The sequence below is a fragment of the Dromaius novaehollandiae genome, chromosome W (genome assembly GCF_036370855.1).
Source record: "Dromaius novaehollandiae isolate bDroNov1 chromosome W, bDroNov1.hap1, whole genome shotgun sequence".
NCBI lineage: Eukaryota > Metazoa > Chordata > Aves > Casuariiformes > Dromaiidae > Dromaius > Dromaius novaehollandiae.
In genome coordinates, this window is record NC_088130.1 from 9,275,181 (window position 1) to 9,347,269 (window position 72,089).

General features: G+C 39.3%; 1 protein-coding gene across 2 annotated transcripts; it reads left to right on the plus strand.

Annotated features, from left to right (window-relative positions):
• Positions 1-2,674: 2,674 nt before the first annotated feature.
• LOC135323452 (ras and EF-hand domain-containing protein-like) lies at positions 2,675-42,017 on the plus strand. Of its 2 annotated transcripts, XM_064499876.1 has the most exons (17): positions 2,676-3,195; positions 16,246-16,392; positions 17,174-17,264; positions 20,198-20,293; positions 21,300-21,377; positions 21,765-21,880; positions 22,627-22,695; positions 24,061-24,145; positions 25,380-25,471; positions 28,309-28,543; positions 29,753-29,890; positions 29,994-30,141; positions 31,130-31,211; positions 32,472-32,586; positions 33,534-33,653; positions 34,658-34,734; positions 36,802-42,017. In XM_064499876.1, the coding sequence occupies exons 1-17, from the start codon at positions 2,837-2,839 to the stop codon at positions 36,908-36,910; spliced, it is 2,157 nt and encodes a 718-aa protein (XP_064355946.1). In that variant the 5' UTR covers positions 2,676-2,836; the 3' UTR covers positions 36,911-42,017. The 2 variants fall into 2 exon arrangements, with proteins under 2 accessions (XP_064355947.1, XP_064355946.1); XM_064499877.1 differs by lacking the exons at positions 34,658-34,734; positions 36,802-42,017 and adding an exon at positions 34,136-34,611 and having other exon boundaries at positions 2,675-3,195.
• Positions 42,018-72,089: the final 30,072 nt, after the last annotated feature.

Sequence of the window (72,089 nt, forward strand, 5' to 3'; positions counted from 1 at the left end):
CAGCCCCTTCACCCATCTGCACACTCTGTGCTGCCTCCCCTGATGGTAGGGAGAGAGGGAGGTTTATGAACAGATACAGGTATAAATGGAAGAGATGGAGGGTCCAACTGGGACTGTGGTGCTTTGCAGTGTATGGTGACTGCAGTGGCAGTAAACTTTGTGTCGTTGAGTGGAGAAACAGTATGTTTTATTAGTTAGTTGTTACAGTGCCATGACAGGTATAATACCTGTGCAGAATACTAACTGTTTTCAAAGATAAGTTTTTATATTATTAGTTGATTCTGTCTTTTCAGCCAGAATGGATGCTCAAGTTAGTTTGGTACAATGAGATAAAACACTGAAAATTGCACTTGGGCTATTTCTGTATCTGTAGCCTTGGTATCTTACTTAGGAATAGAAGTTTCCTCCTGTGCCAAATACAAACTACTAGATCACAGAAGCAATGCTTTGCTTTTGCATATTTAGTTCAGAGCTGGATTTGAAGTGACAGATCCTGCTAATAATAGGCACATAATTTCAGAACAAAGCCTTGCTTTGTCATTCCCTGCTGGGATCCTGCCCTCACTGCCCATTCTTAGGTCTCTTCAAAAATCATCTTTTGCTTGTTACCTCTGTGCTGGTTGGTTTGGACCATTTGACTGTATGGCCTGCGAAGCAAGTGCTGGTTGCTTGGTATTGTATGATAGTGCTGGTGCCGTCTGTTTTGCAGGATATACCTGTTCCATAACAACACTAAAAGACACACCATACTTCATCCCAATGCCCAAGATTTATGTGACAAAACTTCTATAACAGTGGAAATAAGGAAGATAGCAAAGGCCAAGATCTCTTTCATGACATCCATTGAATTCACAAGGGATTGCTTGCATATGAAAGCAGAAGTCTGCCCCGCATAGGCATCGTATTGGTGAATATTGCAAATCTTTTACATCGCTTGATTCAAAACTTAAGATGAAGATTTCCATTTGTTTTCAGTACTATGTATTATTTGTGTATTGCATATGTAGAAACATACAGCTTTTTAAGAAAACAAAGATGCAGACCTTTGCAGCAGGAGGGTAAAAGCTCAAGTCGTGTAAGAGCAGGATTACGTGGAAAGGTTTGGGAGAAGTTGATGTTAAATCTCGAAGAAAAAAGATGGGGCAATGCATCCAAAGTGTACGTCCGCACTGGCAGTCAAAGGCAGACAATACCGCAAGAGATGTGCACAAAGGAGTGAGTAAGAGAGTGGCCAGGACACAGAATACAGACAAACATCACACACAAGCTTGTAGTCACAAAGGCAAACAAGTAGGTGAACACAGTGATTTGAGTGGGAAGTCCCTGTCTGAGACACATTCAACCCCTGGAAAGACTGCTGCAATTCATCTCAGGAGGTTGAAAAAGCTGAAAGCCAGATCTCCAGACTCTTGCATTAACAGAGAGCTGGAGGGCGTAAGCAAGCTGATTTCGTTTCTTTTGATGGCTGAAGAACTCTTCATTAGCTCCATAAGGGCTTTACGATATTCTGTTGACTCTTTGGGTACAGAAATTTGGTGGGCCAGACTGCAGGTGGGAAAACATGGAATAGAAGGACCTTTATGTTAAATTAACTCTGCTTTACTGGAACACTAGATTTTGCTAGCATCTGAGAATTTAAGAATAATACCTTTTTTGCTACTCTTAGTAGTTTTGTAATTATGTAACAGAAATGTAGTGAAAAATGTGTAAAATCGTATATTAAAGTTCTTCAGTCTTTTTTTTAAGCTAAAATTTATATTTGGAATTACTTAACAGATACGTTTATCTAAAATGCAGGGAGCATTTCACTGATAGTTTTATTGAATACAGATAAATTGTTGGCAAGCTTTTCGGCTGAGTCTGTCTATACCTGACAAAATAAGGAACAAAAGCTTGAATATAATTTTGTTTGAGGGCATTCCACACCTCCTAGGCATAGCACTTTATAGTCTTCCTTTACAGTATGTGATTTATTGTAATGAGAGGTCAGCTGGACTACTTGTGTCTTGCTGGATCACATATTTAGCCTGAGGATATACTTCAGTCAATAAGGAAACAAGGTTTGTTAGCAGATGGATTTGTATTCTGTTTAACTCTATCACAACTTGGTGTAAACAGTTTACATTTTGCAGATGCTGCAAGCAAACCATAAATGGGATTAAGTGCAGGGGACTTCAAAAATTCTTGTTAAAAAAATTAACTGCTTCCAGTGAATCTGAGAGTTTTACCAATGACTTCAAGAAAGTCGAAAATCTTGACTTCTGTCAAGAAATATGGTAGTTCTTCTATACTGAGCACTAAAATCCAACTCCTTTGGTTTATTGTATTGAAACTAGCTCTTGCATTTGCAGTTTATGACAGTGTTTTAACTAAGTATCTCCCTAAATCACTGGTGACGGGATAGCAGCATGCACTGACTCTGAAATTCCTTGCGTATGTGTAACTCCAAACCTGCCCGGGGTCAACAAGAGTGTAGGCAGTGCAGCCTCCAGTCTTCCATGACCATAACCTCCACTTTTGTTCTGCTGGAAGCCCCGGAGGAGGCTGCAGGTGTCACGGTAACCGCGCAGCGCTGGGGCTCGCAGGAGCGCGGCAGTCCCCTCCCGCACGGAGGCGGGCCGCGGGCAGGGGCGCGCCTGCCCCGCCGCCTCGGGCCGCCACCTGCAGCCGCGGGTCCCGCCTCCCGCTCCCGGCTCGGCGGGGCCCCGGGGCGGAGCGGGGCCCAGCCCAGCCCGGCCCGCCGAGCCGAGCCGAGCCGCTCGGCCAAGTTGCGCCGCCAGGTCGGGCCGCGGCGGCTCGCCCCTTGCTGGTTGCGGGCAGAGGACCACGGCGGCCCATGGAGCCCGCCGAGGCGGCGGACGAGCTGTCCCGCCTGCGCGCCCTCTTCCTGGCCTGCGACGCCAGCGGCTCGGGCCGCATCGAGCGGGAGGACTTCGCGGCGCTCTGCGCCGAGCTGCGGGTGCGGCCGGCCGAGGCCGAGGCCATCTTCCAGCGCCTCGACAGCGATCGCGACGGCGCCATCACCTTCCCCGAGTTCGCCCGCGGCTTCCGCGGCGCCACCCGGCGGCGGCCCGGGGAGCCGGAGGAGGAGGAGGCGGCGGCGGCGGCGACGACGACATGGACCGCCGAGGGGCTGGAGCAGCCCTGGAGGGACTTCGAGGTGCGGCTCGGGGACGAGGCGAGGTACATCCCCAGGTGAGTCCCGCGCCCCGGCCGTTGGGAGGCGACCGTTGGGGTCCCGTGAGGGGGCGGGGCGGGCAGGCCGCCATCTCAGGGGAGCCACCCCGGTGCCGAGCGGCAGGCTGGGGAGCCCCTGCGGCCATTCGGGGTGACGGTGGGCTCAGGAGCCGAGCCCGCCTGCTACCCGCCCTGAGCCGCGGGCACCGGGGGGGGGGGGGGCGGAGACTCCGGCAGGGCGTTTGGCCCCTTGCAAAAGCCGCTGGTTTTGTTCCGGTCCGGAGAGGCAAACGCCCCTTCTCGCAGCAGCTGGTCCCGCTGCTGATGCAATATCGAGCTGGGGGATAGCCGCAGGAGAGATCGGCTTGACCCCTTTGGCTGGCGTTAGGAGTGTTTGTAGGTGTTAGGTTCCTGCCGACACCTGCCTTCCGGCTCCCGGGGGTTGCCAGCCCTGTTCGCCAGCGTGCGGGGTGCTTCCCTGCCCCCGCTGCTCCGCTAGCGACCCACGTGGGAAAAGCAGGCCCTTGAAACGGACTGCCCGCGCAGTGCTGCCAAGTCCGCACACCAAACTTTTCTTTTTCTTTCCTTTTTTCCCCTCCTCTCTACCTTCTTTCTTGCATCATTTTCTTGGTAAATGCAAACGAACACCGCTTTTGCTTGTGAGTTAGCTTGCCCTCGAGGTCAGTAAAAGCCAGTTCAGCATGAAGTGAAGGAAACTGGTGGTAGATTGTTTCGGGATAAAAATTAATACAGGTTGGTCAGTAGAAAGCTATTTCCATTTTGCACGGGTACGTTTTGGTGATTAGCCGTAATGTGCTTGAAACTTGAGCCGCTCTAAATTTGTATGAAACTATCGGCCCTGAAAAGTACAGAGTAACTCTGCATGCTTTAAGAATTTTAAGTTAAGCTGGAAAACAAGCAATCTGAATTGAAGGGCTTGATAGGTAGTTAAGAGACAAATGAAAGAAATAATAGTAATCAAGTAGATTCATAAATATATGCAAAGGGACTATGAAAGGCTACAGTGGGTTCTGGCTGTGAGAGATATACAGAAGCTAATAAAAAGCATATTCGTTCTTGTCTAATTCTTCAGTCAAATCTAATGTACAGTTTGTTGTTTTATTAGGAGCATGTATCAAATCCTTGGCAAACTTGTAACATCCAGTTCTCCCTATAATGCACCTTAAAATCCTTACCTACTCCAGTAATATGGCCCTAGCCACACTTAAAAATGTGTTCAGATCTTGAGATGAAAAGTTTCTTCAAGGAAATTTTCAGTTAGTTAAAAATCCTTCTTCTGTTTAGGTGGATTAGATTGTTCTTTTCCCTTTTGGCTGGAAGAGTGAATAACATTGATTAGTCTTGTCCCAAATTTGATAGCAAAACTTCATCTTGATGTTTCTTACCTACTTCATGATACCTTCCCTACTTTTCTTGTAAAGAAAGAAAAAGAAAGCCTCTTGTCTGAAAGTTTGCAGAAGTAATTCATAACTTAATCTAAAGACAGACAGAAACTCAATAGGAGATGGAAAAAATATGACTCACAGTGATGGCTTGTGAAAGCATCTATCTCCTTTGGCAATAAACCTATCTCAGTATCTTGGTTGCTATGTTTGCAGCAGCAGTTAGAATATAGCCCAATTGTTTATCTAAGAGGATAGTAGGAGGAAATGGGAATAGCTCTCTTTGGTTTGAGTGTACAGACATTTAATTATATTGCACTGTGATTTTTATGCATCCAATTGCAAGCAGACAGAGCTAGATGTTGATAATTAAATACATGCATATCAGGTGGGCAGTTACTTGAGGTAAATGGTTCCTATTCGTTTTTAGCTTTATAAATAGCTTTGAACATCCTTCACAGTTGGCTGTATTAGGTGTGTACCAACATCAGCTGAAGAACACTGTGCCCTTTGTTTTTCTTGTTCTTTCTCTTTCCTGTCCTGAAGCACTGGAAGCAGAGCTTTGCTACAGCTCAGCTTCTTTTCATTTGGGGCCCAATCTCTTCTTTGTTGAAACATGTATGTAACTTTTTTCATGTGAGTAGTCCCACTGAAGTTGTTAGGACTGCTTGTGTGAATAAGTAATGAATGTGTTGAAATTGTTTTAGGTCTGGGCCTGAGAGAGATCTTAAGCAACGGAATATAACAGAGCCATATAAAGTACAAGCTGGTACTTCTAAGAAGTTGTTTATCTTTTTATTTAAATTATTTATTTCTTAGTTGTTTATCGGTTCACATCTTAGTGAAATACAGTACTTTGAAAAACATACTCAGCTTGGAACATGTTTGTATCTTCAATACTATGAAGCAGTTTACAGTCAGTGTTCTCACATGGTAGTTTATTAGTCTTCGTATTTTTGCTACAATGTTTGCATTGAAAACCATGAGAAAAGTAATCACAAAGAAGGAAGTCCTCAAACCCAGATGAATGGAGTTAGTTGATCATATTTCTGGTCTCAGTTACATGGGAATTTTGAGATTCAGTACTTCAAGATGCTGTGTGTTCTGGCCCCAGTCTAGCAAAATGACATCTGCTTTGATGTTATTTTGGTTTCTGCAGAGGCATAGGATATTGAACTAGTGAGATAAAAATAGGACTAAAGTCAGTTAACAGCTGTGGTCTATAGCATTCTTAAGCTTGATCAATGCCCATGGAAATCGAAGAGAATTTTTTATTGATACCAGTGCACACGGTTCAGCCCCTGTTTCTGTGAATGAGCTTTTAAAAAACACAAGTAAGTCTTTGTAGAGGGGTGCAAAAGCTGGTAACACAGATCAGTATCCAGTAAGTCTGTTCTTAATGTAGTAGGTTTATTATGGGATGGATCCTGCCTTTTTGTAGTTTGGTGTGTTGGTTGCACAGTTCAGTTAGCTTACGTTGTAAAACATCCAAGTCTGTGCTGGAGTTATGGCTGTATCCCTGGTTGTTAAACAGGACGGGCAGCACAAAGAAGTTTTTTCTGCCTCTTGGGTTCCTTCCTTGTCTGAACAGATTTTCAGGGCTGACTCAGTTGTATTCCTTGGTAAGGTAGTCTCTGTGAGTCAAAGTATTGTTTGTCTTAGTCTTTATGCGTACTCAGTGGGCAATTGTGCCACTAGCACAAAAAAGTGGAAAGTCTTTCCAGGCTACTGACCTAGTATAATGTGTGAAATCAGATTTTAGTGGAATTGCATGGGGGTTGGTGTTTTTTGCATCCAAGTCATTTAAAATGCAGCTACTCCTTTCTTGTTACATTCAATCAAGTGTAATGAGTAATTAAACACAAAAGATTGCAATGACTTTAGTTTATATATAGCGAGTTGCCAACTGGAGTATAGTTGTGTGAGCCATAGGAGATCTCTTTTACTGGGAACTTAGACACATTCATTAGTTTATACCTCTAAAAAGCACGTATTCACAGTGATAGTTGTAGATAAAAAGTTGAGAAAGTTACCTTCTTGGTGCTCCAGGTAGTGAGGGTTCCACTGCATTGCCCGCACCAGAAGGGTTTAGCCTTTGACTGTTACTAGCTGTTGCATGGTAATCCCCATATCTGTTTAGATTTCAGTGGTAAGATGAAAAGCTTCCTTCCACTCCCTTCACAGGCATATGCTTCTTTAAGTATGTGTGAAAATCTCCTAGTGGCAATACTTTTCACTCCTCAACTTGAACAACAAGTGATTCAACATCCACTGACACTTGAAGAGAAAACCAGTACCTGTGAATCCTATGCCGGTTATTTGTGTCTGTAAATAATCAGCAAAAACTCAGAAAACAGATTTTCAAATTTCAACCTTGAAGACCTTAAATCAGAGATATTAAAGATATGGAACTCTGTGTATTGTGTGTGTTCTTGTGTATTTTTTGATCGTTCTGGGAATAAACTGAATCCCCTCAAGCCATGCCAAGCAATTTTTATGTTATATTTGGCAGATTGGACAATCTGATTGGAAAATTAATTTGAGCATGAATGAATGGATGAATCTGTAGAAGTTTGTATCTCTATTTTGAATTAATTGCTCTTGCTTCTGGCAGTCCTCATACTTCATTACTTTGTTTTTTGATCTTGGGATCTGCTTTACTGAGGAGCCTTGGATTTCTTTGGGCCAAGTTAACTCTTGATCCAGCTCTCACTTCAATGCTGCCAGGCTGTGAGAACTTGTGCATCGTACAATTGCAAAGTCTCCTGCTGTAATCATGATAATAGTTCACCCCCAATATTCTCATCTGGAGCCATGCAGGAAATGTGGATCTGGTGAATCATGATAATAGTTCACCCCCAATATTCTCATCTGGAGCCATGCAGGAAATGTGGATCTGGTGGACATGTGATAAAGGGAGAAAAGAACATCATTTTTTACATTAGCTACTTAAACAATGAAGAGAGGTGATGCTCATGGGACATACTGCTGTGCTACGTCAAAGGAGACGAGCTCTGCCATGTAAAAAGCAGTCCAAAACCTATTGTGCTCTTGCTGTCACAAGCCAGAATGGATTTTTGCCAAAAGAGTGAATCCTGAGCGTAACGTGAACTTCTGTCGGCAATTTGTGTTGACATCCAAGAGATGATGAGCAATGATATTGACATCGGAGAGATTTCCTTAGAAGTCAAAGTGTGTTCCCCTGAGAGGAGATCAAGGCAAATTCTGAAGAAGGACAACTGCTTGAACCCCCTTTGTCACAGTGCCAGAGAGAGGATGTGTGCCATGAGCATTATGTCTTGTCTTTTAACATGTCTCATGACAGGGTTTGATAAACATGCTCTGCAAGAAGCTTTATGAATGCCTTTCTGTGAACTAGAAAACTTTCTGAGCTACCTTAGTTTTTATTATCACAGAACAGGATCTGTGATAAGCAACTATATAGCATTTATTTTCCTGAAATTTTCTTGTTTCACCATCATGTGCTATAGCCATATGCTTCTGAACACTCCTTTTCTACAGACTTTCTTTTTCCTGTCTTTCACTGTCTTCTACTCCTGCCCCACTACTTGCTCGAAATTATGTTTCTGTCTTTAAAAAGTAAACTGTATTTATTCCTTGGAAATATTAAAAACTCCTTCCCTGAGAATCAGCTGCCACTTCCTTGCCCAGACCCTCTTATTTAAGGGGTTACAAATTTGATTCTCTTCTTTCAATGCAGGCCTGTTTGTGACGGGGCAGGTACAGAAAAAGAAAACACAATATTAAAAAATACTGTGCTTCAGGTTGAAAAGTATCTTGAATTTTATACTATGTTAATATTTCATACAGTCTGTTTTTCTTCAAGGCATTTAATTTAGAAGAAATTGTTGCTGTGGCAAAAGTAGATCCTTTCCAATCTTGTAACAGCTCTGGTGGATCTTTTCTGGTGAATAGTAAGATGGCATATCCAGATTGTCTGCTTTTCTGAATAAGATACTTCTTTCTTTCTTGGTGGCACACATAGGATATTGGCTTCCAGTGTAAGGATCATTATCAGATGTGTAATGCCTGACCTTTTTCTTGCTGCCTTTTTCTGGCTCGGACCCCCTTTATCTCATCCCTTCGTGCCCATACCAGAGTAGAGTTGTTACAAGCGGTGGAGAGCGATTTTTACAAGTTCATCTACATTGGGAAGAGGCCAAGGGAATAGGGTTCTAAAACTTAGAAACAGGAGTGCGTTATTATTGTTAGTTAACTAGATAGTGTAGTGGTGATTGGCTTTGCTTTTACCTGCACCTACAAAATAAAAGCTTTATTTTTCCTGTGCCTGGTAGATTTCTGGGTCAAGAATATGAAGAGCAATGTTTGGGGACCTTAAGTCTACCTGTAAGAATATGGATAAGAGAGAAGATAAAAGTGAGGACAGAAGTGGACAGAGAATTGGCAAGGCATGGTGTTGAGAAAGATGGGGATATATTACTTAAACTCCTCTTGGAGTTTAGTAAAAATAGTCTTGCTGGAGAACATCTTGGTACAGTTTTCTTGTCCCTTATCACAACCCCAGTCCAGCTCGGCTCTACAGCCAAAGGAGGATAAAACATACTGTATTTGCCGTGCTTCCTGACCCCCTTATACAAATAGCCACCTTCTTCCTGTCCCCCTTCTTATACAAATAGCCACTTTCCACTTGTACCTCAAGGTGGTGAGAACAGGGTCTACCAGGTTGTTACTGTTCCTCGTTATTCTATACCCCACGGCAAAGAAACTGGCAGCAGTTTAACATCCAGCCCATTCATAAGTGGAAGATCTTGGCATGCTTAGCACAGTTAGCCAGGTGTGTCATGTCTTTTCTCTTCTGTGTTACCCTTCTTGATCTTTTTATTTATTTATTATTTATTTTAAAATGGACACTGTTAGGTTCAGTATATTTACTTTATAATGTCTTGTGGATGTTCATGTTGATAAAGATTAAGAAAAGTTTCTTAAAATTGTGAGTGCCACATACATTATATTTTCACACAACATATAGGAAAAATACTCTTCAATTTCAGGAAGTACGTATACCAAGAATAATGAATTTGCATTTTAACTTTCTTGATTCTGGCTTTTGCATAGGCTGTGGCCCTGCCAGTTCTCTGTCATTTGCAGAGGCATCGTTCCTGGCTGTTCACAACATATCAGGCTCTTTGCCATTTTGCCTCGTATCCTCTGGAAGAGCAGAAGCTTTTGTTTTCACTGAGGACACAGATTTGTTTTTCTACCAGAATGGGTCTTTCTGATCTATTCATATAAATTTGGTGAGGTGTCTCTGGTGATTGTCTAGGCCTTGATTTGTCACAGAGATACAACTCTTGATGAGCTCTGAATCCTGTTATGAAGATTCCTGAAAAGGGCGTAGGAGCCCTATCAGTGGCTCCAATACATTTGGGGAACGAAGCTTGCTATATTCAGTGGAGCCACGTGCATCACTGACCTTTGTGGATGGATAGCAGTGCTGTTGTCTGAAAGCAGATGCATGGGAGAACGCAGGTAATTGCAGCTTGGGTAGGCTGTCTGCCAATACCATCCTAGCTAGCTTTTGAGTGGAGTAATAAGTGAGAGTGGTGGCCAGATGGTGAGGTTCACAGCTTTCTCCAGTCTAAGTTTCATATTGTTTTGCTGCTTTATCCTCTCCAGAGTGGTCTGCATAGGTGGGCCCTGAAATCCTGCTGACGACTTTGTAGGTTTGCACCTATCTGAAGCAGACCCAAGTAAATATAAACAAAGTAAGTGTTGGCAGAAACACTGAATATTTACCATGTAAGGAAAAGTAGTATTATAATATCACTGACAAATATTTGATTTTTCTCCTTTTTTCCACTAGCTTATTGCACTTTGCTTCACTCTCGGTGGAAAACTATACTGCGAATACAGCCCCTTGAGTTGGACTAAGGGTCCATGTGACATAGCATCCTCTCTCTGGCAGTTGCATAGGGAATATGTTCAAGTAGTCGAGCAAGTATGGAGTGATTCTTCTCTGATGAATTCCCTCAACTCCCTCTGTGCTGCATTCAGAGTGTAGTATATACTAGGACTCAGCTGGACTGTTAGCTGACCTGTCACTGTTCATTCAGCAAACCAAAATAATACTATAAATTGGTGTGAATTGGCATAGCTCTGTGGGTTTACATGAAATTACACCACTTAATGTCATCTGAGTATCTGATATCTTTATTTAATCCCTGTTTCTTTTTCCCTGCTCTTCCTATGTCCTGCCTTGGTATTTTAAATTTATCAGGTCACAGATTGTGTTATCATCAGGGCAGTTTTATTTCCTTTCTGTAGTCCTCTGGGCAGCTCTCTGAAACCAAATGAATGTAGTAACTTTGCTTATGTTAGCTCTTATGTGAAGCTGTGCTAATATTCACTTATTACAATTACTAAATAATATTTTTACATAAAGTACCAACAAATTTTTTTTTATTATAGTAAGCTCAGCATAATATTGCAGCACAGAATTCTGTTGTTGTCTAGTATGTAAAAGGTGTGTTGTTTTTTTTTTTCACGAGGACACCACAAAAAATGAGCAAACCCTTATCAGTTTGATCCTTTGAAGCACCTGATGGAGTGAATTTGTAGGTGTTTAAAGTCAGGATATAGCATTTTGGTTCAGGAAAGTCTCTTTCCTATACTTTGGCTGAATAACCTTTGAGATGAGGTAAAATAAAACTAGAGCAGTATGTGGCCAGAATGCTATACTTTTTTTGGTCTCTAGTACTCTGTGCCTGTACTTGCTGGGAACAGCAAAAAGGCATGTGTGGTAGATAATTACAGGTAGAGCCAGAGAGTCCACAGTGAGAAAGTTTCTTTCACATCATATCAAAAAACCTCTTTCTGTGCATTAGTGTCTTGGAGCCATGGAAGTGTGGAGCTTAATGGAGCGCAGCTAAATCCATTTAAAAGGGATTTCTGGATTTCAAGGAAGACTAATTTAAAGTGCAAACCTGAGCACTTCTTATGAATTTGTCTGAAACAGCATTTTAGTCGCCTCTTTTGTCCAGCAAAACCACTGACTATTCAGTGTTCAGGAGTCAGCTCAGTGAAATCTATTTGCGAAATCTTCCTTGGTGAGCAATTTTGAATAACTAATGAATTTGCGAGGAGAAATACCATATATCCAAGGAGAACTGGAAACAAACAAATTAGGCAATATTCATTCCAACTAATGTGTCCTGCTGCAGTGGTGTCACTAATGTTTACTGAAGTATGTGGAGAAAAAGAGAAGTGACTTAAAATATGGAAGGAGATGATTCAGAACGATTCTTCTCATAATAATCAAATACTTATTGCATGCTGATAAACAGTGGCTATAGCTGCATCCTTCTAAAATCCTGCGAATCTATAAAACGTTATCACAGTGTGCTTGCTGCTAATTCATCACAGATATTTGGAGTGATTAAATCAGTGGCAGTCTTCCCAATTCATGAGAGTATATTACTGCTTAGCGAAGGCATAAGTGATTAAATAGAATCTCATCAATATTGTTGCATGACTTTAAATTCTTCTGTCTTTCTCTGTTGGTGCGGTAGTTGTTGTGCCATATTTTTAATTAAGATTTCTTGCAAAGTTGCTATAGGAGCACTCAGGTGAGTGTCACCAAGGATTTCAGCTGCCAATTTTAATTTTAAAAAGCCTTCCAGGCCCCTTCCAGGATCTTGGATAGTTGTGGTTTTATGAGTATTGTTTTGCTTCTTAAGCCTAACTAGTGCTTCATAAAACTAGGTCACTGAGGCATTTTGAATCTAGCTATCGTTAGGCTAAGGAGGAAAAATGAATATAAGGAGGTTTTTGTATCACAGAGCCGGAATAAACTCTCACAATAACTACTTTGTGTTCTGAAAACTGCATTATAAAGCAGACTTAGCTGTATAGTAGAGGCACAGCAGTGTGGAGAGACAGCTTTCTATCTTTTCATGTGTTTTTTCATAAACTTCAATGAAAAGAAGCTGCAAGAGGGAGTGGCTGTGGCATTCTTGTAAAGAGAACAAAAAGCAAAAGTTGCAGAAATATTACAATATTCCACCACAAATGTCATCTACTCCTGACACAAAATAGAGTAGGGAAAGGCCAGACTAATTGGTTGATTGTCTAGGCCATCAGCGGAAGGCACTGTATACCTTCCTACCTTGGCTATGGCCAACAATAATCTCCTGGGTAGGAGACCTTGGGAAATATTATCACACACGTGCTATTTTTGAACATGGAATATGCACAATCTGAGGTACACTGTATTTTTATGAAGGTACCTTTGTTTGGTTTGAAGGCAGCAGCTAACTAACCCTGCACAGGATTGGGTGAGGAAGATAAGAGTACCAACATAACCCAGCATATTCTTGTGAGTATGCTCATGTGAAAAAAGTGATGTGTTGGCTCAAGTAATGGGTTTATGCTAGCATCAAGTAACAACTAATTTTGCAGTTACAATTTGTTAGAATACAGTTTGTGTTTGCTTTCTAGAAAAAAGGTTATTAGCAGGTATCTTCTTGGCAACGGTAAAATTTAAATGAAAAAATAAAATTTCAGAACACAGGTTTCACGTTTGTATTTCATATTCCTAAAGATCATATACGTTGGCCTAGATAGTGCTGAATTTATCTGCTTTGGCAGATTGATAAGTTCTATCAAGCTTGCTGTGGCTAGTGCCATTTCTGTTTTACTTGCCACTGTTTCAAAGGCGTATGTGTGTATTCAGGCTGAGGAAGTGACGTTCTTCAGCTTTTAGCAGATAATACTGAATACGCACACTGGCTGCTTCTATCTAAAATCTGAAACTATTCTGGATTAGTCTGTTGGCTGTTTTGGCCAGGAGTTCACAGCCCCGAAGGACAACTCCTGAAGTTCGAAGTAGTTCTGTTTGTGCTTCTAGGAATTTATGAAACGCAGCAAGATATTCAGTTTATGTTACCAGCTCCCCGTCCCAACTATGAAAACCAAATAGAATTCCAAAGAGAGAAAGACCACATCTTGTAATAGTGGAAGTACAGTCAGGCTCTAGCTTCAAGCCCAGTCAGCATCACTGGAGATGTGGTAGGAATCCTGTAAATGGTAACACCATGAGATACTTAGCTTATTTTTTGCCCAGTTGCTTGTAGTTGGAAATCAAAGCATTTAAATATTACAGATCTCTTGTACGTTTGCAATTTAATTGAGATCTGATATACCTAAATCTCAGATTGATTCTGTGATACAGACTGATGTCAGGACCATTCCAGTCTCCCTCGTGCAGTAATCCTTCAGTGCAAAATCTTGCATGTGGCTTAATGTTGTAATAGAACAAAGTGAAAGGGGCAGATTTTAAATCTAAAACTTGACTTTTATTCTGGGGCTTTTCCGAGTTTTGGTATTGCTGATGGTGCTGATAATGTCAGTGCTATTTTAACTCAATGTTGTGCTGAGGAAAATATCCTTGTCTGTTTTTAAATGTGAATTATTAATTGAATAAGCCTACATTTAGGGAGTTCTTTAATGATGCATTATTCATACATAGTTTGTACCATCTGATGGTCAGATAAACCTACGTATTATTGTGACTATCTGTGAACCTTGATATTACTCTGTTTAAAATATGTTAAGAAAATGAAACTCTGTACATTGGAAGATATTCAAAGAGTTTGACTTAACTTTAGCTAACCTTAACAAACATTAAATTTGACTTAACTTCTAGAAATACTTAATATAGCTAAAACATTAGCCTTTATAAAGGAAACCTTTTGCAAGAGGATACTGTAGCTACACAGAAATGCCACTGGCATCAGTAAATCTGTGTTTCTTTGTGTTGTTATGTTTCTGTATATTTAATGAATGCCAGCATTTCATCTGGAAACATATTTTATGGTCTTGTGGAAATATTTCAGTTTTTTAAAATGGGAATCTGAGCTATAGTAACAATCACAGTACTGCTGTAATAAAATAAGTTATACTTGAATGGGAAATAATATTCAAGGAACATAGCATTGGTACGTTGATAGTTGAAACTGTGGAAATGCTTCAGACAGGAAAAAAAATGCAGAGGATATACACTGATAGTTTATATCACAGGCATAATGAATGTATTAAGTAATGCTGCCTTCATAGAAGATTGAAGATTGTCAACTGTTTAATGAGGAGAGTCTTGGAAACTTTTTATTGAATCACAGTTTAAGTTTTCCCATAGCAATAAAAGAAGGACATGTATTCGTGATCTGTTAGATAGGGTGCTGGACTAGAACTTGCACAACATAAGTTGCGTTTGCTTTTCTGCCACTGGTATGCTGTATTACCTCATCACGGGCCTGCTTCTGCCTTTCTAGGCCTACTTTTTCTGTGTGTGTGTGTGTGTTTTGTTTGATTTGTAAGTTCTTGAACACCTGTTCTGTGTTCTAGTATATAATCTATAGGGTAATCAGCTTCAATATCCATTGGGACTGCTAAATTCTGTTGTCATAGAAATTTTTCCGATCAAAGGGCTTATAACAATCAAGATAAGCAAAACTAGCCAGCATGAACACAAACTGTTAGGTGACATTATTAATGGTATCACCAGAAATTAGAGTTCCTTATGTAGTATTCTGTGTAATAATGTGTTGGTGCTTATGCTATTTTCTGTTTTTGTATCTTGTCAAAACTGTTGGCTTTGACAATCAAAATGGTATGTAATCTATAGAAACAAGTCCAGATCAAAGGGGAATCAGAATATTGTTTTCCAGCATTGGGGCAGCTTTAAAGAAGCAGTATGTCTTTCAGGAAGGTTTTTAATAACTGAAGGATCTACAGAGACTTTTTTTTGTCTTGTTTCTTCACGAGATATGTCTGTTATCCTTCGAATGATAATTGGATACAGACATAATCTCTTATAAACATGATTTTTTTTTTTTTTTGGTTCAAAACGGGGCTGGCGTTAAGAGCGCAGTCGTCAGAAGCAGAATAGTTTTCTTTAAACCAGAAAGCTGTATTATCTTTTCCCCTGCAGCTTATCCTGCACCCACTGAAACAAAAGAGATGTAAATACTAAAAGTCCTACAGTTGAGAGAGCATCAAGCTTTGTGTGGGTAGCAATCTCTGCCGCTGCTGATTCCCAGATGAGTTTGCCAAGCTGCACTTTGTCCCATTTTGCTGTGAGAATATTGTTCCCTGTATTCAGTTTTCAAGATAGCTCCAATCTAGCTAGCAGACCACAGTGTAAGGCTGCCACCTCCTCCTCCTTTTTTTTCCCCCTTGAAGGAAATACGCTCAACCTCTCCCTACTCCCAATGTCCATTACGACTTAGGTGGTTGGCATTCCTACTCGTTTTTGCTTTACATGCAGCCTCTTACTACATGTAATCTTCACAGATCACGATTAACATTACAGGCACCAACAATCTTGATTTATATTATGGGTTACTGCAGTGGCACACTTCAGTACGTCACCAACAGAAATAAGAAGAATGGACTTAAAGCTTAAAGGTTTTTTTTGCAATGGTAACTATACTATAGTAAAGAAAAAGAAAGTAAAAATAATTTAGAAAATTGCAAACATTATGCTGAATGCTCGAAGTCTTTATTAACTTGTTAAATTTAAAAATCTGCAGTAAAGAGGAACATCCTCATTTGGAATGAATTTTTCATGCCTTGTATATAGCACTGTTCCAAGGAACTGTATTAAAATGGTATCTGTCTTTTTCAGACAAGAGCAAGTCAGTGTTCTGTATCAGAACATACACATAGTGGAACCAAGATTAATCCAGCCTTACGAACATGTCATTAAGAACTTCATCCGAGAGATCAAACTTCAAAGCACAGAGATGGAAACCTTAGCCGTTGCTGTGAAAAGGTATAGTAAGTGATGTTTCTAGTTCAGTTACGCAGTTACTTTTTCCTCCATCACACTCGATTAGATAAATTACTGTGAGTTAATGCCAAAATGTGCCAAACTATTTTCATAAACTGAGCTTAGAGAGTATAGTTTATAAGCATACATGTGCATAAGCACATATAGCAGCTTGCAAATGATTATATATTGGATAAGTCCTGGACCAAATTTTTGAGGCTACATTCTTGTGTTTAATATATAAAATATTTTGATTTCCCTTCCTTGGCTGTAACATTGAGTTTTAGCATGCATTCCTATTATACTTTCATTTAACAAAGCATGTTTTTGCTTCTCCAGCTTTAGGAGATGTATTTACCTATTGTAATTACTTGGTCCTTGTGATCTTGCATCATCGCTACCAAAACCGAACGGATTAGCTCAGAGGGGTAGAGTTCTTTGTGTGGTGATGAAAGATACTATAGTTATCCTTTTGAAATCTCTTCATAGGAAAGCAGAAGGGGCCTTACATCTCTGTAATTTAATTTTCGAAATGCAGATGTGATTTATTTCATACTGATAATCTGTTGTCTACTGTTATTTAAAATCTAATTTGCCTGTATTTTCAAATTAACTTGTGATTTTGGCTCCCAAACACACTTCTTCCAAAGTCTGGGCAGTGTTCAGCTGTTTCTATGTCTGTCTGTCTAATTTGTTTGAGCTTATGTAGGCAGCTGTGTTTTACACAAATTTGCTGAGAAGCCAGAGGGTAATTCATAAGCCTGTATTTACTTTTAAATTTTAGAGCTCAGGATAAAGCGGCAGTTCAGCTCAGTGAGCTGGAGGAAGAGATGGAACAACGCATACAGGCTGCAGAGCATAAAGTTAAAAAGGAAGTGAGTATTTTGTATTTACAGAATTTCACAGTTACCAAACTCTCAGTGGTCTTAGGAAGAACTGATGACCAAGTGATTCTTTGATTCCGATGGACTGATTCAAGCCACTGAAGGCAGGGCCTGGAAGAAAAGAAGCTGTCCATGAGATAGGAAGTATAGTCACTTAATGCTCTTCCAAAGAGGAACGGGTGCTCCGATGAAATAAACAAAGGAAAATTCTCCTTTCTGTTCTGTGAGAAAGTGGTGAGGTAGAGGAATTTGTTTCTGAGTCCAGTATTGGAAGCAGATTGGAAAAATGACCTTTCACCAGGAAAGAATGGAATCTATTTCTAGTACTAGTAGTAGATGAATTTGTGTAGAAATTAAAGCTCAGATCATTTGTTCTTAATTTGTGAATCTGCCTGCAGCAGTGGTCTTTCTTTCCCCTATTGGTACGTTCAGATCCTGTAATTACATTTTAGATAGTTGTAGACAAGAGGGAGGATATTTTTGATGAAAATATGTGAAAGCCTGAACCTCTTGAAGTTGATGGGAAATTCTCTGTTATTTCAGTGTGCTGAAGTTTTAGCCATTGTTTTAGCCCACTTGTAGACTTTATGGCAAAGAATCCTCTTCCCCTTACTTATTGAAAGATATAGTCGAACCCCAGGTGGTTATGTTATTCTAAGTAGAAAGCAGTACAATAAAACCACCCTATCTTTGTTGTCTACTTCAAGTTAAACTGTTACTAAATTCACATATGAGAAACCTAACTTTATAATATGCAAAGAATAAAAATTCCTGTAAAATCTTCTAACATGGACATAATAAATTCAGCAATTAAAACATACTGTGACCATTATTATTGCTCTGGTAGGACACAGAGCATACTGAACATTTTTGGTATGGGTTCTTTCACCAAAGCATTTGCAGAATAAGCAACAGCAAAGCGCAAACAGCAAACTTGCTGATTTTAAACAGCTTACGGTAACTGATCAGTGGGGTAAATGGTATTCTGATAGATTTGTTTCAAACTTCATCTTTTCTGTACAGAAGGAAACACTCCTACCATAACATGATTCAGTTGTTTTCCTGGAAAGAAAACGTAATGGCATAAAAATGTTAAAATATCACTCCAGGAAAAACAGTGTATCATAACGTATTTAACTAATATTGCAACTCTCAGTGCAAATATACTTCCTGTTTAGAGAAATAGTACGCATTTATATTCAGGAAACAAATACATTTGTTTTGGAAAACGTCCTTTCTGTACAAGATGGTAAATCACTGAAACAAAATTGAAGAATCTTGTTCAATACTGTGAAAAGATGACTGGGAAATGTGTCTTCATTTAAGAACATCCGCAATTATGTACCAGCAATATGTGAAAACACTGAATACGAATGGATAATGCACAGATGTGTTTTTACATGTTCTAAAAAGAACGCCTCGTGATTCTGCAAAATTCCTTGTACTTTGCAATACTAGTGAAAGATCTGTTCTTTGGCTTGAAGTGCTAAAAAGAAGAAAAAAAGAAAAAAAAAAGAAAAAAAGAGGCTGGGAGCAGCCTAAAAAAGTCATCAGCTAAAGTCCTCAAATTGTCATTGACTTGTGTGGGTTGGTATTTCACCTTTCATGCCTCGATATAAATATCAAAGATGGGCTGTAACTTGTTTCTCACAGCGCTCTTTATGTTTTTTACTCCTGAATGTTCCATTTAGCTCATAGCTCCACTTACTCCACCTACTAAAACGCCCTGAGAGTAAATGTAAGATATTTACTTTGTGGGATTGTACTAAGCCACTAATCTTAATGCCTGTACTCAACACTATTGTTTGTCAGAATGATCTCATTCATGCAACTGCAGCACCTTCTTCTGTGTGATAGTATCTGCAGTTTGAGCGTATCTCTATATATTTTTTTCTTTAAGAGAAGCAAACAGTTACCAACAACTCATACATTAGCAATCTACGTAGGTGCCAACAGCAAGAGAATCCAGCCTAAACTAATTACTTTGGTTGATTACCATTTTAACACACGGAAGTCGGCATAACATAGGAAAGAACTGAATTGTGAGCAAAGTCCCTGTCTGTCTCTGTTTCCGCCTGAAAACCCATCTGGTCTCATTGACACCATGTATCCGTGCTGAATACTGGGTTCCTGTGTAGTGAAACTGTACTTAAATACCAGGGAGTGACTGGAGCGAGTTAAACACATGCTCATGCATAGCCCTGGGAACATACCATTCTTTTCATTGTCAGTTCAAAACTGTTTTTGGGGTAGCTTCCTTTCAAAATCTCTTGGTTTTGATTAAAATGAAACAGTCACTTACTAGGTTTAATATTCAGTCCAAGTCTACATGAAACTGCATTATTAAAGATGCTGTCACCCACATACCTTTTACAAAGCATGGGCCTGTAATATTCAAACACTTACAAGGGATCAATTTTAAAAGATAAACAGGAATAAATAAATAACTGATGGTGGTACAACAAAACTATTATTAGAACGTTGTATTTCGAGCCATAGAAGGCTGCTTTGAAAAAGAGGATTAATTTCCTAGAATACATGTAACACTGATTTGTGTGTGTGTGTATATTTTCATATATAAATACACATACAGAAAATTCGAACAATACTTCTTTCAGTTTTATTTAAGACATTGGGAATGTTAAGCACAGGAGAATATGACATGAAATAATGAACACCAAATTGACCCATATCTTTGCTTCCAACTGTTTAATATTTCATTTCTGTGAATATTTTATAAGTGAATGGCAATAACAGAATCAATATCTGTGGATCCTAAGAAAGGTGGCCATTGACTTAATGGAAAGACAAAATTACACAAATCAGTCTAAGAGGAAAATGTTTGGCTTTTCAAATTGATGACTGCATTTTTTTAAGAAACATTTGAAACCTGTCTTGACTCTTAATAAGATAACATATTACAGGAGAAACGAAAAGCTGAAGAAGCACTAAATGAACTGAAGCACCAGTATGATACCGAAGTTGGAGATCTTCAGGTGACAATAAAAAAACTTAAGAAGGTAAGTGGCTTGAAGTCATGGCTCAAATATTGTAAGAAATGCTGACCTCATGAAGTGCCTTCTGGAAGATGGATAATCACAACTATAGCTTTTTAATTTAATGTGTATTAGTAATGGGCAACTTGAAGAAGAAGTTTTAGGTTGTGTTAATATTGCAATTATCTTGTCTGCTATTTGATACATTAGAAATAGCCTAATATATTGCCTCTAAGTATTTGTAATTCATAGAATTAGGTGAAATTGGCAAGGCCAAATATAGTGATGTACTATATTATAATAATGTGGTGCCTTTTGGCAAACAAGTCCAGTTCTCTCAATATTGCAAATGTTAATGGTAGAGGTGGGTTTAAACTGTAATCTTAAATTGAAATCAAAAGTAGAACTAGTTATTACTAGTCTAAACTTAAATCCAATGTGAATTTTTCAGTTGATACCTAACTCTGTAAGACAAACCAGCATCTCAGCTATGAATATTGGTTTGGGTTATTTTGTAATCTAGTTTTAATTTTGTGATCAGCTTTTGCTATAAGTGTTAGCAACGTTATAGCAACCACAGAGGTTCTTATGAAATTACAGCATTGATAGAAATGGATATTCTCATGAGAAACAATGAAAGCTTGTGTTACAAATACTACGGAGAACTGACATTGATGAGGTAGCGTTTTTTTTTGTTTGTTTTTTTTTATTAAGTTAGTGGGGGCACACCTGTTTCTATCTTAGTATCTAGCTTTTGTGTCACTAATAACGCAGAATAAATACTTCTGGCAAATCTACAGAGTACAGAGTGCATATTAAACATTTTTAAGTATTCACTTTAAATTATGAAACTAGAATTTTTTTGGAAGGGATGCTGCTTACTCATGCAATTGGGAAAACTATAGATTTTAAAAACTTTCATAACTGAACACATTTGGGGTAATTTAATATGACATCCATTACTTTTTACGTTCTTTGAATTGAAACAGTCAAGAACATACATTAATTTTTCATGTGTTTATTCTTTTAGCTGGAGGAGCAATCCAAAAATATAAATCACAAGGAAGATGTGGTTGAACTGAAAAAAAGGATACATGATATGTTGCTGGTAAGAGATGATTATCATTAACAAATTAATTTATATTAATTTAGATTGTTCTTTCACATTTTGTCCTGGGTGTTTTAGTGATTAAGCTAAGAAATATACTTTCTAAGTTGCTGGTAGGTATATGGGGATCTTCATCTTGAGGGGGAAAAAAACCTTCTATTTAAATGGATACACATTGCAGGTATAATATTTAGAAATGGCTCGAAATGGTATAGTCTCATTTTTATATAGCAGAAATTGAAAAATCAAAATTCAGTAATGTTCTTAGAGGCTAGATTATTGACTAGCATAATTCTGATGGTTTTTATTTTAGCATTACAATATGTCAACATTTTACAGAAGTGACTGACAGCTAGCATCTAACTAATATCTACTTTTTTTTTTAAGGAAAATCAGAAACTTAAGAAAGATCTTTTAGAAGCACAGACAAATATAGCTTTTCTGCAGAGTGAATTGGATAGTTTGAAAAGCGAGTATGCAGATCAGAGTTTGAACACTGAGAGGTAAGGTATTTTTACATGATAATATTTTCAATAGGGGAAGAAATCTGTTATCTATTGTAGTTATTATGTATGCAGTTGGTAACTATTTTCTTAATTTGCCGTAATTGACAAGTATGCATTTGACAGTGTGCAAAGTATACCATAACCACTGTTCACTTAGGTTATCAGGGCTCTGAAAGAGCAAGTACCTGACATGATACAAACTCTCATAATCATGCAAGGAAGCCCATTGATTTTACTGGGACTTCAGTTAGGATTAAAAGTTATAGCACCAGGCACTTTTTTCCTCTGTGACTTGCACTCAGATGAATAACTCTATGAATGTCAGGGAAAATAAAGTTTTAAAGCCTCCCACATCAGTCTCAACCATATTTTCCTGAAAGCAAATGAGAGCTGCTTCCATATACTTGTATTCATTTAATGGTGCCTGTATGACAGTTTCACGATACTATTATCTTCATTCACAGCTTTTGTTGACATACAATGGCTGAGATCAATGAAGTAATCAAATTGTTTTCTTTTGCATAAAATTACTTTTAACATATTTCAGCAATCCAAAATGTAAAAAGAGAAAAATATGTATTCAGAAATATCTTAAAACGTTATATTTTTTTCCCCACTGTATATTTACCACCTTTCAAAAATGTTGACTGTTGAGTTTTGTCCTCTGCCAAGGCAGTACTATATAAAAAAAAAAAAAAGGTGAGAGGACCTCTGTAAAGAATAACTTACTTATTTTTTTACAGAGATCTAGAAATGATCCGAGAGTATACTGAAGACAGAGATAATCTGGAAAGACAAATTGAAATACTTCAGTAAGTTCACAGTAATTCAGACTTTTAATAACAGATTTTGTTCAACAATATTTAGGGGTAAACAGTTTTCTAGTTATGTAAAAGACTTGAATGGAATTTGGGAAAAAATATCAAGTCAAATATTGAAATGGCCTCAATTCTCATAGAAAGTACTCTACAAATCTATATCATTTCATCTTAGGTTTGTGTTCCTGTATTGTTGAACTGGATGCTCATGTGACAACAGTTATTGCTATGCTATCTGAGTTTTGTATTCTTCTCTGGTGTTTTCATTTAATCTCTTCCTTTTTAAAACAAAAAAAGGCAGATCACATCTCGTCTCTTCAGAACTTCAGTTTTAGAAGTCTGGATTCATTTGGAGTGGCATTAATTGCCCTCTCAATTTCCTGTTTTTAGCCTAAAGTAACTGCGCACCGGGTGTTTATGTGTCTTATGCACGAAAGTTTTTGGCAGCCAATCTGTGATGTCTCTCCTTATGCCTTCTAAAATACTTTTTCCATTTTTTTCCTCTCTGCTTGTTAAACAGAGACATAGAGGATCATATTATGCCATTGGTTTTTAAGGAGAGCTCTCCACTGACTTAAGTGACCCAAAAGGATTAACCAAAACTGGCACTTTCTTGAATTCAGTATTTGGTAGTATGTGATTACTGAGCCAATAACACTTTGTTTTTTTTTCTTTTTTTCATTAGCCTCATTGACTTTAATTTCTTTATAAGCTGAATGAAATCTGAGTCTATCCATTCTGTTCTCAATATTATTACTTGGCTCCTTTTTTATTGACTTCATTTCTCCGGTAACTCCCTGTCTTACCGTTATCTGGAAAGTACTAAGTGTGTACAGTGCTGTACAAGGCACGCCCAAACAGATTTTTTTGTTTTCAAGGAGTATCACAGTGAATAGTTTCATATCTTTAGTTAGTTTCTTTATCTTAATCATATCCTTTCTGTCAAGTAGCTGAACATCTCTCCTTAGAGTTATCTCAGCAACACTTAAAGTGTAGTCACATTTTATCTCAAAAATGGCTGTTCCAGTTTACTGCCCCATAGTGGTTTGTTACAACTGTTCCTACAGTGTTGTCCTTTTTTCCTCAGCTGACCACAGAGCATGTCAGGTCATGTAAGTGTAAAGTGAAACAGCATTTCCTAGGCCACCACTGAATTTTAAAATTCACAGTGCTTTTCTTATCTACAGTCATTTGAGTATACAATAACACAGTTCTGGCCCAAATTACTCCTTAGTGCTTATCAAAAAAAAATAGTTTTTTTGATATGTATTTTTTCAAATTTTCTTTGTTATAAGTTATATATCTTATTAAAGTTTTCTTTGCTATACTCTTGCAAATTAAACTATGTTTCTCTGTTAGGTCAGCTAATAGAAAGCTACATGACAGCAATGATGGCTTAAGAAGTGCACTGGAAAACAGTTTGAGCAAGTACAACAGGTCGTTGGTATGTAATTATATTATGTTTTAATATTATATATAATTGTATATTGTTCTAACCATTGATTTATATATTAATATATAATTTATATCTATTAATTATTAATTATAACACATAATACAATTATATTATCTTTTACAAGTAGGTTTTAGAAAGAATACATTGAGTGCAAATTTGTACTTCAGTGCGTACTCAGAAAACTCCGTTCATTTCAGTGAACTCGTTCTGGGTTTACACTTAAGTAGTTGGGTTTTTGTTAGTTTGCTTGGATTTTGTAAAATAACAGCTTATGTTAGAGCACAACTGCTTTCTGAGGTGCTTTAGAAAGTAGTAAATTTTTATATGCTGTGGCCAAATGTATCTGATGAGGTGAATAAATCAGCAGCTTCCTTTGTACTGAAGTGAATGTGTTTATATCGAAGTGTTCTACAACTGAAAATGCACTTTCTTAGAAAACTGCTTTCCTCTTAGCAAAGCCTCAATCTAATCTAAACTTTTATCAAGGCAAGCTACTGGACAAAGGGATAGCAGGGACCTCTGGTAGTACAGAACTCAAGTCAGACCATTTGAGGCCATCTCTGCTGTACCGGGATCTATTTTAACAGTTGTAACCTACCATCCTCCAAACCAGAGCATGGAAGGATTGAAGGCAATGAAAATGCCTATCTTAGTTTGCCATTTTGTCATGCTGGGAAAAATTTTTAACTCTAAAACCAGTGGTCAGGCAAGGCTTATGTCACCACAAAACCAGCCAATTGTTTCAGAAGGATAGAGCCAGAACAGTGGGCCCACAGACCATATTGGCCAGAAAGGAGGAAAACAGCAGTTATTGCCTGTTTCCAGCATGTACTGGCTGTCTTTTAAAGAACACAAGGAAAATCCTCTGGCCTGTTCTCTAAATATTACTTTTCAAAGTTTGTTATTTCAAAGTGTTAGAGGTATAGTCATGGACATCACCCTCTTAGGAAATTCCATTGTCTTTTGTGATTGAGTGTGGCCAGCAGATCCAGTGTTAAAGCAACGAGGGAGCCTAAATGATATCTATAACATGCTGCATGTAATGTAATGTGTTGACGTCCAGTAGCATTTAAAGGAAGAGGTTTAATTAAAAGTAAGCAGTTGAATATACATGAAAGTACACAGTAGTAATTTTGAGGATTTACACTTTTATCATGACAAACCTGGATGCTTAAACTGTTTGTATCAAACCTATCATGTATTTGTTATGTGTCTGTTGCAGCGGCTAGCAAATACCTCACCAGGAAATACTATTTCTAGAAACAGTCCCAAATGTAGTGGTGGACAGTCTCCTCTAAACCCACGGTATGACAGGTAAGCCAGTTTTGCTTTTACTAAGTTTAAAAAGGATGGAACGTTGCAAATATTTTGGAAGACCAAATACTGTCAAATAACAGAATAATTCTGTCTGATTCAGAAAGAATGTGTGACCTATAGCATTCGATCCAAAGTATAATGAAATCAACAGAAATCTTTTTGATGACTTCAGAAAGGACAGGAAAACTCTTTTCAGTGCTAACTAATGAACTTGCACAGAATTTGAACAGCTTCGTGTTTGATCTTAGCCTATTTTGATTCTAATTTGTTTCTCAGTCTCCCTCCCTGTCTCCAAGGAGCCAAAAAGCTACTGAGGACCTCTATTAAGTAGTTTCCTCAGTACTTAGAAAATAAAGCATTTTTTATTGATAGCTTTAGCCTGTATATCTGGTTTCCTGTGTAATAATTGTCACAAAGGTATTTGGGCCTAATTCTTCAAATAAGCATCGTCATCTCCCACTGATGTGCAAGAGTAGTAAGTGCACTTGGGTATTAACAGAGTAAGAGTCACAGAGAACAGAAAGTTATCTAAATGCAAATATAAATGACCAGAGCTACTTTGGTTTTATACTTACTGGATGCAAGTCATTGATCAGAACTTCCTCAATTCATTGCAAGGCTCTCATTGATCTCACTGAGTGTTGGATTCTGCCTCAAATGCTGTAGAACTTTTTTTTTTTTTTTTAATAGCTGGAACTGTCATTAAAAATGTGTGTTCTTACCCAACTGATACTGTTTTGTCTTATTCTTTTGGTGTTCAAACTCTACAGAGATCTTTAATAGAGTTCTTATGTAGCCTGTGTTTTATATTTTGCCAGTGGGTTGAATATCTTTTGTAGGGATTAAGTTGGCTTCATACTAATAATATCCAAATTAATTCAATACTGTTACTGATTCTGCTATCTCCATGTGAGAGACATGTTTGCTGGGTATAAAATTTTGCTTGCCATAAACTGAGTCCTTCTGCTGAATGCAGATAAAACCAATTCCCTTATGTTGGACCCTCTGCAAATTTTGAAAGATGTATCCATTACAAGGCTGCACATTGGATTGAGTAATTTTCTGAGGTTAGGGAAGGAATGAGTAAAACCTATTTAGGAGGTTTAGTGATATCCTTCTCTGAGAATATTTATTAATATCTGCCGTTTGGTGCAATCCTTTGCATTTGAATGAAAGTGAGAAACACAAGCTTCTTTAGAAGAAAATTTATGTGCTGGGATAAAACTTACCCTCAACAGGCATGATTTAGTAGTATCAAAGGAGAGAGTGAGATATGAATTTCCCAAAATATCTTGTTCATTTTCAGCACTTTTGTCTCCTAACATCAGATCAGTGTTCAGAAATACTGATTTGCATTTGAACGTTTTAAGCAATTTACATTCCTAAGTATACTTTTTCAGTTGCATAATATATCTTAGACAGTCTAAGTTGCTTTAAGCACATATGAAATTCCCACCGTTGAATCCATGCTTCAGTGATGTTGAAAATTGACTAATAAAGAACTTTATTTCAGGGAATGCCTGACCCGCTTAACTTTATTATAGCATGCCCCCTTCTTTCATATTTCAGTGATTTGCTATAGGCTCGTGGGTACACGATTGATATTGGATACAAACAGCATGGACACTGTGATATTCCAAAGCAAAGATCATGCTCCTTCACATGAACATTGATTATGCTGGGAGCATGGAAATAAGACAATTCTGAATGTTGTTGCAGTAAAAAAATGTTGCCTCTAACATCTCTGGTTAGCCCACTTGCAGAGGGGAATTATACTGGCCTTGGTAACAGCTTCATAATCCCGAGAATGCCCGCAGTGTGCTCTTCTGTAGTGTGCCATTGTGTTGGGAGCGCCTGGCTCCAGCAGCAAAGCAGCTTTACAAGGAATCACACTGGCCTTGGTTGTTGGAGCAGTTCAGTGCTTCATGTTCATTCCCATAGGATGGAGCCAAACTGGTTCTCTCCTCTCTGCCATGACTTTGAGACATTTTTTACCTCACTTTAATTTGTGCATGTCCACACCTTGCTGCAGGAACCGGATAATGATTGTAGCCATAATACACTTTTTTAAGAGATTGATTCTTTTAAGATTCCCTCTATTCATCTTTCTTTTCTGCAGCTCCTTTTGCACAAATAAAAGTAAACTCTTTTCTTCTGTAAGCCACGCTGCCATTGCTGCATCCATTTTAGTATCCTTATGTATTATGACATCCAGAACAAAAAAAAGATGTTACTTTGAAGGAAGGGAGAGTGGAAAGAAGGGACTTTCGTTTAGTGCCTTAAGTTTTACATAGCCAGCCAAACTGTAACAAAACATGTCTCTGCAGCTTCTGCCTCCACTGTTGCTGAGATTCTGAACTCCATTGCCTCCTCGTCTGTATTCATAGTTGTTACTTATTGGCCTGCGTGAATCTGTGAGCAAAGGGCTGGATGCGTTCATATAAATTAGATACAGCACATCAAGGTCATTTCCCATATGTGACACTAGCAAAACCATCAGCACTGAACTATCATTTTCTGCCTTTGATATCTTCATAGTGCTTTGTTTTCTGACTCTCTTTAAAACAATTATTTTAAGTATGAATAAATAAGTGTTCTTAGTCTTGGGAAGTCATCATCAGATTACATAAATGAATCTGAACATGAACAGATATGATTAAAAAGACTCTTTAAGTGGGAAGGCAAAACAGGGCAGTGACATATGCCTTAAAATACGTAGCTAGCATTTCTATCTATTGACCATTCCAGAATGGCTCAGATTTTATTGGTAAAAAGAATTGTAAAATAAAATATCGTTGGTGGTTTTCTTTTTTTTAAAACATATTTCTTACTAGATCATCTCATTCTTCTTGTGTGGATGAAGATTATGATTCTTTAGCCCTTTGTGACCCTATGCAAAGGATAAACTGTGAGGTTGACAGCTTACCTGAGAGCTGTTTTGACAGTGGTTTGTCTACCCTGAGAGACTCAAATGAATACGATTCAGAAGTGGAATACAGGCATCAAAGGATTTTTCAAAGGTCACAGTGTATGCAAGAAAGCTTTGGTGGTGATGCTTCCGATACTGATGTAAGTGCTAGACTTGCTGCATTTCTAAGAACAGCCTTTGGTTGGAGACAAAATTAGCTTCCTGTTTTTAAAATGAAATGGATCTTTGCCCTAAGTATTTGGGTTATGTGCATTTAAATTAGATTACTGACAACTTTTCTGTAAAATTTTACTCTTTAAAAAAAAAAACCCCACAACCTGTTTGGATAGTTTGGTTAGACTTTAATCGGTAATTTGCTTTTCAAAGTACGTTTTGTATTTTTAAAGGTTGTTAAACAGCCTGGAGACAGAAGTCCATTTTCTAATTAAAAAGCGAATACTATAGAACTAAAATAGCTTTCATTTCAAATGTTCTTACTGTGCTGTGGCAGTGAATGGAAAGATCACGTATATAAGAATAATACTGTTAGTGCATACATCAGTTTACACAGTAAGTGTCAGAGCACTTCAGAAAGGGTTATTGTCTCCATTTTATTGACGGAGAAATGGAGATCTTTACTGAGGACCACGTAGCAAGAGTAGCAGCATTAATGGTAGAAGACAGGTTTTTTGAGAGCAGATCTTTCACTGTGTCTAATCAGTTTGTTTGCTGTTGAAAATGCCAGGAATAGTGCTGATTAAAGCTATCTGCTGTGTTCTGTTTAGTTTAGCTTAAGTAGTAGTACTCTGGAGAGTTATGTCTTACAGAAAATTTTTAAAGTAAGTTTTGAAATATTTTTTTCTAGTATTTGTTTACTGTAATTATTTTTGAAGCTGAAATTTTCCATATGGAAATTCCTTTCCCCTACCTGGAAACGGTACTTAAAGTGTGTCCCCCAAATAGCAAACACGTTTAAAGACAGAAAATAGGCCATAGTAAATAGCAAATGTGGTTCCACTGGTGTCCAGATCAGAAAAATTCTGACAAAGTATCTTTGGAATTTGCTAGTGTTCTCAAGTAGGAAAAAGACAGACATAGACAAATACTGAAAAACATCATGTAATACAGTTGTCTTTTTGTACCTGCTCTAGTAGTTGCAGTTAGTGTTAGTTATCAGGGCTGGAGGTTATAGGACTTAAGAAAGCTGCATAGATACTTTGCTTTCATGAATAAAAATTGCACGGCTCTGATCCTTTATCTATACTTAATCCAAACTGTTAAGAACAGAAGTTTCATTCAGTCTTAGCTCTGCCTTTCCAAAAAAAGCATACTTTTCTCACTGGAGCTACCGCACTGGTTTGTACTTTCAGGTTCCAGAGATTAGGGATGAAGAAGCATACAGTCCTGACAACAGCAGTACGGTATTAGACTGGAAGCCTTCACGACCAGTAAGTCGAAGCAGCTCAATTGCTTCCACAAGGAAATATATATCTGCTATTCCACCTCAGGTAACCAGTTATTAAAAAAAAAATAAATAAAAAATTATTATCCAGAACTATATTGTAAGATTTCTTAAATGAAGTGAATCAGATAGATTCTTTTTACTTTCAGTCAGATGAAAGAGAATGTACTCTGAAATACCCGAGTTCAGCGAAGGCTTACAAGATAGTTCTTGCTGGAGATGCAGCAGTGGGAAAATCCAGTTTCCTTATGAGACTTTGTAAGAATGAATTTCAAGGCAATACCAGTGCAACCCTGGGTATGATTGTTTTTCTTCTTAAAATACTAAAATGAATTTATACTATTCTGCAACAGTGATGGGTGAAAAGAACAAGCTCTGTGATCCCCAAGGATTTCCTAACTATACACATGCAGTTTCTTAGCCTGTAAGATCTAAATGTCTGCTAAAGCCTACAAGTGTGTAACTGCTATTTAGAGTGGAGAATAGGGTACTACTTCAATTTAGTTTCTCTGTATAAAGCACGAAACCTGTTCTTGAACAATACAAAGCACCAATAAAGGGAGTTTTAGTGTGATGATTTTAGAACCTGTTTACAAAGTCTTTTCTGCATTTTCCATTGCCATCCTGTCTTCTCAGCTCTTTCCTACTTCTTTAGTCTTTCATACTATCATTTGATGTCTTTCATTCTATTCGTGATCTCTATTTCTTCAAAATGTTATTGAAGCTTTAGTTCAAAAGCTGCTGGAGGAATTTCTGACTGGCTTGTTGTGTATATTACCATAACCATCAGCTAACAAACTTGTCTTATTGATTCCAAAGACTGAATTTTCGTCTTCTAGTGAAATCATAGCTATATGTATTTGTTTCATTTGCTTTGAGTCAGGATTTTTGTTCCAATTGATTTTTCTTTTTTTTTTTTTTTTTTCATGAAACATTTTCTCTTCTTCCATAAAACTATTTGGTAAAATAAAGCAGAGAGGGATCTTCTTGTTTCCTTGTCATAACGCCAAATTTGTATCAATGCTCCTGGGAAAATATGTGGGCAAAATATTTCTTTAAATGTTTTTCTAAAGTCAAATGGAATATTCATTCCCATATTCAGGGGATTACTTCATTTCAGGCTTATAGGAACTATTGAAATCTCACAATTTATTAAAAGAGATGTCATTTGAAGTAACGATTATGCTCTTTTATATGGAACATTACTTTTCATTTTCTGTGGATCTGTTAATGTTATTGATGTTTGTAAAGTTAATATTGATTAGACTATACACATTCTTTTCAGGTGTGGATTTTCAAATGAAAAGACTAGTTGTTGATGGAGAACCTACAGTGCTACAACTGTGGGACACAGCTGGGCAAGAGAGGTTAGTGATTCTCTGCAACTTATGTAATTTCAGTTGTTTTGTTTCTAAATGACATTTGCCTTTTTTCATCTAGGTGCAAAAAAAAAAAAAAGGCAATAAATATTACATGGCCCTATTGTAAATATGTCGATATTGGCCACATGCCTCTGTAGACGGATGTGATTTTGCTCTGCTGTGACTGAGACAGGTGGAGCGTTTATCTGTTCACTATGGTGATGCGTGAGATTACCTTTTATCTATGCAGAGAGTACTAGTTGAGATTCAACTCAGCATTAATTAATTACCTCCATATGTCTCCCTCTCTTACATTACTATAAAAGGATGGAGTAGGAGTACATTGTTTCTTCCATTGCTTTCTTTGTCCTTATAGGCCTGTATTTCTGAACAGGCTCAGTCTGAGAGATTTTCGTGACCACTTCCCTTGAAATTCCTGATCCTGATTTGCATTGTATTCAGTGAATGAAATATCTTCTCTCTTCCCCCAAAGACTCTGGAGAGATATACAGCAGAATTGTACAGATTGCTGAACGTATGTCAAGGATGCTCAAATTATTGTGTTGGATTTCCACAAAATCCTATGGCATCCTTACCTGCAAAGAACCATTACTTCTTTACAGAAGTAGTGCCATTGGTGCTTATTAAGAAGTTACTCTGACACCTGGGAAGGCAGTTTAATCTGTCCACAGGCTATGATCTGTATTGGGCCATGTGTGTTTACTTTTGTCTAAGTGGATTATGTGAAGTAGGTAGAGACCCAATTACTCTCCTTTGTGAAGAATATTTCTTATATAACATAAATGCCTAGTTGCCATACTTCATTGTTATGTTGATGGAAAAGACAACTCTCTATAGCTTGATAAATTAATTCCTGGACTAAGTTTATTGACTTTGTATTTTCTTCAAATGTAGCAGAGTAACCCATTCAGTTTCTGAATTTGTGTGAGCCTAAAAGCCTTGCCATGTAATCAAAGCCCAGTGCAAAGCAGGTATCTGTACTAGATAAACTATAGATTATTTTAATATAAAAAAAGTTTTGATTGGTGATTAGGATAGAATCCTATGGATTTTTTTGGAGCATTTGTAGATCTGTTTAAGTAATTTTCAAAAGCTTCTAAGAATTCAGCTGTGAGAAAACACACCATGTGGATGGGACAAATCTATTTAGTAGTGTAATCAAGTAATGCTGTGTTGTTAATGACATGAAATTAGAGTTCTTTTTTGTAAATGTAGCCTTACACAAGTCTTCTTTTTTCCTAAAAGATTTCGAAGTATTGCTAAATCATACTTTAGAAGAGCAGATGGTGTCTTACTGTTATATGATGTAACATGTGAAAGAAGTTTTCTTAATGTACGAGAATGGGTGGATATGATTGAGGTAAGAAATTTAAATTATATACAACTTGCAATCTGTATTTCACTGTTTCGTTACCTTATTATTTAAAGTGAGGAAGTGAGTATTTCCATTGAGAAGCTCATTATTTGGTTCAGAATTCCAGAGTCTTTTTTAGAGAGACTGGCTTGATTTATAAAGCTTGAATAACTGCAAAGTCTGCTAGAAGTACAAGTTAAATGGAATTCCTCAGGGTATTAAACGGTATCCTGACATATTCAGTCAGTGGTAAAATTAGTGCATTGTGATGTCTTGTATAAAAGAGTATCATGTAATCACACTGTTTCCAACCACTTCCTTTTGAAATGAACACGAGTGCTAGATCATTTCAGATATCCCTCCGTAGATGTCTTCAGTATTCCTTGTATGCTCTGCATGTCAAACCAGTATGTTAAATTCTATAAATTAGCTATAGTCCAAGTGAAATTTTCAGTATTCTTTCTGTTATTACATCTTGTTTGTTTGTCTGAATACATTTAAAGAAAAAGGTTTTCTTCCTGTACCAGATGCATTTAATAGGAGGGAAAGTGATTAGCGAGAACTTAATTTCCCCTTCTGAAAACTTTTTTTTTTAATCATGGTAGCAGAATTAATCTCTTTTCCTGTAGTAATTTACTCATACAGCATTTAGATATAGTGACTGTTTCCATTAGATTAATTGGACACATGAAATTCCTTGTTGGCTAACAGGGCTTATGGGAATACATGCACATCTTTGCAAACTCATGTTTAAGCTGGTGCTTAAATTATGGACTTTCTCATGAAAAGCTCTCAGCATGATTTAAAAAAAAATTTTTTTTTTGATAGTGTGCAAAACTTCTTTTTGTGGGAAGGAAATCAGTATGATTACTTGCTCGAGTTACATGACGATGTTAGTGATCTTTATGTATTCTGAGTGTTCTTGCAATAAAGAAATAAAATATGTTTTACAGGATGCAACTCATGAGAATATTCCAATTATGATGGTGGGAAACAAAGCAGATCTCCGCCAAGCAGTTACAGAACAAGGACAAAAATGTGTGCCTATAAACTACGGAGAAAAGCTGGCCATGGTAAGGTCTATCTCTACTTTTTCAGTATAAAATGCTCTAAGGAACTTTAAACTGAAAACTATGTGAAGTGCTAGTAAACACAAGTCATTTTCTGGTCATTAATTTCAAATCTAGTCATCAGTATTACTGGATACTTTTCAAGAAAGTTACTCTGCTGATGGCGTGTTCTGGCTGAAATCTCATCCCAGGGTCCACTGACCTGACCTTCATTATTGGCTGACATGTTCTTCACAGTCTTTATGGTCCAAAAAGTGCGTGGACTGGGAGACCGAGCTTTTATGCTTCCAGAGAAAAATTGCCAAAGCAAGTACGAGGGGATGAGGCTCTCTACCTGACTTGTGCCTGTCCAGTTTGAGTGAAATACTTTCATCTTCAAGACACTGTCTTTTATTCCTGCCAGGTCTGCAGGAAAAAGGGGCGGGGGGGAAGTAACTCTCTGCTATAAATAAAAGTATGGACAATTTTTTCCATATTTTTATTAGGTGGTAAGGGAAGAATGCCTGTGTCCTGTATTTTGCAGGACAAGTGGACCATAGAGTCTTGAGTCGATGAGTGCTTGCACAGTCGAATGACTTCACTAGGGCAGGTACCATGTCTGTTACTTACAGAATAATATTCCTGGTTAAGCTAGAATACCAGTTGCTATGAGTAAAGAGTAGCTAACAGCATGGCTTCAGTAAACTCTCCCAGCAGCTCTTTTCCCATTTTGCAGTCTTGTGAGCAAGAGGATTTAGGCTGGACATTGAGACTATAATTTGTTTTTAACTCAGTTTGTTAATTAAAATATACTGAATATAAAAACCATAAAATTAAAATTAATTATATTTTTTCCACTATTAAAATGACTGTATTAGAGAATGAAGAGGACCAGAATGAATCCTATTCATTTAAATGGGTGTGTAATAATTCTTTGGAATTACTTAGGGAACCAGTTGTAAGTTAAAATACCTAGAAAAAAAAACATTTAAGCTATGCTGTCTTAACATTTTATTTTCTACTCACAGAATTACAATGCGCTGTTCTGTGAAACAAGTGCTAAAGACGGTTCTAATATTGTCGAAGCAGTTCTTCATCTTGCTCGGTAAGTAGCCATGTTTCTATTTTCAAATAAACGTGTCTGCGTGTGTTTTATAAAATGCACATTATATATGTATATACACACAAAGACACACACACATATGTATTTAAAATTGTACCAACATCTAATTCAGCAAATGAAATTTAAAAAGGATGCTTTAAGTCATTATATATCAATGCAAAACAGGATTTTTTCCTCAGTTTAATCAGATAACACATTTTGGCTTGCAGATGTTACTCTACTGTCTTAATATTAAGATTGGAGCTTAGTTATGGAACTCACACCTTTAAAACCTGTTTGGTGAATGACTTTTTAATGAGATACATGGATTTACTTTCTTAATTCTTACATATATATGTGTGTATATGCAAAAATAATTTTTAATACATTTTACATACAGTTTTACATATAATTAGATTCTTTCATATGCATTCATACACATTTTGATTTGTCTACCAGATCATTATACATAGTTTTATTACAGATGGTTCTAATCCCAGGTATTTTCTTTGTTGTCACTTTGTCTAAATTATTTAAAAGATAGAAATTCTGATTGTATCCATCCAGCAACCTGGTATTTCCATGATAAAGTATGAGCCGAACTTGATGCTTTTACTACACTTCTAAACCCTTCTCTATTATCATTTTATTTTGAGGAGTTTGCAGTATGTAATAAATTCTCAGTTTCTGAATTTTAAATTTGAAACATGGAGTCTAAGGCCAAAATTACATACCATATTCATTTAATTTTTGCAGCAGCTTGATGAAATATACTTTTTGACACTTAGTTGGTATTTGGTTATTTCATGGTAAAATACTTTTAGTTAAAATGGCTTGAATAAAAAGTACTGGTTTTCTGGGCAGGATTATTGTTTCTTCAGTCAGGACTTTGAAAAGTACCTGTAAAGCCAGGAAAACAAGTACGTCAAAGGTGGAGCAAGAACACAGCCATTCATTTATCTCCCGGTGTCAGTGCAAAGTAAATGGTTGATTTGTTGAATGACTGGTTTCCAGGAACCTGCCTGTGAATACAGCAGTAGATTGTGAAGTTGAGGACACATATAGTACAGTTAGGTAACATTAATCACAGTTGTAAAATGACCCCTAATGTTTAAAAATGATAAATTTGTTTGTTTCCAGGATTAAACTTTTTCCAGTTGGAGCCTTTCTGTTTTTCAGAATCTCAAAAATAAAATTTTGACAGTTCACCTCGCTAACTTCAGCAATCCTCAAATGCTGTAGACATTACCTAGAGACTTTATTCTGGAATGGTTGGCTGTGATTCCTTTCTTTACTCAAGACTTAGTAACTCTTATTCTTTGACGGAACATTTCTGAATTTTGAAATAAAATTTCTACCGGAACATTTCATTAGAGCAGATTGACTTCTAGACTGACCTATTACCTCTTTTTAGGGTTCCTTTCTGCCACCATTACTATGTTGAATAATATGGTGTTTTGAGAGGAACATGATGAGTTTATTCTACTGATGTAAGGATGACTTAAATTGCACTATAAGCAGGAAATTTTAGAGCTGGCTTTTGACATTCTAGGAGGCCCGTAATAGGAATACAAAATCAATAATCACAGCTACATATACAACTTCTAAGCCTACGTTTGTAACAGAACATCCAACAATATGCTGTAAGGATAAATGTGTACTTGAAATTACATATTATTTAGTTTTATACTTTCAGCTATGAACATGTTTAGTTTCTGGGGTGATAGTGACAGTTATCAAATTAAAGAAAAAATGAGCAAAAGGAAAGGGAGAACATGACACTGGTTATCAGGTATCAGAAGTTGTTATATTTCTGTCACTAAGAGTGATTTGTATATAAATATTGATGCTATTTCCAAAGTAGAAACTTAAGACATGTTTGATTCTATGTACTGAAAATTTTATTTATTTATATTTATTTATATGCTGTTTTACAGAAAGTTTATGAATTTAACTTAAAAAGCAATAATGACAGTAAGCAGTATAAGACATGCTGAGGGAAACAGAATAGTGAACATGAACAGAAGTAAATTTATTGAGCTTTGTCCCTATTTATTTATTTACTTACAGTGAAGTGAGAAAACGAAGTGACAATGAAGATGATACGAGGTCAGTAACCAGCCTGGCTGGGACACCTGTCAAAAAATCGGCACTCACGAAGAACTGTTGTAATGTTTGAATGACAGATTCTTTTTCTGACCTAAATAACTTACTTGTGTATTTTTACTGTTTTTTTTTTAAAGGATAAATGAAGGATTTCAATAATGTATTCTTTTTATTGTGGACTTACACATTTGTGTATTTAGAAGCTGCATATCATTGAAAAAATCCAGCTTCTACTTTCTACTCATTCACATTTATGCACTTGCTTTGTCCTTTAGGCCCTGGTATTACCTTTCCTAAGTAATGTAAGTCAATGAAATGAGCTCAGAATCAATGCTACAATATTCAGTACATACAATATTGTAATATATTTTACTTCCTTTTTCTGCTTGTTTCTTCGTGGCGTCAATATTTCTTACATACAAAATATGCTATTGATAATGTCACGTGTCACTCATAGGCAAAGAAAAAATTCCAGCCTTAATTAATTTCATTTCTTTTTGCTCTCGTCTGCTTATGTAGTTTTTTGAAGGCCTTAAGTTATTCCTCCATGAAACGTTTCCCAGCAAAACTCCAAACCATTAAAAGGTTTCCTAGTTTCAAGTAAAGCCTAAATTCAGGGCAGTAAGTGGAATGGGGTTCCCTTGTGAGTACACAGTGGCAGATGTATGGAGTTCTGTTATAATTAAACAAAAGTTGGTGAGTTAGAATTTTATTTAATTTTGGGGCTTGGGGTTTGATTCAAAACTGAGAAATAGACTTTTGATTTGATCCTACATGGATTGAAATATTTGCAGAGATCATCACAGTTCCAAATTCCAGAGAGACTATAGTATCTGTGGTATGTAGGATTACTGAGATGAATTAATGACCCAATACCTACCTGTCTGTTTAGACTTGGTTATTACTAATATTATATAGAGATACAGATTGTCCTTTCTCCCTGTTTTTCAAATGTTTTCCATTCAGACACTAACTGAGGGGTTGTCATAGTACTGAGGAGTATGTTTTAACTGATATTCTTTATAATTTTTTGAAGTTTTAAACCCGCAGGTAAAAGAATTGCTGCACACGCACAAGCATCTGTATCAGCTGTTCATTAAAAGAAATCCCTGGAACGAACAGGAACTGCTTATCTTAATGAGAACAATGTTGGCCAATTTTAAGAAAACTCTGAGAAACTCACTAGTGAGTGGTAGGTCTAGGTGCCAGCATCTCTGAAATCTAAGTTGTTACTGCTTATAGAAGTTCCCAGCAGTCCTGTATTTTAGTACAATTTGTATGTATTTCTACAATCAGCAAATATGGTCCAATTTTTCTCAGCTTTCACTAATTTTAATTGGAATGAGAAAGGAACCCTTCTAGACCCAGCTATTTCAGTCTTTTCTGTGTATATTAAGAAAACACCTCCAAGGTGAAACATGGTTCATTAAATCAGCCTTGGATAAAGTTTTACAGATAGGAAACCCATACAACTAGCAGCTGTTACAGGATTTTATCAGCGCTATATCTGAACACTGTATAGCTTGTGCTTTGTTACGAGTTTTATAAAATGCGGAGTTCTCAGAAATAGAATGGTTCATCACATTGAAAAAAATACTGTCTTAAAGTAAGAAGAGCAGTGTTTTAGGCATCCTTTCAAACCTCTCATCCAGAGCAGCTAGTCCTTAAGCAACTAACGGAAAGCATACTCTAAAGAGACAGAAGAATGTAATGCCAGATGAAATAAGACATTTTATTTCACTTTTTCTTCTAGCCTTGTAAGAGAAAATATATCATCTTCGAAGTATTGAGGCAATCTTCACATGCAGACCTACCTTATTCCACACGGGAGATTTCAGGGTTGTAGCAGTCTCCAACCCAGCACTGCAGAAGCCTCACTATAGTCTTGAGACTTTTCTGGAGTAGGTAGCAGAGACTGAAAGAGATGTAGGCATACCAAGACTGTGATGGGGGCAAATACATTGTTTTCTGAGGCGAGAACTACACTTAACAGAGCACATTGAGGGCCTCTTCTGTGTTTTTGTTAAAAAAAAAAAAAAACACAATAACAAAACACAACTCCTCTTTCCACAAAGGAATGAAATGGAAGTAGAGTACTGATGGGTTATACTTCCAGATGTTCTCTCCTGCAGCAATAGGGAGAGAGGGAGACAATCATGCTCTTGGTTTCTGAAGTGTGAGCTCACAACCTGTAGGCTTTTATGGAGTATCTTCCCAGCATAAAAGGGTCACAATCATAAGCTGTTCCTTTCATTCCAAAGCATTGCTCTTTCAGTGTTATTAACTTCTGTTAACTTCCAGGGCTTAGACTGGGGCTCAGTGTTCTACTGTGTGACAGCAGAACCACAGTGTCTGACAGCATTTGTGGCCTTGGCCTGCAATAAATGAGGTGAAATGTGTTTCCATAGACCTTGTTGACACACCTGCATGACCAATACATTTTAGTTGGGTACACAGAATCACATAAAGTTGTTTGGAAGGATTTCTGGAAGTGGTTTTGTCCTACTTCCCACTCAAAGCTGGACTGTTGCCAGCTCTAGATCAGGTTAGCAGTGGCTTTCCAGGAGAAGTTGTGAAAACCCCCAAAGACAGTGATCCCACCACCTCTTTGGGCAACCTGTTCCCATGCTTGCCCTCCCCTTCTGGTGAAAAACTTTTCCCCATGCCCAGCCTGAGTTTCCTAAGTCACAGTTTTTAGCCATTTCCCTATTACACTGTCTGCTACTACCAAGAGGAGTTTGGCTATGTTCTTTGCAACTCCCCTTTTTTTGAGTAGCTGTAGGTTATTGGATCACCCAAGGCCTTCTCGTCACCATTACAAAATTTGTGAGGTGTTGCTTTCAAATGCAGGCTCCAGATCCATACAGTTAGCAGTGTGTGTGCGTGTGCAGTTATTGCTTTCTAAGGTTCTTATCCTAGAGAGTGCCATGTGAATGTCCATGGCTGTAGAGAGCCTCGTTGAAGGAAGTAATTTCAGGGACCTACCTTCACACCTATTTTTCTCTCTGCAGGATTGGGCCATGGATATTTTGGCTTCTTCTCATTTATTTTAATGACCAAAATTGCTCTCATGTTATTTGGCCAAACTTTGTAAATGAAATCTCTTTTTTTTAAGCTATGTAATTTTTATTTGTGTCAGATAAAGCAACTTTAATTTGAAACAGCAGGGGGTTTATTTTGCTGCTGTTTTTTAAAAAAGATTCGGTGTTGAAAACTATTACCTTGTTATAGTTTAATGGTCAACATTACTAGAAAAAGCACTATCAAATTGAAATGCAGCTGTAGCTCAGCTGGGGCTGTTTTTAGAAATCCTGCAATTATCAGTTGCATCAAGTCTGAACATTCCCTTAATACTAGATAGAATGCATGGTGAAGTAAGAGAACTTGGAATGAAATTATTTGTTTAAAATTAGAAATGGAAGCATCTATTTATACATGGAAATAATGAATTATATAAGGCTTTTATTTGTTTTGCTTTGAAAAGTTACCTTGCCTTCTACCTGAAATGTAAAACAACAAACATCAGGTTTATGCTCTGCCATGGTTGCACTACTATACTCTTTTGTTTTTATGTTTTTGTTTAGTATTTAAGAACTGTTCACTTAATTGCACAAAGTTGTTTTGTTAGCTAGTGGATGTGTTCCCTTAATACATGTATTTATTCTAAAAGGAAAAGCCTTTTGTGTTTTTCCTGACAATCTGTAAATAAGATTATTTTTATTCAGTTGACATGGAAGTATTACTTTGTCCTGTATTGTTTCTGACCCTTTTAATTGTGGCATAGTATGCATTTTTGAGGCAATGATTTCTGTGAGATACTCCAAAAACATTCTGATCACGAGTGTTCTTATATCCACCTCGTGCCTGTTCAACATACATTAGTGGCTTAATAAGATGTGCTGTAACTTCTCTTACTTAATTGTTCTTAGAAGTACAGTTATGACCTAGCATGGTTTAAATGTTTTTCAATGTAACTATCATTGTATTGACTGTAAAATTATGTTAGCATAAATAGTTATGTTAGCAAAAATAAATCACAATTTTACATCTGTACAGCCTGTTAAAATATATATTCCAAGCAAAATATCTATGGGCCACTCCTGCAAGGAGCACTGGGAGGATGCGCACCCCAGCAGACCCCATTAAGCTAAAAGGTTCTGCGGCAGTGCAGTGTGGCAGACAGTCTGTTCATACACAGGTCCTGGTACACAGGTTTTATTTTTTCCCAGCTTCCTGCTGCGCAACATGACTAGGGTAACTTTTTTAGTAGAGAAAGTGAAGGATACCTAATCCAGCAGAAACCAAAGGGAAATATTTATTCATATAGTCAAGGCACTTTATTATCTTGGGGGGAAAACTACTTCCAAGATGTTTTTGATTGTGTCAGGTAATCGAAAAGTCAATTCAGTATCTCAACTGCAGTTTAAATGCCTTTAATGCTAGCCCTGCCATGTTTGTTACAGTGTGTATTTCTCACTATTCGCTATTTCTCTGATCCTGTCCAGGCTACTCATTGACTGCAGTAACTTTTAACAATGCCAGAGATTTCAGTATTTCTCTCCCACTGCATTACTGATCAGGCCTAATTCTTTCTTATTGGTATCCTTAGGACTGGTAACATCATGACTCAAAGCCATTTTGTTCCACATATCTCATTATGTGAGAAAACGCTCATTATGGTTAACGAAAATTCAACACAACCATGCGGAATGTAGGTTCAAATGTGTTACACAGTTTGTAAAAAATAAGTCCTTTTTCTACAGTTTCAGCCCTTTGAGTTATAATTATAGATAGCTGGGCATAAATGAAATTAGTCATTAGGTGGCTGAATAACAAATAAACCCCAGCTGTGCAGGTTTCCTAGTGAGTATAAAGCAAAGTATTTAAAATAAAGTGTATTTTCATACATGTATGGGGAACAAATTCAGTGAATGTTGGTTGTCTGTGCCAACTTCTATTAAAGACTGTATATTATATAAATAAGCAGGCTCTAAAGTGCAAAAACTTTTGAAACTTAATTTATACTGTTTACAAGTAGAACTGTGGTGTTCATGCAGTTTGCTCCACCTCAAAGCTACAGATCACTGCATTCTCTGTAATTTTGTACATATATATGTTTAAAAAACTACCCATTCTCTGTATTGCAAATTGCTGTACAATAAAATATGCTTTAATAGCCATTTAGTGCAGTGCATTTCCTTTATGTCACTGGTCAAGGGCAGCAGTCCAGCTGAGCATCCGTGACCTGCCAACCTAATATGGTTAAGGTTCACCAGTTTCTGTGGCCAACAGCATACAAGAGTGATGCAGCTACCACCATCTCTGGCTGCCTCTGACTCCTTGGCCTCAATGAACAATCGTCCATTTACATCTTGGGTTGACAGGAGATATCCCTCACTGGGAGTCCTGAGCAAGGCTTGAAATTATGCCATTGTATCTTTACCGAGATGCTTTAATCACCCTGTCTCTGTGTCACTGGAACGTGATATTGGTAAGGTAAGAAAGAAAACAAAAAGATAACCAAGCAAAGTAAGCCTACTGCAAATACACTTTACATTCTTGATATAGGGATCTATGAAAATGCTTGGGGGTCAAAAAAGACACCCCAAACCCCCAATCGAAAGCCCCTTCAGGTAAAATGAGCAACTTAAATGTGGATCCAATAGTAACTTAATATTATCTTCTCTGAAGTATTATATTTCCTATATATTCTTAAGTACTGTACTCAAAATAATACACTCCATTTTAATAAAAAAGGTAATTGGGGACAACCTACCAGAGATACTGTAGATTTTTAAGTTAGTCTTCAGTTTTACTGGTGGAACTGTTCTAGTATGTGTTCCTAGTTGTAACAACAGCTGCTGCTTTGCTGAGTGCTGCTGAGATCTGTCTTTCTGGCAAAGTTTTGTCTCCTTGAGAGGCAAGAGGTCGGAGTGACAGGGGCTTAGCAGTGTGCTGCATACCTTCTTTTCCTAGGCTTGGAGCCAAACTTTGCCCTTTTGTCCCTGGCAGTTCTCAAGGAATTTGAGTTGAGTTGGTTTTCTTAGCTACTCTGAAGTTCAGAAAGGCATTATGTTCTCCTGTGTATCAACCTCCAATTTACTTGAAATTACAGCAACAAAAAAAGTGTAGCTGGGATGGCAGGCACGGTTAGAGGGAGAGCAACATCAGGTGCTAAAGCATGAGTGTATGCTCCTGTCTGCCACAGAGCAGTAAGCTGTGGAAGAAAGATAGAGAAAAAGGGATGCGGGGGCTTTAAATACCAAAATGCTCTCTTCAAAGCCTGAATTTCCTTCTTTCAGACCACAAAGCTAATAATAAGTAAGACATCATATTTAATTTTCATATTCATCTCCCTCTTTAGGTATTTTCCTCCCTTAGTCTTGTAACCTACCTTATTCCTGTGGCTGTAAAAGTTGTAAGAATTAAAATGTAATTTTGCCCTCTTTATAATTTGAACAAATTAAAAATCTTGTTGAAACTGAAGCATTTTAGCCATGATGCCATTGGCATATAATGAGAAACCAGTATTACAGTCCTACTTCTTACCGATATTGCAGTCACTGGGGAATTCTGGTTCATAAGCTAGTGCTATAATCCAAGGAAAATGAGATGTGCAGCAAGGAAAGGTGATTTTCTTACTACAGCTAAAAATACTCATCTGGTAGTTTTCCATTTACACTTGTCTGTTGCTTTGTGCAGCTAATCACTTACTTTGCTAAGAGCTTGCTTTCCTTTTGCAAAAGTTCTTTTTATTTTTGCATTTTTATTTAAAACTAAGAAAAAAAAATCAGAACTAGAATCAAGAACAGCGTCCTTAAAAGAATGGAGAAAGTTTTCCTTGTGGAGTATATTACTTTCTCTGCTCCCCAGCTCCAATTGTGTACTTCCATGAGAAAAAAATGTTCAAGTACTTGCACCAGAACAAAAGAGTAATAGGAACGTTTGAGAAAGAGGAAATGAGAAAAAAGCCTAAAGCTACTACATTTAGAACAGAATACTGCCTTATAGCTTTTCTTATACTGAAAGCAGCTGTCTTTCTGCTTTAGTCTATAGCCGTTCCTGTAGGCTTTTTCCTTTTGTAGATCTTACAGAATCATTTTGTTCATGTCACAGGCACATCTATAGAGGTTGTCACTGGAGTTGTCAAAGAAAATCTCCAGACATTTTGCAGTAAATTTATGAGAAAAGTTCAACTTATCAAATATATTCTTAAGTCATAAGTCAGGGGGCTCGAAATTTGGATTGATTTCACTGAACAAATTTAGCAGGCCTCTATGTACCAATGAGATGCTCATTCTGAAACAAAATAATAGAGCAAATTAACTGTGTGAAAGATGTCAAGCTAAACCCAGGCCTGTGAGAGCAGATGGTACCATATTTAAAACTATGTGTATGTGATGCAAGTAAAAATAGAAGCTGAACTTACCAATTCTATGAAATGTTTCAGATAAATATAACCCAAACCCCAAAATGTGACTTATAATTGCAGTTTCTGAAGTAGCTGGCATTTTTGAAAATGTGTCTGCTAGTCCTTATTTTACCCAAAACAGAAGACGTTGTTCTGGCAGTATCAGAGCTGTAACGTTGAACTTGCCTGTAGCCAGGGCTGTGGGCCAGAAACATCCTAACTGAAAGGATACTGAACTGTACCAAATCCTTGTCAGCTCTGTAACGCTTCCCATTCTTAAGGTCAAATTGATGGAAATCTAAGCAAGCCCATGTACGCTAAATAAATTCTAATCTAAGAGATGGCAGCATATACATGAAAATACAGATACTTTTCCACATTTATCATCAGGTTGTCTGAAGCAACCAATGTTAAGTGGCAGAGGAAGGCTAAGCAGTAACTAGTAACCCCTTTTGCTTAGTTGCATGCAGCAATATTCTGAATCTGTAAGATCAGGCCAGGGAAGTATATATATGTGCACATACATACAAACATTTTATATATATATATATTTACATGCGCGCACACACACACGGTGTGTGTGTGTGTGCGCGTGCATATATATGTGTTGGAAACTTGCACGGGAGGAGCCGACGGAGGGAAGACCCAGACGCTCAATATGAGTGATCAGTGTACTTCAACTTTATTAGGTGTGGTCTTTCTTTATATAGCACAGGACTAATCAGGCTCATACATATTGCAAAAGCTGAGCTCCTTATTGGTAACAGCAACTTGGTTTACCCAGCAACTTCTGCATTACATCACCCGCAAGTTCCCAGGACTAATCATTGATAACACCTTGGAGCCAAGGACAATGTGTCCTTGGCTCTAGCTGTTTTTACTCTCATACGGGACTTGGCTCACATCAACTGTGTGCGATATGCACTTAGTTCTGCTTCCTTTAGTTGTTCAATCTTCACATGACCTCTGCCCTCAAGCCAGTCCTCCACAATTCCCCCGTTTTTATTTTGTGCGAGAAAGACTTTTTTAGTTAATTGTTCAAGCTTTTGTGTTAAGCAGCTAAAAATCACTCTTACAACAATTAAAACTAATACAATTATGAATAGAATACGTAGCCCTTCTTTGATCAAGCTCAAAATCCAGGTACTCACATTACCAAACATCTTTCTAAACAGATCATCAAACCAATTATACTGTACGGTGATTCTCTGGGTGTGGTCCTTTAGCCATTTCAATTGCTCATGGATTGACTGTCCATGATCAGAAAGATTAAAACAACACATTCCTTCAAAATCTTCACACCCGCGTCCCTGTGCCAAAAGCAGAAAGTCTATAGCTGCTCTATTTTGCAACACTGCATGTCTCAGGCTATCCATATCCTGTGACATTTCAGAGAGAATTTGTGTAGTAACATTTGAGTGCTTAACAGCCCAACAAGCAAGTTTATTTAAATTAGACATGGCATGCGCAACTGCAACGTTAGGAGCTAAAGCTGCGGCGAAAAACCTTTCCGCAGGCCCCCATAATTCTACATCATCAACACAATCTGAACCTAGTTTTTTCAATTCACGCTTGCCTCGACGATTCTCACTTCTTCTATGTTTGATTGCTGCAGTCAGATTTGACCAACGCTGATCATGTAAGTCAGGGGCGAAGAGTGTCCTAATGAATTCGGCCAGCGTTGAAATTTTTTCTTGAATAGTTCGTTTTGGTTGTAACGGTGGTGCTATCCATTCTAGTACAATGGGTTCCGCCAACCCTCTTTTTTCCCCGTTTTTATTTTGTGTTGTGTAATGGCTCCCATTAGGTATTGTGGGCCACATAAAATAGTAAGATCAAGTGGCTGATTTTCCAGGCGTCGGTGCGTAGCACGCGTAGTAATTAGGGATGCAATTTCCTGGAGTACCCGTTGCTGTTCCTCTGTGAGCGTGACGGCAGCCGCTGGGTCAGTTCCCTTCAGCAAGGGGCGTAGCAGATTTAAAAGTTCATTAGGAATGCCGACAACCGGACGGATCCATTGGAGGTCTCCTAATAGTTTTTGAGCATCATTGAGTGTTCTTATGTCAGTCCTGATTGTCAATTTCTGCGGTCTGATGGTGGCATTCGAAATATGCCAACCTAGATACTGCCAGGGGCTGGATTCCTGTACCTTTTCCGGGGCCATCACAAGTTCCTTTTTCTTTAATTGTGTGATTAGATCAAATTTTTGTTCAGGAGAAAAGGGTTTTTTTTGTGCCAACAATATATCGTCCATGTAGTGATATATTATGGTCTCTGGCCACTGTTGACGTAACGGTTGAAGTGCCGCATCGACATAGAGTTGACAGAGGGTTGGTGAGTTTCGCATACCCTGCGGTAGTACTGTCCACTCAAATCTTTGGTCTGGCCCCTCTCTATTGATAGCAGGGAGTGTAAATGCAAATCGCTGTTTATCATCTTCATGGAGGGCTATAGTAAAGAAACAGTCCTTTAAATCTATGATTAGCAGGTGCCAGCCTTCTGGGATCATTGCTGGGTTGGGTAACCCCGGTTGTAAAGCACCCATGTCATGCATCTGTCTGTTTACAGCACGTAGATCGTGTAAAAGTCTGTATTTGCCGGATTTTTTCTTGATCACAAATATTGGGGTATTCCAAGGGCTGGTAGATAGTCTTAGATGACCTTGTTTGTACTGTTCCTTTACTAGTTCATGTGCTTGAATGAGACTTTCCCGTTTAAGCGGCCATTGCTCTACCCACACAGGCTGATCAGTCCTCCAGCTGAGTGGGATTGGGAAAGTCCAGGCAATGGCCGGTGCTATAAAGGGTGTTCCGAGGTAAGCACCATACCCATCTGGGCAAGGATATCGCGCCCTATTAATGCTTGCACTCCTTCAGGTAGGGGTAAAATGGAAACGGAGCAATTAACCACCTTGTTCCCTATAGTCCATTGTAGCGTCGATGATTTTCGGGCGAGGGTGACCCCGCCTACTCCAGCTACCGTGGAGCTGGTCTCTCGGGTTGGCCAATGTTGGGGCCAAATCTTAGTGCTAATTATTGATACATCCGCTCCAGTGTCCAATAAGGCATTAGTGCGTATAGATTCTTCTTTATACCTTACAGTCACGGTTTGTCGGGGCCTTTGATGCATTCCGACAGTCAGTAATACTGCACTTCCAGTGGAACCAAAAGCACCATAGCCTCGTGGTTGCTCTTTCGCTGGTGCCACCCCTTCAGTCAGGTGGGGAAGCGGAATAAGTTGAGCTATTCTCGATCCTTGTGGTATGTGCATAGGTGGAAACATTGCTGAAACCACAATTTGTATTTCCCCGAAATAGTCCTTGTCGATCAATCCTGTCAAAACTTGTAATCCTTTCATTGTAGCGGACGATCTTGCAATCAGTAAGGCACCTATCGGCTCATGATTAATAGTTACTGGTCCATAGACATTCGTCCGGATTCTTGTTGGCTTTGTATCCAATAAGGTGGCATCTACTGCTGTTGCCAAGTCCAGTCCGAGACTCCCTCTGGTGGCTGGTCGAAGACAAAGGGATTCATGCTGTTCGGAGTGGAGCTGGGCGCCGGGGGGGTCGGTAGTTGTGTTAACTGCGGGGGTTGCTGGGTTGTTGTTGTGGTGAAGGCCGCCTTTTGTGTCGTCGCGGGGCGGCTCGTCCCGCTTCTTTGGGCGTTTCCCGAGCCAGCCTTCCAGCAAGCCGCTCCGTCATGTTTGTTGCTTTTGCAGTTGGGACACCATACTCTACTAGCTTGGCATTCTCTGCGAAGATGACCAACAACGCCGCATCGGTAGCAGTGTGCCGATCGTCGATTAGGGGGGGTATTTCCACCGGGATTTTGCAAAGGAGCAAGGGCAGCGAATACCTGTCTTTGATTCTGTTGCTTATTATCCCGCAACGCCTGTGCTTGCTCTCTCATGCTCTCTCCTAATTGTTTCACCGCCTCTACTAGCATAGCTTGCGGTCCTACAGGTACCTGCGCCATTCTTTCTAGCCCCTCCTCAATAGTCCATGTTCCCGGGAGTGTGGCTAAAATACTACGCCTTGAAGGGTTACTATTCTGTATTGCACATTGTTTCAAGATAGTCCCTTTCAGGTAATCTGGTACCCCTGCTGCTTGTATAGCATTGGCTACTCTGTCAATAAACAAGCCGAAAGGCTCTTCCCGGCCCTGCTTTATTCCCATATAAGATGGGATACCCCCCTTTTTTTTTTTTCTTTTTTTTTTTTCTTTTTTTTTCTTTTTTTTTTCTTTTTTTTTTCTTTTTTTTTTTTTTCCTTTATTATTTTTTTTTTTTTTTCAAACTGCTTTTATTAGTGGTTTCTGACCATTAATATCATAGAGAAAAACTTATTTCACATTGATAGCCTGAGATGGGTGTCCTCAGATAACTGTGGCCAAAGGAAGAGGAGAAGGAGGAGAGGAGAAAAAGGGGGGGGGGGGAAGAGAGAGGGGGGAGAAGAGAGAGGGGGGAGAGAGAGAGGGGGGGAGAGGGGGCGGAGAGAGGGGGGGGAGATGGGGGGGGAGAGGGGGGGGGAGGGGGGGGGAGGGAGAGAGGGGGGAGGGGCTGAGGGAGGAGGGGGGATCTGCCACATGGTCAATGTTGCTCCTTTTGGCAGGCCTGTGTTCCCAGACCCTCCCTGGGCAATAGTAAAGGAGGGGGGTGATGGGTATGGGGACACAGGGGACACCTCTGCATGCGGGGGTTCCTTGAACCCATCGGGGCTTCCCAAATGCTCCGCGGCGGCGGCAGCTACTTTCCTTTTTTTTTTTTTTTTTTTTTTTTTTTTTTTACTTTTTTTTTCTTTCTTTTTTTTTTTACTTTTTTCTTTTTTTTTTTACTTTTTTCTTTTTTTTTTTTACTTTTTTTTTTTTTACTTTTTTTTTTTTTTTTTTTACCTTTTTTTTTTTTTTTCTTTGAGGTGCGAGAGCATTAGTAACTGCCCTCCACGGCTTCATCAGCTTTTTTACTGTCTTGTTGTCACTTATTACTTCATCAAACAACTTGTCCCCAAATTTTTTCCATTCAGTTTGTTCGAACATGGTATCTGGGTTAACAAAACACCCCTTAGCCACTCCGTAAGCTAATAGCCCTGGGAGTTCCTTATGACATTCTATTCCTTGAGTACCTCGCTTTTCTAAAAAGCATCTTAATAAATAATAAGCCGCTTGTCGCGCCGTGGTTACTCACGTACCGTTGCAACCTTTGCAAGACCTGCGGCGAGACTTTCTGGCAGGACCCCGTCTCGTCCTGGGCACGGACCCCCTTTGTTTGTGTCCTCTCCACCTCCTCTGTAGCTCTGGCACGTAGACCCCCTTTTGTGTCTCGTCGCCTTTAGCACAGCAGGACCAGCTGTCTCTAGCACTCTGTCGACTCCTGAGTTTTTAATCACCGAGTCCCTGACCGGCAGGGTCCCTGTTCGGGCGCCATTTGTTGGAAACTTGCACGGGAGGAGCCGACGGAGGGAAGACCCAGACGCTCAATATGAGTGATCAGTGTACTTCAACTTTATTAGGTGTGGTCTTTCTTTATATAGCACAGGACTAATCAGGCTCATACATATTGCAAAAGCTGAGCTCCTTATTGGTAACAGCAACTTGGTTTACCCAGCAACTTCTGCATTACATCACCCGCAAGTTCCCAGGACTAATCATTGATAACACCTTGGAGCCAAGGACAATGTGTCCTTGGCTCTAGCTGTTTTTACTCTCATACGGGACTTGGCTCACATCAACTGTGTGCGATATGCACTTAGTTCTGCTTCCTTTAGTTGTTCAATCTTCACATGACCTCTGCCCTCAAGCCAGTCCTCCACATATATGTATATATGAAACAAGGACTACTACCTTTCCTTTTAAAAAAAAATAAAATCCTAGATCACAGTAGCTTTCCCATTGTGGTTTTCATAAAAGGTAACAGTGACATCAGTGTTCTTATAATCTTTTCCTCTTAGTGTAGATGTGTTCTGAATCCAAGGCTGTATCTTGCTGAGCACATAAGGGCAACTACTTTTACCTTTGAAGCCCACAGACCATTATTAATGTTTTATTGCAAAGCGCTCTGGGCTACCTTGTACATGAAAGGCGCTGTAACATTTTTCACATTCTATTCCATAATTACTTGGGAATGTGCAACACCATTTGAGTACAGAAATTCCTCAAAATGAGCTTCTTTCAGAAGTTTGTATGGATGATTTAGGTTGCAAGGTGGTCCCAAGGAATAAATAGTGTCTTTCCTAAAGACTTCATGGACCATTTGAGCACTATGGTTCTCACAAAATGACTGTGCTTTCTAAAGAACATGAATAATTGGAGCACTGAAGTGCTTTGATGAGCATGAAATCTGTCCTCCTTAAAACAGGGAACATACATGGATCATTTCACACATGTGTAACAGCAAGACAGTTTTTTCTGCCTGTTGAAGAAAGACTTGCCTCTTCTTTTTGTAGTGTATTTACAAGTAATGGAGTACTGGGGAGGACAAGACTCATGCAGCCTGTGTGCAGTGGCTCCTCCAGAGAGCATGATGACAAATCAAGCTTTTAAGTGAGTTCAAAATAGAATATGACACTTCCAGTGAATGGAACAAATAGATGATGTGAAGTGTGAAATATCTTTGGCAATTAGCTACTGATAGCATTTTGTTGAATAAAAGTGGTAAAATTACACTTTCAAAGGACACATTTGAAACTAAATGGGGAGCTTTAAAATTCCAACCAGCAAAGCACAGCAACATACATACAATTCTGAATGAGTAATTATGGAAAGAGGTACATGCAAGTTTAACATGGGTCCTTTTCTTTAAAGACAAGTCCTATAATCACTTTGCTAAATCATAATTAAATTCCATCTTTTTCTCATGTTTATTTTAAATTATAAATTTGTGACTGAGGAAATTGAGTCCCTTAAAAATCAAGATATTTAAAACACATTCTTCCTGAAGTAAAGTGGTATATCCAAAAAGTGTAAACAAATATTTGAAAGCCAAAAGCCCCCCCCCAACCATGCAAAGCACATCCAAAAAGGCTTCTGTTCTGCTCCCAAATCCTAGTTATCTAGTTCTTATTTTTGTCTCTAATTTTTGCATTATCCTATTCTCTATCAGCCTTTCCATCCCATATTCGCCTTCCCCTCTTTACATGCTTCTCTACACCTCTTTCATTCATCTACTTCTATTTTTTCCCCTGTATTCTCTATTTTTCTTTCATTCATACCTATTCCTTTGCAATTTTCCATTCCTTCTGCTTCATGTGGTTGCAGTGCAAAGGCTCTATATCCTAGCACCCCCCAACTTGTTTTTTTCTCTGCCTCAGGGAAAACTGTATCAAACAATTTTCTCAAAGTTTCTTTGCCAATTTACTGAAGAGAAACCCAGGTGGTAGGCACCTTCTCTAAGATGAAGTTGGCATTAGCTTGATTTCAAATGGGAAAATATGGCTAGCTGATTTTATCACTGATTCTTTTCAGATGAAAGCTTAGGGTGGAGTACAAAAGAAGAGTGCATGTGTGTGTGCGCTCTGGGGGTAATTATTAGCTGGATAACTTTGGTATTTAGTGCCCTCCATTCTGGAGATAAAAAGTCACTAATAACAAAAGAAATGGTTTTGCTGCATTTGCTTGGAGTCTTACTATCATGCTTTAACTTTGGGTTAACCAAAACCCAAAATATGTTCTGCTGATCAGAGCACATGTGCATGAGAAATTGAAAGGCTTTGGAGATCTGAAAGGTTGTGAAGGTGGGTGTGAAAAGGTTGGGCTTTTTTGTTTGTTTTTGTTTTTTTTTCCAAAATTAAGCCAATTCAAAAGAAAAACTCATTAATTGTATAGGACAACCTTGTCCTCTCAAAAAAACACTGTAGATCCAAGACCAATTTTGATCTGCTGGGCCTGGGTGCATGCTCTGGTATGTTCCCCATTCATACCACATTTGCTCCCTTTCCCTCTCCCCTTGCACATACCTTGGTGTTCAGCAGAAGGGAAATGGGAGTCTGAGGTCCAGAAGAAGCATGCTTGGAGCATCCAGGGAGCATTGGTGGTACGTGCCACTTAGGTGTACTGAGGACTTGAATGGGAAGTAGTCTGGATTACATAAATGCACAACCTATTTAGCTTATAATCACACAGGGTCAGCAACTGACTTTTAATGTCATTATAGTACCAAGCATGATCCTAGGAAATGCTTTGATACAGACAACAGCAATGTAAACATTAATTTTTGAACAGATTATTTTTCTAATATGTAAGAGTTCTCTTTCTTCTGGAGTGGTAGTGGCCTTCTTTACTGGGAGTAGATCAGCAGAAATTTCATAAAACAACCATTTCATATGCCAGCACACACTTTGAAAAACACTGGTTAAGTATCACAAGTGCAATTACACTAGGAAACATTAAGTGCGCATTAACCCATCCCTACCTCTCTCCCACCAATGCACCCGCACTAGTGTAAGTGATTATATCGTTAGCTGCAGTAATTGGATTATGTTGTTACAGATGACTGCAAAGTCTAACTAGAGATTTACATTTGTAGGATTCAGACATATTCACCACTAGGTTGTTGCATATAAAGATTAAAAAAAAACAGGGTTTACGCTGATGTGGTTTACTATGTTATAATTTAATCCAGTTAACCGGCATTCACATTGGTGAAGTAAACCAGGTTTAAGATTTTTGCATGAAGAAACTACATCAAAGGGTAGGATTTCCAGAATTATTCATAATATAGACAAGGTCCCATTAAAATTAATTTTAATAAATTAAACAAAAGATCACTGTCACAAAATACAGGAAATTTGGAACTATGAAGTTAAGGAATATCGAACATTGTCTACTATAAAATACAGACAAAACAAAAAAATTAGCTTTTGATTTTTTTCAAAACCTTATAGTACTTACTTACTGTAACTGAAATGAGGGGGGCTTCTGTATATGATGAATTTATGGAATGAAGGCAATGATGCACATTTAACAATTTACATAGCCTTTTGTTGAAATGCCTGGCACTGTTTATTGTGAAAGCTCCCAGTAGTGTAAACACCATCACATACATAAATGTCTGTGAGCTAAATTAATGTATTGACCAATTCATTCATTGAACTAGGTGTCATGTAATATAGATTTCTTCTGAGCAACTGCAACATTTCTGAATTATTTGGCATGTACTATTCTAATGCAATACAAAATAATCTGATTGTAATCTGTAATCCTTTACTGCACTATATATTCCATTTATAGAAATATGTTTGTTTATTTATTACATTCAAGCATCACGAATCTGTAGCTTTTAACCAGGATTTTTCGTGCTATTTCTTAGTCTTAACAAATCATCAAAATGCAGACCATACAAAGTTGATCAACCTTTTGCAATCAATTCTGAATGATTTTTCTGTCATTGCAATTTAGGTTGCAGATCAACTTCAGCTGCAGTTTTGTAATTGCAAAAACTGCAGAAAGATAGCTAGTTTTATAACTCAAAGTAGCTCTGACCATATATCTATTTTTTAACTTACTATATCTGTTAACTTAGCTAAACTAACCTTTGCCATAATAACAACTGTATCACACAGTACAAAAAATGTGTATTTTTTGATACAAATGCTTTGTTTATTCAAATTATGTTTTAAGGCCTCAATTAATATTTCACTCTCATAAACTTCTATCATACTTCAACAATACCCAACCGTTCATAGCTAGCTATGTTGAGGAGGAAAAAATCTTTCTGCAGCATGTTTTCTTTTCCTCTCAAATTGCTTGTTCTATGTAATCACTAGAGGGCAGCAATGTCCATGATAACAGTCTTTACTCTAAAGCCTACAGGTGAGGCTGGTTGTGCCAATAACAACAACAAAAAAGACGTCAAAAAGTAGGTTAATATAATAACACATACATAGTGTGTTAGTTAAATGCAGTGGTATTTTCACTAAGACAAGCTAGGTGGTTTATAACTTATTCGTGAAAATTATCTCGAGCCTAAACTTGACATTCAAAATCTTACCCATGTAACCAGCTTTCTTTTCCCATACATTTGTTTGACTTTTCTTGTATTGCAATTTGTGGAGCAGTACATATGTCTGTGGCTATGGATGATTGCTGCTGTCTTGAAAAAAGCTTGGATTAGTTTTGTTCTTTGCTTTCATTTGTCTTTTAGAATGTTGTTATGAAAATAAATTGCTGTCAGCTAGTTTTCTGTAATGAAAAACAGTTTGCTACAGTCTTGGGGGGGGGGGGGGGGGGGGGAAGCATCCTAACTCCTTTGACTGATAATGTTGCCCAACATTAGGAATATGCACAATGCTATTTTGGAGTATCTCATAGGTTGAGCAGATTACCTCTTTAAAGAGTCCCTTTGCACACATCTCGATGGTCTGAATATGTTAAGGTTGAATAAATAAATAATTAAAATATAAGAAATGAAAGGCCCTCACTTTGGGACTATCTAGATGAGAATTTTTGGTTGTGTAGTGGCATGCATTAATTGGCAATTAACTCAAGTTAACTAAAACAACTGTAAATGTTAGCCTGGTGAGTCCCTGGGTATTTATTCATTGTTCTTTTACCCCATTTCATCAATGCAGCAAGTGTTTGTTCTTTACCCTGGTGATCAGCCTGGGGTAATGAACAAATGTTTGCAGTTAGAAACAGATGAGCTCTGCTAGCCTTTCCCTGTTCCATGTAAAATACTTGCAAATATGAGGGGAAAAAAAGCCCTCTCGTTAGGCGGCAGCCCTCTGAGAGGGCATAAAAGGAGCTGACAGAGGGGCCAGCCCTGCTTGGCGCCCCCGGGTCCTGCACCTGAGTTCAGGCCTCTGTCCGGGGCCTGGCGACAGGGACGGCGCCTGCCTGCACTGTGAGGTATTACTTTACTCGGTATGGACTGCGCTTAGTGATATCTATGACTATCTCAATTGATGGTTCGCTGTAAAATAAATAGCATGAGGCCAGCCTCGTCCTTTCACCCTGTGGGTGAGGAGCCTCGGGGTTTTCTGCCTGTGTGGAGGCAGCGCCGGGCCTGCATTCAGGTGCTCCCATGCGGCATAAAGGCAGGGGAAAAGGAAAAGAAGCACGACAAAACAAAAAACTCAAACTGGGCCATGAATAAACGCGTCCCAGAACAGAGGTGCCTGGGGCAGCGCCCACAGTGTGAGGCTGTCAGCGGGCGGAGGGGTGGGCTGGGCCAAGCTGACCTAAAACGGCGGCCCCGTGGGCCGTTGGGGGGCGAGGGAGAGGAACGGCGCCTTTTTTTTTTTTTTTTTTTTTAAGTGGAAACCCTGCTGTATTAGGTGTGAATGGCGGGGGGGAGAAAGGGACGAGGCTGGGCTATCTGGTTGCCCTGCTTCAGGCTGACAAAGCTGAGGTGAGGGTGGTGAGAAAAGTCACCGATAATGAAGGGGGACAGGCTGGGGGCGGCAGCGTGGGGTCAATGGTGGCCGCAGAGTGGGCAGTTTGAGCGGGCTGCCTACCGTGGGCCCCTTTCCAGGAGGGTGTGAGGGAGGGCTGTGAGCTGCTGCCTGGGCTCTTCTGTGTCGCCTGTGAGTTACCTGGGGAGTAAGACTTCATACCCAACTGGTCTCTTCGTGAATGTCAGCCTTGCTGCCGGGGTTTACGCTGGCTGTGTTTCTGCTCAGCACCTCCTGGGTGCCTCTGCTGTCCCACCCAGTGGGACTAGACTGTGCTGCTTTCTATAAGCATATATTGTTTTATATAGACTTTTTTGTGTGGAGGCGTTTCTAGATATTTTTTTCTCAATGCATAAGATGCTATGAAATCAGTCAGGGTCTTGTCCGCTCTCTGGAAAACCCCATCTTGGCTGATCCTTGTGGGGGGGCTGCAGCTGCTGGGCTTTGGGGGGGGGGGGGGTCTCCCGGCTGGGGTACCCCGGGGCCTCTCAGATCACCCCGGGGAGCAAGGGACCGGGCCTTGGAGAGGTGGTACCAGTTTTGCTGCGTACCCAGGAGGCCAGCAGGCAGGGCCCGATGTCCCCAGGGGGTGAGCGAGGACAGGTGAGCCGTATGTCCTCCAGGAAGAGTCGCTGAGGTGCCATTGGGTGATGGTTTTCCAGAGCTGAAACGAGCTGAGAACTGTTAATTTTGTTTTATATGCATACACACATATATATATATATATATATATATATTTAATTTCATAGGTGCCTCTGAATTTTTATGTCTTCTATAGTTTGTGGGGAAACAAAAAAGTTACTTTATCGAAGCTGAGTGTGTGTGTTCTGTGGGATTTTTGAGGTCAAATGGCTTATATATGTGCACACACAAATACTTTAATACTTTTTTTTTTTTTTTGAGTGAATGAACTTTGTCCTGAAATGAGTTGCTTATGAGGTTTCCAAAGCCATATTCCTATGATTGTTTTCGTGTTGCTTTGGTAACTCTAGAGCATTTATCCATGTAATAGCGTGGTCTTCTGCTTCACTGGTTATACGGTCCTCATGCTTCGGTGACTTTTTGATAGGATTCAGATGAAATGCTGCTTAATATATTTTTGTATTTAAATGGTTATTTATGGCAAATAAGAAAAGTAAACATTTAAAAAGATATAATCAGTTTGACTTAAAAGGCTAATTAGGTTTCAACATATATTGTGTGACTGAGCGACTTGTTTGTAATACACGTAAATGTTGTGTGTTGTGGCACGATTGAAACGTGAATTATTGGTAAATATTTTTGTCGTAAATGAAGGGAACTTATTTCCTTGCATGCATGAAAATTTCCTAATTGGCAGTGTACTTCAGGGCTTGATTCATAAGCTGATGCAGGTGGGCAGGTATCTTCATGACCTTAACAGAGTCTTTGCAAAAAGGTGGTGGGACAGTGATTACAGGGCACCTATGATGCTGATTTAGATTAGCCTTGAAGATCAGGCTTAAGTGTTATATTACCAGTACTTCAGGATAATTAATCTCACTGAGTTGAAATTGCTGCACAAGCAGATGAATGAAACTCAATCAGGTAAAAGTTAATTCAGGAGTGGTAAATATGGTTAGTCCTTGCATCTCGGCTAACCCAGTAGTCATGCAAATGGCATTCATGTGTGTCTCCATACACTTCCAATTCAGCTGATTTACTTTCAGCATGCACCAGAGACAGATAAAAAGCTGTTTTGGAACAAGTAATAAAGTAGTTTTTTTTGTTTTGTTTTTGTTTTGTTTTTTTTTAAGCTCAGAGTCCCACCAGCTGTCCCTTTTCGTATATCATTGCAGTTCCAGCTCAGATGAAGATATTAGTAAGTTCAGTATGGCAAAGGAGGTGGATCGTCTTCCCAAGGTGTCCCATACGAATGAAGCTTCATGGCTTGAACCCAAAACTTGGAATTCAATCCAGGCTTGAAAGCAACCGATTGCACCTAGGGGAGGAGGGAGATGATGGGTATTTGGGCACCGCCCTTCTCATAGGCTATGTATAACCTCTGGGGTCAGTAGGATCTACTACATAATGTTTATGAACTTTTTAAATTCACTCAGTTTACATTGTCAAGTCCAGCAACTAAGAGGCCAGCAGTGGCTGGAAGGATTTTTCCCTAGCTAGGAAATAGCTATTAGTTTGTCATGTTTCTCTTTATAGCCTCGCTAATCTAAATAGTTATGATGTCTCTCGGATTAAAGCCTGGTTTGTAATCTACAGCTGTCTGCTAAAAATGGCTTGAAATCTAGGTTGAAGATCCATTTCATCCTTTATTAAGTAGCAGGAAGTGTTGACATCAGATGCTTGCCATCTATTTTATTAGTGGCTGTCTTGAGACCACAATTTCAAGGACTCTTGGTCATGGTTCAGGAATGTCTCCGCAAGAGGTGGATGCCAAATTCATTGTAGCTATGGATATAAGTTGCCTATTTAACCATGAGAAGATAAAACACCTCTGGCATAGGAGCAAAACTTGAACACTTGGGTAAGAGAACTTCCTGTGTCACTTGATTGCAGAGACAAATGATTCTTCCTTACTTGGTGTTGTGGGGTTTCTTTTTAAGGGTGTGTAACAAGATACAGGGTTCCCTTTAAAGGTTGCTGTCAAGACAGCTTTAACTGGAGCCGTGAAATTATTTTAGTGTATTTTTTTGGTATTATTTTTATCTGATGTATTATTTTTTTTATTTGATTGTTGTTTCAAAATGGTGTTTCCCTGTCTTTTGGAGGAGGATCAATTTAGACCTGTGCTGTTGAGTGCAGGATAGAGCTTGATGACCACTACAATGTAAAGCTTGTGTCTATTCTAAGAATACTGTATGCTGTACGCTTGTGGTGGTCCAGCTTGCTCTTCATGTTATCTAGGTAAGCCAAACACTGGGGTTGAGTGCATAACAACCTCAAGATCATCAGACAGCTGCTCAAACCAAGTGTCTCTAGCTTGCAACATGAGCACTTTCAGTGAGAGAGAGATGAGCTGTGGGGAGCTTGTCTCCACTACCTAAAAAATGAGTGGAACACCAGAAGTACATAAAGATAGTAGGAATATGTGCCTGTGAGGCATATGTGAAGTCTAAAATGAATTACTCAGGAGTGTAACTCCTCCTCGATGCTGAACACCATCCTCAAGATTGGTTAAATTTTTGTCAAACTGCATGTGTAAGTAGGGGGCCTTTTGGACTGTTGCAGCAACGGTAGGAGTACTGTAGTTGGAATGATGTAGCGAATTGTTTTTCTTCCCTTGCTTCAGGGGATCAAAGGAACAAAAAAAAGTACAAAGCCTTTGTAATGCATGTTTTTGTCATCTTAGTCCTAGGTTTGCCTTGCTCAGTATCATATGGTGTTTGTTTTCTTAAGTAACTGGATGCGGTGTTATTTGGATCACCAATGTGCTGTGTATGAGCTGGAGACCAGGAGGGTCATGTTGATAGCTAAAATTCTTCTCTATTCTTGACTCTGTCATAAGGGTATAACATTTGTGTTAAAAGACAAAACAGTCGACTACATACTTGGCCTGCTCATCCTAGAAGGTAGTAGACCTCTAAACAGTAGAGGGCTGCGTCCTTTTGGATAGAACCATGCCTGGTACATAGCGGTAAATGTTTCATGAGGCTCCCAAACCATTAGGTAAGACTGCTAAGGTGCTTGGTTGAGATGGTTTAGAAACTTTCAAGGAAAGCTAGACCTAAGATACCAGTCTCACTTACAGCTTGAGCAAAAGAAGAATTCTGTGTTTTTTCTAAAGGCTCTGCCAAATCTGTGTATGTCTTTATCAAGGTGGCAAGTAATGAAGGGGCTTGTACTGCTGAGCAAATCCACTGACTTAAATGGGTAGCTTCACCAATACGTATTTTTTCCTCCATTGACCTCTTTCTGGGAAATGGTTGAAATGTTTCTGCTGAGACATTAAATAAATTTAATATAGCCTGAGGCAGGGAGAAAGCATGAAAATTTCAGTCTTAACTGGTAAAAATTTGCTGAAGTTCTAAGCAAGCGGCAGAATTATAACAAGTATAATGCAACCATAATTTTTGTTGCAGTGCACACTGAAGTAAGCGTCATTGGAACTGATGCACGTGTTGCGGAGGGGGAGAGAAGAAGAAAATATGTTAAAATAATTGCTTCTATAAATGGAGAAATACTGTGTGTGTAAAATCATACTTTTGTGTGATCTGTCACTGCATCAATATTCAAGGTAGAATATACAAAATGGCTTTTAAGGAGCTATTTGATAGTCTTCTGTGAACACTTCTGCATGGGAAAGTGCGGAAGAACGTCGAGGAGATAGGCGATGGAAGCTAGCCAGACCCTTCCGTGGGAAAAGGAGCATCAACAGGGCATGTTGACCCATAGTCACGTGGTTCAGCCTGTGCCAGGGTGGCGCTGCACCTGGGCTTTGAATCGGGAATAACAGTGAGCTCAACATGCTTACTGCGCATGTGTATGGTACATAAAAACTTCATCTAGTGCCCCCCCCCCCAGTGTTCCTCACCCTGGACCGACGCTCAGCGGTGCCAGGGATCCCCCGCTCCATTATTGCCTCGATCGGGAAAACGCCGGGGAACCCCCACCCAGATGCAGAGGTAATAAATGCTCCATATCGACCATAGTGTGCCTCGTGTTTGTGCATCCATCCCTGCCGGGAGTCCAGGCGGTGCCCCCGCCTCACCCTTACAACTTCCATTCAGATCACAGGATCTGTGGATACAGATTTTACAGTTTGAGGGGTGGGGAGGATTGATCAGTGTTGTTATATATATATATATATTTTTTTTTTTTTTTTGGGGGGGGGAGCAGTACTTCAAGTTGTGCAGATACTGATGTGCAGGAGGCTGAAAATGCAGGCTTTGCTAAACCGGAATGATGTGTGAGGACAGATAAAATACTGAGAAATATGGTAAAACGAACCAATGCATAAAGGGTGAACTTCCCAGAATAAGATAAAAGATCAGGTGAAAAGAAATGACTAGTAATGCAGGTAGTTAATGGAGAGAAATAGCATGTGGCCAGCAAAGACCTAAGAGCAGTGGTTCTGATTGCCACGCATTTGGGAAAATCTGGATGTGTGAGTCGGGGTGTGTGTGGTTTCTGTTTTTAAATCTCTCTCTTCCCTACCTTGAGCTCTTCTGTGCAGAATTAGGGGGTTCTGGCCATTTGCCAGGTTTTCCAGAGGTCTGATAACCTCAGGAGAGATGTGAACAGTTATTGTCCTGAGCTAGTGGCATATGTGCAGACTGTGTGTGTAGTGCAAACCCTTTGGCTTTTTTGGGCATGCGCTGTGATACAAGATCTTATTTCCATGTGTAATTCCCTGGACAGAATTGTTCTAGTTGAGGTGAAACATGTTTTTCTTGTGAGTTGAAGTTGTGGTAGCAGGGTCTGTCATAACTTGCCAGTACTCTGCATATGTTCAAAAGAGGTTATTAGACTTTACCTTGGTGAAATTTCTAAATTCTAGCTAGAGATTGATTAATTGTACAAGCTGTCCTCTTACATGCTTCAAGCTACCCCCTCAGGAAGCTGCAGATAACTTTTCTGATGAGCATCCAGCTTGCAGTAATCACTGTCCTTAATCCATCTGTCCTGTCTTCCCTACTCATTTCTTACAAGATACATTTGAAGTGAGGGGCAGTTTTCTCCCTGGGAATGGCTATTGCCTGTCCCTTGCCAAACCCTGACCAGCAGGGACAAAAGAAAATGAAGTTGGGAAGAAACCAACTACTAGGTGCTGTTGGAGGCAGGATGTTAGCATAGAGGGGCCTTTGATGTGACTCGTTGGGGTGACTTCTCTGTTGTTAGTGGAATGGTCCTTCTCAGTCTTCCCCATCAAGGTTTAATTCAGTTGCGTTATTTGCTTTTTGGTATCTTGTTAGCACAAAGACCAATTGAATTAAAACTCGAGGTTGCATTGAATATTATGACATTATGGTATTCATGATATGTGAGGAATCATTATGATATGTGAAGTTTATGAGAGGAATCATTTGAATTTGTAAATGTATGTATATGTAATATACATACGTGAAGACTGAAATTTTGGCTTAAGTTGCGTTAATTTGCAAATAGTTGAAGGGTAAAAACATCAGGAAAGAAATTGCTTAGGTGTGAAAATGGGTTTTATTAGGATTGTGGGATTAGAACTTGAGTTCTTGAGAACACTGCAGTCAGAGTTGGTCAGAACATGTTATGGAATAATCTGATTAAATGACCTTGACTTTTTTTTTTAAATCCTATAGATTAAAAAGTGTGGCATACGATGACATGGACCTCAAGAAGGGTAGTGCAAAAGCCTTTATTGAAAACACAATGGCTGGTTATATAGCCATCAGGCTCAGCCACTCCTCCAAGTATCTCCTTGGCATTGTGGCATCTTGTGATAGGCATCAGAAGACGTCTTCTACCTAGCAGGCGGGTAGGACAGTCCAGCAGGACAGGCCTACCGTGACTGCTGACACGTAGGCAGGAAGGCACATGATCACTGGCAACTCATGTGCACACGTTCTGGCCATAAATCATAGTTACCACATCATTACTTTCTGCCTTAGAGATTCTCTGCTGTCTTACACAGCATCATTCAATCTTGGTCCCCAACATATCCCCTCTTTTTATTTATTAAACTTAAAGCTTGTCAGGTAGGGGAGACAGATAACAAGGGCTAGAGATCTTACCAAGATTATCAATTCACACGTCAGTGCCTTCTTAACTTATGCCTCAAACCTAAGGTCCAGTCCTACCCCTTAAAAGGCTTCCACTCTGATTCTATCTACAGCTTATCAGTGAGGTCGTGTTGTATCCACAACTTATCAGTGCAATTATATTCTATCTATATTCTATCTATAACTTATCAGCGCAATTATACAAGTGCAATAAGCTTCTGTAAATTAATAGTGATCCTGCACAAGGCAGGCAAATACTGCTGAAAAATACCCCAAGATGGGTTCATCTTAACTGGCTCTCAGCCCTCGTTTGGTATCCTGAGGAATACATTAACAGGTCGAATCAGTCGTGCAGGTATCCAACGAGGTCCGTTACCTGTAGAAACACAAGCGTAACCTTTCCCCCACGTTATTAGATCTACTGGTTCACTCCATTGACCTGTTTCCAGGTCCCTGTAGCGAACTCGAAGTCGTTCTTGCCTTGTAGGACATGAGAAATGCTTATTAACTGCACTCTGATCCGTATATCGGTTTAAGAAATTAAGAACATATAAAGCCTTCCAGAGTTGCTCTTGTGGGGAAGAGCCAGGGCTATTTCCCCTTTTTTGTTTTTCAAGCATTTCTTTCAGGGTACGATGGTTACGTTCCACTATTGCCTGGCCAGTGGGATAGAGATACTAGCTGGATCTTGCGCCAAAAGGCTTTGCAAACGATGGCGCCCTTTCTGAATAAGCAGCACCATTATCTCTATCCCAGTGGTCATGGTCTTCAAGAAAGCATGTGCTAGAAACACCCACTCCAGAATTCTTAAGGGATCATTGTCACCTGAAACCCATTGGCATAAGAGAGCGTAGGGTTGAAAGACATTATAAATCAGAATCAGGCGAACAGGAAACATTGGAGAGGTGCGATGAATCTGTTGGTTTTGAATAGCTGCAGACACCCGTTGTAGGGCGTGCAGTGCCTCAGGAGTTAATGCTCGGGATGATGCTAAGTCTGACTCTCCCTTTAGCAGAGCAAAGAGAGGGGCTAGGTCCTGTGTGGTAATGCCAAGATAAGGTCGCACCCAGTTAATGGTGCCAAGCAGTTTCTGCAAGTCATTTAGGGTTTTAATATCAGACGCTAGCCGCAAAGGCTGCGGCAGAATAGCAGTGTCTGTAATCTTCCACCCTAAATACTTCCAAGGCGCTTGCACTTGGACCTTTTCCTCGGCTATACACAGACCATTAGCACTCAGATTTCCGCAACTCCTCGACTACCGTTTGAACAACATCCCTCGAGGATGCGGAGATCAAAATGTCATCCATATAGTGATAAATTAAAGCATTGGGATATGCTCTGCGAATAGGGAGGATAGCTCAAGCCACAAACATTTGGCATATTGTCGGACTATTTAGCATCCCCTGAGGCAATACTGTCCAATGAAAGCGGAGTGTAGACTCCTGATTGTTGATCGCCGGAACCGTAAATGCAAATCGTGGCGCATCTGCTGGATGTAATGGTATAGTGAAAAAACAATCCTTAAGGTCAATAACAACAAGAGGCCATGATTCAGGTAACATTGCTGGTGACAGGATCCCAGGTTGGAGTGTCCCCATAGGTTCTATCAGTGCATTTACTGTGCATAGGTCATGCAACAATTCGTCTGCCTGACTTCTTCCCACCTCCCCCTCCGAACTTGCAATCCCTCTTAAAGTGGCCACTCTGCCCACAGTTAAAAAACGGAGCTCCCAGTACCGCAGTAACAACCATCTGCTGTAACAAAGCAGCAGCTAGCAGGTCTGCACGATGCGATTCTGTGCCAACGTTCTGGCAAGCTCGTATCATATCTGCAAGGGAGAGGTTGGCATTACGTAAAGGGTGTAAAGCTTTTTGGCAGTCAGCATTAGCATTCTCCACGGCCAGCTGCATAAGCAGCAGCCGCCGGGCTTCCTCCGATTCGATTTGTTGATCTATAGCATTCTGGAGCCTGTCCAAAAACTATATACGGCTCCTGAGGGCCCTGGCGCACAGTTGCAAAAGACTGTGCCGGCATTCCAGCCGGGACCTTCCGCAGCGCCTGCAGCGCCAGACGAGAGGCCTGCTCAAGCGCTTCTCGTGGTAGCTGTACTTGCGCTACGGCTGTTGCATATCTCCCTTCCCCCATCAGCTCTTCTATGCCAATATTAGCCATATTATTTAAATTGCTCATAGTCTGGACCGTGGCTAGGTCACGATACTCAGTGAGCCATACAGTATATTGCATAGCTGAAAGCGTCATTCGGCACAGAGTCTTCCAGTCATGCGGGGCCATGGTATAACCCTCGGCGATAGCTTGAAATAAGTTCATAGTGTAAGCTGACTGGAGGCCGTAATCCTTAACCGACTTCCTGACTTCTTTTACCATCTCATAAGGCAGCTGCTCCCATGTAGTGGGGTGCCCTGCCTGATATCGCACAGGGAAGGTGTGGAGAATGTCCAAGTCTCCTCTTTGCAGCGCCTCCTTGCGGCAAAACTCTAGCGCACCACAGCAGTGCGGTAGCGCTGGCCTCGGGCCAATAGATCTTCCCCAGGAAGCTGGGGCGGGGGAGGGGGGCTGTGGGCGGTCCGCATTCGTGGGCAGCCCCGCCTCTTGAGGGGAGGGTGGTCCCGGGGGGGGGCCGGTCCCGGAGGGGCCGTGGGCTGGACACAGCAATGCATATTAGAGGGTGGATAAAAGTCCGCCTCCTGTTCCAGATCATTCGACCCTGGATTAAATGAGTCGTCAGGCTCGGAATCCGGTCCGGGTATTATCGAGAACCTTACGGCGCTCTCACCGGCAGTTGCTGCATAGGGCAAAAGTTCAGCCGCATTTACTGCCTGCAAGGGTGGAAGGCAGAAAAGACCTGTTGCCAAGTCCCTAAAAGTTTCTTCACCTTATCATTACCCCGCTGCCCCAATTCATCCCCGGTATGTTTCCACACCCTAACGCTTAACGTTCCCTCCTGCAGAAACCAGGAGAGCTGGGAGATATTCCCCCATGAGTCTTTAAGACTTTCTGTAATGCTTCCATATAACTTCTCTGATCCCTTGTAAGAGATTGCCCCATGGTTCCCAGCCGCTCACCTGCCGTCCAGCGGTGGTGATGAGAGTGCTCAATTGTCAACTGTCCTGATGTTCAGCTGGGCTATGCCACCGGATTCATTGTTCCTGTTTTTCATGCCTCATTCTTCAGTACTTCTACTCTGAAGTTCCTTGACTCTGTTTTTCATGCTTCTATTTTTGGAGTCCCTGTTCGGGCGCCATTTGTGGCATATGACGACACGGACCTCAAGAAGGGTAGTGCAAAAGCCTTTATTGAAAACACAATGGCCGGTTATATAGCAACCAAGCCCAGCCACTCCTCCTTCCGAGTATCTCCTGAGCATTGTGGCATCTTGTGATAGGTAGGAAGACATCTCCTGATCCCTGGCAGGCAGGCAGGCCGGCCAGCAGGACAGGCCCACCGTAGCTGCTGGCACGTAGGCAGGAAGGCCCACCATGACTGCTGGTACGTAGGCAGGAAGGCCCACCGTGATCACTGGCAACTCACGTGCACACGTTCTGGCCACAGATCATAGTTACCACATCATCACTTTCTGCCTTAGAGATTCTCTGCTGTCTTACGCAGCATCATTCAATCTTGGTCCCCAACAAAAAAGGACCAAGACCGAACAAGACTAGGGAATACATAAAAAGAGACGAGGAGTTGGTGATAGGTAAATTGGCTTATCTTTCTGTTCCATCTGCTTTGCTTCCGAGTAAATAATTCTTCAATTTATTATAGATATGGTAAGGGTTTCATTCACTTTTCATGTGTGCTCATAATCTACACATACAGAGTATTGTTCAAACCAGAGAAGTCTGCATATGATAGCAAATAATTTTTTTCCTGGGAAGAGCATGCCAATAGCACTTAATCTTGGTGTCTGTTTCCATTGACTCTCCTTGCAGTTTTTCCCTAGAAGATATATAGGGGTCCAGCTAAAGAGTTATGTAACTACTGACTTGCCATCAAATCTTACTTCACTTTTCTGGCTTTTTTTGTCTATTTTCCTCAGGAAAATATTATTTTGTGGCATAGGTTAAATGTCTGGCATCGCAGTTGTTCTTTGACTGACAAAGCTTAGGCTGATGTGTGTATTCTTTTCTACTAAAGTATGAAAGATTTTTGGGTCTGAACTGAATTTATTCTAGTTATTAAAAAAGGAACTAGCAGGCTGACAGGAAATGTAAGTAGTTGCTTCCTACTAGAGTGGTTAAAAGAACAACCTTTATGTGCTCCAGCCAAGATAATCCTCCTTTGTGGCTTTTCTTGCTCAAATCTGTTGGTTAAAGAAAGGGGATTTATCCTTATGGATCAAGTGTAAGCATGTCTGTGTGACCTGGGTTTACAAATATCTGATAACTATGACCTGGAGTATCATACCCTAAACTTCTGTGAACAATGGCTTCAGCAGTTCTGATCTGTATTAAAAGGCACAAAGCAATAAATGAAAGAGGAAAGGTCCTGTAAGACCTGCTGGGATGAGGTAAGTCTTTTGCTTGATATTCCAGCAAAGCAGGGCACTGCTGCTGTCGGTGGCAGAACGCGTGCTGGGGCAGCCACTGGAGCAGAAATCGCATGTTGGTGGGGTGGCTACTGCAAGTGTGAAGGAAGGAATTAAATGCTGTTTGAAAACAGCGGTCTTTGCTCTCTCTTGATTGCACATCACAACACTGATTTACTTGCAACAAGGAACTATGGTATCCAGATTTTGGTATGTTAAATCATGCCAGACCTCAGCCTGCTCTGCGTAAGTGCACACTTAATTGAGATCAGCTCATTACTCTAGATCCGATCTCTGCTTGAGCAGCATTGCCCTTCCAGCTTTTGCTGCTAGGTATGCACTCATGGGCTGACTAGTCCATAGTTTTAGCTATTCCGTAACAGAGTAATTTTTCAGAGAATATGTAGTGTGGTGATAGCTGGTGGCAATCAGAAGAAAATAACAGAATATGTAATCAGTTAGGTGTTAACAGATCAGCAAATGATCTAAGTGACCTGCAGGTTATAGGTCATAATCTGGGAAACGTGGATTGATTACAAGAGCATCTGCCTTGTCAGATTGTAAATTGTAAGTAACAATACTTGAAAGGTAAAAACCTTGACTGATGCCCCTCCGTGTCATCTATGTTTTCTCATATTCAACACAGTAACAGAGACTAGTATTTATTTCTTTTATTTGATCCACCTTTTTAACTTGCACCAGTACACTTGGTGAACCCTTGGGGGGGGGGGGGGAGTGTATGTGTGCACACAATCCCTTCAGATCTCACTGAACTGCCTTTTTTTTTTTTTTTAGTGGCTTTGCTGTAGCCTTGTTTGAAGATAAGAGTTATTACAGACATCTACATTTGAACTTCATGTCCCTTGTAGCTGATGAGCTGACAACCTCTTCAGCTCAAAGGGATGCTGAAGGTATCGCATCCTTCCACTGTATGTAGAGGAAGCTTTCAGTGTAACAGGTTGCTTGAAAAAGATAATCAACTGAAAATTGATTAATGATGTACTTAGCACTTATAAAGTAGCTTTTCTGTTCAAGGTGCTTCAATCATTAATTACATTTTCAACACCTTGCCATCCTCCCCATCTGCTCTACTGTTCACCTCTCCACCTGTTAGTGTTGTTTTCCACCGTCCTCTAATTTTCCACTTTAGGTAGTAGTCTCACTGTTCTTTGCATACTTTTCATTCAGTGGATATTTATGAGCATCATGTGACTTTTGCCTCCTCAGTATATGTTTTAATGCACACTCATCAAGAAGCATGAGCCATAAACCTATAGAACATTTAATTTACTGCATTTGACTGCATCAGATTCTAGCAAATTGACCATAAATTTATATGAAACATTTTCAGGGGGTACTAGGTTTAGCACTACTGATTTATTGAGAGTCTGCCATGTATAAAAATTAGTATTAAACAAACAAATAATGATGATAGCTTCAGCAATGTAAATAAATACATAAAATTAATCCCCCTTTCAACTTTACAACTTCAGAGTGTGGAAATATTAATAGAAGTATTGTGAAGTACACAGTGTGTATTGTAAATGCAACTTGTAATTACCTAGTACATTAGAGAGGAATAAAATTAACTTGTGTTAAGATTTACCAAGTCAAGTGGTGTTCCTCTGTTGGAGGCCCAAGTGATGGGGCATGGGGAAGATGGTGTTTCTCCTGGGGTTCTTTGGGCAGCTCTGGAGCAGGGCATTACTTGTACTGTCCATATGTCCTGGCAGAAGGGATAGAGGGCCTGGGCATCCCCACCATAACTCCATCTAGGTTGCCTGGGAATCCACTAAATGTAATGATGGGTTCATTGCCCCTTTTCTATAGGGACTGTTTGGTGCAATAAACATTTTTCTTTGATTGGCAGGGCTGTCGCAATGATCTGTAAACATCTATTAGTGTTTTAAATCTACAGTGGAATTACTATCTCTGGTTAGTTGTTATGAATACTGTTACAAGTTGATAGGTGTTCTTCATTCTCCAGTGACTTCACTTTTTGTAGAAGCTCTGTATTTCCATGACTGGAAGTAATCTGATTGCTGCTTGTCACCATTGCAGTTACCTTTATACCAGCAAGATGAATCTGTGCAAGGTGTGTTCTTGATATTCCTGCTGCCCCACAGCTGGCACAGTTGCAGCAGTGCTCTCTAAAACAAGTTTGTATCTAAGGTAATAGGCAAAGGTAATAGCACATGGCAGTTACCAACTCATTGCACTAATATAGGGAGAACTAATGGTTGTAGCAGCTTCTTGTGTAGACATCTCTGACATTGTTGTGGATCTATCTGTTATGTGCTGCATGCAGAGATTTCTTGTTTTGCGTAAAGCTTTCTGAGGCTTTTCCACGTGGGTGTATTGGCACTGAATTCCCAATGACTATTCAAGTTGATTGCTTAACTTTGATCTTGAATTCAAATATTTTTTGCAATCTCTGACTGTATTTACCTAATCTAGGTTGTTACTCCATTATCTTTCATCTGCTTTGCTAGGTGTTGGTCTATAAAATATTGTTTACATTGATGATGAGCAATGATAATTGACTTTTCTTTTTTTGTCTTTGAGGTTTTTTGCTTTTTTCCCCAGGAGTGTGGGCAGAGTTGGCCTCTTTCTTTCTTTTTTTTTTTTTTCTATTCTGTTTTCTTTCAGATGTTTGATTATTTTGTAGCACTTTGCTTTAATGAACCTGTGGAGTAGAAGCCTATAAAGATAAGCAACAGCCCTTTTGCCTCTTTAAAAACCATAGAAACATTTTGTTAGTGGATACATATAATTGAGAGGTTTTTTTGTAATGAAAAAATAGTGCTTTATAGCTTTGCCACAGCGTGAGAACTGTGACACTGAAACCATTGTTACTCCTTGTGAAGATGTGCAACTGAGCATTTTAAGACTTTAAGTTTTAAAATTAAACTGCAAAACACCTATAGGGTCTTTCCTTGGATTGCAGTGGAAGGTTGACTCAGGTGTTAAGTGAAAGGTTATCTTTTTTTATTTCATCTATAAATCTGTCAGTTGTTGAAGTCCTTTGTAACGTATTGATACCCCAGATCCTCCTGAATGAGCAACTTTTTTTTACTTGAGGCCATTATGTTAAAGAGCAGTTGTTCTGTGTCACCAGTTAACTGTTGTCTTGGGCATGTGTTAGTGCTTTGTTCTGTGCTTCACGTATTTATTTTCTGTAAAAGTAAATATTCTTCCAGTTTCTAGAACTGCTCATCACCCAGTCCAGCTCTATGTTCATATTAACAGTTGATTTAATCTATATTGTTTGTGAGCTTTATGTACTCAAAAATTCTTAGCCTACAAGAAAAAAAGTTTACTACAATGGTGGTAGGCATGTTTTTTGGAGAACTCTTGGCATGATCTAAATAATGCAATCATTTCAAAACAAATTATGAGGAATATTGTGAATAATCAATGTCATTCCTTATTACTCTTTCAATGGAAAAGGAAGCATAATACTGTACAATCTTATTTCCTAGCCCTGGAATGCTGTCCAATGTGTGTCATAATTGCTTTTTTAGTGTTCCACCTCAAGAAAATTAGATAATTATCTTGCGATTGTCTCCTGTCTAAACTGTTGTGGTTAAGAAACTTTATTAATAAACTTTGTGAGAATTATGGAAGAGGTAATATTCTGAATAATACTGACCTAAAGTTAAATCATGACATAGGATGGGATGTGACGTTACATACGTTGAAACCAGAACAGATGATTATAGCAGAATAGTTGTCCCTGAACTGGTGGGGTAAGATACAGATAAGGTATTCTGCCAGAATGCAGTTTAACTGGAGAGAATGTACTGCAAGGAACAGATTAATGTAATTTTAATAAACACATAAAGCAATTACCTACAGGGCTGTGCTGTTCTGATAGACTTAGTGATAAGCAATATTCTTATTAATTTAAGTGTAATGAAGGACTACTCTTTTGGGGTTTATATCTATAAAGAAGTTGCTAATTAACATCAAATACTTTTTTTTTTATCGTAGTAGTTTAGGATTGAATAACTTGGGGGCTAATTAAACTATTTATATTCTGCAGTTATTTTAGGAAAGGCGCACTGCTCCTGGGTTCTCACTCATGCTGTGTAACTAGGTGAAATTAGTGCTTGGGACAGTGACTGTAGACTCCTCAGTGGCATCACTTTGCTGGTTTGTAGCTCTGTCTGTCCATGGGCAGTGTCTGAACTGGCAGGTTTAACTGAGCTTCTTTTGAAGAAAAGTAGCTGAAATGGTATGAAAAAATTGCTCCCGACAAGAAAGGCAGTAGCTGGGCTGTTTAGTTGGTAGGGTATCGCTCAGAGAAACCTCAGGTTTTTAGAACAATTTTTTAAGGACGGAGGCATGAAGCACATGTTTTAGCAAGGGAGAGGTAGTTGCTTAACTGTGGGACCACCTCCAGTTCAGAATTAACTGGCCTAGAGCGAAAGAAGAGAGGGGGAGAGAAAGGTCTTAATTTGGGAAAGAATCTAAGACATCCTCTGCTGTCTTCAGCCTTTTTCACATTTCCAGGAGGAAACAGTTGTGGGTACCTGATGGGATAGATGAGCTCTGCCATGGTTAGTGTCACTGGGGAAGTGCAGAAGGAAAAAAAGGAGAGGGAGGAAAAAAAGGGCAGGAAAAAGAAAGCAAGCTCAGCTCATGGTTTAAATCAGTGGAGGGGGGCAAATGCAGGATGGGTTTTGTTAGACTTAGGGTGATGCAGTTTGTTTGCACATCGTTTGCCCCCACGATGTGAAAGATGGTGATGTATATTGATTCAGATCGCACCCACCTGAATAATGGTTGTGCTCTCTGACCATGCCCAGTAACTGGCAGCAGCATACTGCTGTAGTCTTATCAATGAGAATTACTGCTCCTTTAGAGTTTTATGCAAAATTTAAATTCAATAATTGCTCTAAACAAAGAACATTAGCCTTAACTAAGCAATGTTTTCTTCATTGTGGTGTTCAGTCAAAACTCTTTGATAGCACTTTTTGAAAATGTGATGCTATTCAAGCACAGTAGTTAAATACACATAGCACATGAAATTCTTGGTTATGGTTCACTGCATCTCTTGTACTGTTTGTTTTCCTAAGTTGTGTGGTATGACTTCTGATCCTGACTAGATGACTTTGGAGCTTTTGAGACAGCCGTATGAATGATTCTGGTGAGATTATTAGTGCAAGCAGGAGATCTGTTTTTTTTAACCCCTTGCCTTAGGATCAGAATCTAATTATTACAAATTGCAG

Coding starts and splice junctions, on each gene's coding strand:
- LOC135323452 (XM_064499876.1), top strand. CDS start 2,837: ATGGAGCCCGCCGAGGCGGCGGACGAGCTGTCCCGCCTGCGCGCCCTC. Junction 24,146..25,379: donor GCAAGTACAACAGGTCGTTG/GTATGTAATTAT, acceptor TGTCTGTTGCAG/CGGCTAGCAAATACCTCACC. Junction 25,472..28,308: donor CTAAACCCACGGTATGACAG/GTAAGCCAGTTT, acceptor ATTTCTTACTAG/ATCATCTCATTCTTCTTGTG.